This window comes from Apium graveolens, chromosome 9 (genome assembly GCF_009905375.1).
Source record: "Apium graveolens cultivar Ventura chromosome 9, ASM990537v1, whole genome shotgun sequence".
Lineage (NCBI taxonomy): Eukaryota > Viridiplantae > Streptophyta > Magnoliopsida > Apiales > Apiaceae > Apium > Apium graveolens.
Window position 1 is genome coordinate 28821029 of NC_133655.1, and position 72089 is coordinate 28893117.

The following is a 72089-nucleotide window of genomic DNA, read 5'->3' on the forward strand; positions in this document are numbered from 1 at the left end:
CTTAGAGTCAGTCGAGGGTTTCGACGGTGTTACCCTGGCATCTATTAAATGTTTTGATAGAACTTTCTTGACCTTGTGGTATGTTTCCTGTATTTATCCTGTTGGCAGTGGCCTATTGTGATTTCTAGTTCTCCTTCTCGGGAGAACCTTCAGACCCGAATAGCTCAGATTTCAAAAGGACCCTAGATGTTGTTGCTGAGGAGACCCCTATGCCTCCTCCACCCGTTCTTTCCCCTATACCGAGAGACATCCCTTGACCTAGTACTCGTCCCCGCTGGCTGCGTAGGTCTGTGTCTGCTGTTAGGGATTTTACTCCCAGCTGTGGTCCCAGTTCTTCCTCGTCGAGACCTCCGGTCCCTCCTGTAGCCCCTAGTGGTACTTCTTCTCTGATCCCTTACCATGTTCACCGAGCGGTGAATACATCTTTTATCAGATAGCAGAGTTTGGGGTTGGCTACTCAGCTTGACCAGATACCCGTTGCACCTTTCCAGGGCATTCCTGCCCCTTCCCCTGAGGTGTAGGCCCGTGTGCGATCCTTGACCCAGATGGCTGTTGAGAGGGCAAGATCCATTGACCGTTTCATTAGCTCAGAGTTCAGGGTTGTGCAGTATCAGGACCTAGTGAACTGGTTAGTGTTTGAGCTAGGTTCTATCAGTGGCAGTGGTTAGACCAGGATTGCAGCAGAGAGATACAGAGCTCAGAGTTGGCTTTCAGGAGTTCTGTAATGGTTTTCTTTGTATATGTACATTATGTTGTAATAGTTTGTAGTAGGCGGAGGCTGCTATGACAGTCAGTTTTGATGTGTATTTGGATGGTTTCTTTTCAGTTGGATTTCATTTGTACTAGTTGGATTCCTTTTGGATATTGTATTGTAGCTGCTTTATTTCATTGTTCAGTTTTTATATAGTTGTTCGTTGTTATTATTGTTGTCACCATTATTGTTGCTTTAGTTGCTGGCATTTCTAGATTATGATCATTCACTCAGGACGGATCCAATTAAATTGAGGATGATGATATTGTCTTAGTGGCAACGCTCTCCTAATGCATATGTATAAACTGCTTGGAGCAATCCACTTTCTTATATATGACTGTTATGTTTTAGGAGATGCCACTAAAGAAGAATTCTTAACCCAATAACAGATCTGCTGGGGATCCCTCCATGAGTGAATTGATGAATTTGTTGCATCAACAGTCTACACGGCTGGCCCACAACAACAGCAATTCCAGCACCAGCAACAACAATTGTAGCAGCAACAACAACAACAACAACAACAACAACTCATACAGCAACAACAACAACAAATCCAACAGCAGCAACTGCAAATCCAGCATCAACAAACCAGGTTGTTAGCTTTAAGTCTTTCCCGGTAGTGAAACCCCTAGAGTTTAAAGGTGTGGTAGATCCTGTTGCTGCAAGGATATGGTGTAAGGAAATAGAAAAGGCGTTTGCGCTCACCAAGGTGAGTGAGGATTTAAAGACGGATTATTCTAGTTATCTTCTGAAGAATGATTCGAACTACGCGAGTATTAGAAGGAGAAGGTCATGTCCCATGGGCCAGATTCACAGAGCTGTTCTTGGAGTAATAATTTCCGGACTGTTTCCAGAGTTAGATGGAGATTGAGTTTTTGGAGTTGAAGCAAGGAGACAGGAGTGTCACGGAGTATGAAGCAAAGTTTACGGAGTTGGCCCGTATAGCACCGGAATATGTGAGTTCGGAAGCTCAACGAGTGAAGCGGTTTTAACAAGGGTTGAAGCCAGAAATAAGGAGTGGAGTTGTAGCTCTACAACTCAAGACATATACTTCGGTAGTTCAGGCTGCCTTAGTGATAGAAAGTGACCAGAGGTTAGCTGCAAAGGAGCATGGTGAGAAGAAAAGGAAGTTTGAAAGTGGACCTGCTAGGTCAGAATCAGGTATATCAAGTCAGAAGTTCCAGCGTTGGTTTGGAAAGAATACGAATAAGAATTCCATGAGACAAAATTTCCCTCAGGCTAGACCCAATACCACTTCAGTTAACTCCACTCCGACAAGGCTTAGCAAGCCGGTGATTGATTGTAAGACATGTGGGAAGAAGCAAAATGGTCAGTGCCGAGAAAATATTAACTGTTTTAAGTGTGGCCAGAAGGGTCATATTCTACAGAGTGTAAGTCTGAGACTCAAGGAGTAACCTGCTTTAGTTGCGGAAAAGTGGGGCATATTGCTAGGAATTGCAAGTCAGTGACCCGAGGTAGTGTTGGAAGGAGCGTGTCCCAAGGACCAGCAACCAGTAATACTAGAGCTAGAACCTTTAAGATGACCCGGAAATCTCCGGCTCATGATTCCGATATGGTTGCAGTACGCTTTCTCTTTATTCCATACCTGGTAACATTTTATTTGATTCGGGAGCATCCAAATCCTTTATATCTATGAATTGTGTGAATAAAATGCAATTGGTGTTGGAAGACTTAGAGGAACCTTTGACCATAGAAGTGGCTAATAAAGATAAAGTGCCCGTAAACCAATTATGTCCTAAATGCTCCATAGATATTTCAGGATATACTTTCCCTGCCGACCTAATACCCTTTGAGTTAGGAGACTTGATGTTATTTTAGGCATGGATTGGTTGTCTCTATATAAGGCAAATATTGATTGTAAGAAAAAGAGAGTTGTTATGTATACCCCAGATAATAACATGATCAGTTATCAAGGACAGAGGCAAGATAAAAAGTTCCTTTCAGTATTGCAAGCAAAGAAATTATTACGGCAAGGGTGTGAGGCATATTTAGCTCATGTGGTGAATATGAAGAAAGAGACCCCTACTTTGGATGAGATTCCCATAGTAAGAGAATTCCCTGACATCTTCCCAGAAGAGTTACCAGGATTGCCACCTGATCGAGAAATAGAGTTCTCCATTGATTTGATACCCGGAGTTGAACCAGTTTCCAAAGCTCCATATAAGATGGCCCCAATGGGAATGAAAGAATTGGCTAAGCAACTTCAAGAACTATTGGATAAGGGAGTTATTCCACCCAGTGTTTCTCCGTGGGGTGCTCCAGTGCTATTCGTAAAGAAGAAGGATGGAAGTATGAGATTGTGCATTGACTATAGAGAGCTGAACAAGTTGACAATAAAGAATAAATATCCTTTGACACACATCGACGATTTATTTGATCAGCTTAAGGGGGCATGTTACTTATCAAAGATTGATTTAAGGTCTTGCTACCACCAACTGAAGATAAAGCCCGAAGATATTCCCAAGACTACATTCAAGATAAGGTATGACCATTACGAGTTCTTAGTGATATCGTTTGGATTGACAAATGCGCCAGTGGCTTTCATGGACTTAATGAACCAGGTGTATAAGGTATATTTGGATAAGTTTGTTATTGTATTTATTGATGACATCCGTATATATTCAAAGACTCTAGAAGATCATGTGACGCATCTACGGGTTGCCCTTCAGAAGTTGAGAGAAAAGCAATTGTATGCAAAGTTCTCTAAGTGTGAATTTTGGCTAACAGAAATACAGTTTCTTGGACATGTAGTGAGTAAGGAAGGTATTAAAGTAGACCCAGTAAAGATTGAAGCCGTATCAAAGTGGGAGCAACCGAAGACTCCGATGGAAATAAGAAGTTTTCTTGGATTAGCTGGATATTATCGAAGGTTTGTAAAGGATTTCTCGAAGATTGCATCCCCATTAACCAGGTTAACCAGGAAGAATGCGAAGTTCATTTGGACGGAATAGTGTGAAGAAAGTTTCCAGGAATTGAAAAGGAGGTTAGTAACAGCTCTAGTATTAGCATTTCCAGATGAGACGGGAAACTTTGTGATTTATAGTGACGCTTCTTTGAAAGGTTTGGGATGTGTATTAATGCAGCATGACGAAGTTATTGCCTATGCCTCCAGACAACTGAAGCCTCATGAGCAGAAATATCCAGTTCATGACCTTGAGTTGGTAGCTATAGTGTTTGCTCTGAAGTTATAGCGTCATTACTTGTATGGGGAGAAGTGTGATATTTATACGGATCATAAGAGCCTGAAGTATATATTCACGCAGAAGAATTTGAACATGAGATAGAGAAGGTGGTTGGAACTGATTAAGGAGTATGATTGTTCGATTAATTATCACCCAGGTAAAGCCAATGTGGTGGCTGAGGCCTAGAGTAGAAAAGAGAAATTGAATATGGTTCGGATTGTGGACGAACTAGCACGAGACTTAGAAAAGATGGAGATTGAAGTTCAAGTACCAAATGAAAGTCAGGAGCAGCTATATGAAGTTACCTTCTAGCCGGCGTTGATGGAAAAGGTCAAAAGGTGACAAGAAGGAGTTATGGAACAAGAGTCGGATACTTTGACGGGAGAGGAGTTATGTACTCAAAAGGATAACCAAGGTTTGTTTAGATTTTCATCCAGAATTTGGATTCCTAATGTAACGGAACTGAAGAATGAAGTATTACACGAAGCGCACAACTCTAGGTTTTCTATCCACCCTAGTAGCACTAAGATGTACCAAGACTTGAAGAAAAACTTTTGGTGGCCAGGAATGAAGAAGGATATTTCCAATTGGGTTAGCAAATGTCACGTGTGCCAAACGGTAAAAGCGGAGCATCAACAATCAAGTAGATTGATACAACCTTTGGAGATTCCCCAATGGAAGTGGGAAGAGATTGCCATGGATTTTGTATTGGGATTGCCAAAGATGAGAACAAATCATGATGCTATTTGGGTGATCATTGATAGATTGACCAAGTCAGCGTATTTTCTTCCGATCAATGAAAGGTATTCTTTGGAAAAGCTAGTTAAGTTATATTTGGATTAGATAGTTACCATACATGGAGTGGCTGTGTATATAGTGTCAGATCGAGACCCAAGATTCAATTCCAGGTTTTGGACCGAATTCCAAGAGTGCCTAGGAACAAAGTTGAATATGAGCACCTCCTATCAACCTCAGAAAGACGTTCAAAGTGAGAGAACAATTCAGACCATAGAGGATATGTTGAGAATTTGTGTTTGGGATTTTAATGGTAATTGGGATGAACACTTACCTTTGATTGAGTTCTCGTACAACAACAGCTACCATGCCAGTATTGGAATGCCTCCCTACGAAGCTTTGTATGGACGCAAGTGTAGATCACTGTTGTATTGGGATGAAGTAGGAGAGAAGAAAGTATTAGGTCCTGAGTTGGTTTAGCAAACCAGAGATGCAATAGTATTGATTCGGAAAAGGTTAGAAGCAACCCAAGATAGATAGAGAAAGAATGCATATTTGCATAGGAAGGATATGAACTTCGAGATAGGAGCTCTGGTGTTACTAAAGGTATCACCTTGGAAAGGGTTAGTGCAATTTGGTCAGAAAGGAAAACTTAGCCCCAGATTTATCGAACCATTTGAAGTTTTGAAGAAAGTAGGGAAGGTTGCCTACGAGATAGCGTTACCACCGCAGTGGCAGCACATTCACAATGTGTTCCACGTATCTATGTTGAAGCCCTATGTTCCTGATTCAAATCAGGTTATAGACTATGAACTCATTGAGTTTCAGTCAGATTTGTCTTATATGGAACAACCGATTCAAATATTAGACCGTAAAGAACGAGTCCTTAGGAATAAATCGATCCCTATAGTGAAAGTCTTGTGGAGAAATCCTCTAGTAGAAGAGTCTACTTGGGAATTGGAGTCAGACATGCTTGATAAATATCCTCATTTATTTTGTGGAGTCAGATTCTCGGGGCAGGATCGTTTTAAGGGGGAAATGATATAACGACTCGTGTATTTTCTTTTTATTTTCAATATTTCAAAGTATAATAATTGAATAAATAATTAAATAAAATGTGTGTATTGATTTTTGGCAGCAGTGTGTTGATTTTTACTAATTATTTATGATCTATTGATATATGGTATGGATTTTTGTGATTTATTATCGAGATATGTGGTTTTGTTATGCTTGTGAAAGTGATTTTATTACAGTTTTAATTCCATAAATATTTGAATTTCCTCTAACATCTGTTTTATAATTTTATAATTTCAATAATTATTTTTAGGATTTTATAAAATTGGGAAATCAATATTTCACAAATTATTTATCTTTAAATGATTTTTTGAGTGTGTTTATTTATAAATTCCATATTTAATTCCATAATTCTTCAAAAATCATGGAATTCATATTTTACTAAGTTTATAATATTCTGGTAATTTTAAAATTATTTTGGAAATTTTTGGGACTAATTTCATCCGCGCGTTATTTTGTTTAATTATTAAAAAACGGGTATAAAGTGCACCTTAAAAATTATTTTAAAATTTTGAAAATTATGTTTTTATGTACTCCGGGATATTTCTGATATTTTAAAACTAATTGCAATTTATTTTGAAATGTTTTTAACCGCTCTTTGTTTCGTAAATCCGGTATAAAACGAGATTACAGAACCCGAAATTGCTGAAATAATTGGGCGACACGTATCACAATTAAGGATACATGTATGCAGCTCCTTATTTGGGAAAATAAACATATAACCCCCTCCTTTGTCTCGCCTTCTAGGCTTCGACTGATTTCTTTTTCTTTCTCTCTCGAAATCTCTGGTTCTCTCTCTCGATCTTCTTCTCTGTTTCTTTCGTTTCTCCCTCCTTCTTGGGTTCTTGTTCGCCCATTCTCCTCGGTTTTCCGACCTGTTTTTCCGGTGAGCCGCCACTGTACTCCGGTTTGGCTTGGTTTTGTTTTGTTCAGTTGGTATACACACATATATATATACTTGTATATATGTGTGTGCTCTGTGTATTTGTATGTGCGTATTAGTGTGATTGTGTGTGTGTGTGGCGGCGCGTGGCCGCGTGTGGTTACCTGGCTGCTCTGTTGTGTTACTTTGTTGGGTTGCTCAGTTTGGGCTTCTTAGTTGGGCTTTTATTCTGGCCCTTGTTGGGCCGTCTATGTGCTGTTGGTTTGGACTGTGCGGATTTTTAATTTTAATTTTTAATTCCTTTTATTGCAGAGAATTATTAAGTAATATTCGTGATAAAAATGAATTTATGCGGAAAAATTTTAGTAATTTATCGGCAAAATTTTTTGTTGGAATCTGAATTATCGGGTACCCCGAGAATTTTACCGCCGTACCGCGATGACTCGTTACGAGCGGACGGTGGACGGTGGACGGTGATTACGTTGTTCTGAGTCCTAATTTTTATAAATAAATAAAATGATTTGTATAAAATATTTTCGAAAATAAATCGTATATTGGAATTATAAGTAAATAAATACGTGATTTTGGAATTGGTGTTGTGACGAAATTTATGGATTATTGTGATTGTTGGCGTCGATTGTAATCGATGGGTAGGCTTATAAACAAAAGAGTTGCTGCCAAATTTTTTTTAAAATTTACTTTAAAAACGTACTTATTTATATTATACGTGTTACCCCTATTTGTGTTCGGATTACAAGATTACGTGATTGCGTGTATAATTGCTATACGAGTTGGGTTATCGGATTGGGTTATTAGGATTTGAGGATATAAAGCATGTCGATATAACTGATTAGGATATTCTGTATTTGTAGATCCCAGTCAAGTCTCACCAGGACCGAAGTCAGCATAAAAGCTACTTAGAATTTCCGAAAGCGTTGCAAGGCAAGTACCCCTGACCATTTTTTATGGTTCAGTACGTATAAATAGCTAATGTTTTAATCTCGTAATGGAACAGAAACGTTTTAAGTTACGTATCCCCTGTAGTTATATATCACTGTTTTAAATCTATTTTGGGGAAAAGTAACATCGAAAGGTACTTATCTCGAATGAAATGATTTGCGAACTAGATTTTTATATGTGTGTTGTTAAAATGAATGGGTTTGAAATGAGATAGGTACAAGTGTTTTGAAAACTGGATAAAACGATCAGATATGGGATACATAGGGGCCAAAGTAGGCCTATTGAGGTGGCTTAAGAGGCTAATTCGGTTGCGCGCAAATTATAATCGATTAGTCCAGCAGGTCAGAGACCTAGGTAGTCTCTGAGTTCCGGAACAGTTAAATGGGATGGCATTTAGAGCCGTCTGGTGTTGATAGCCTGATCAGCTGTCTTCACATATCCATTACGTATCTGATTTGGCTTTGTGATTCCCGTAAGGGTATAAGTACTTGATACAGTGGTTTTATAAATGTGAATAACATGCTAAAATTGGACTCTAGTACTTACACATCACACTACTACGTTGTTTTGTAAAAGCATGCTAGTCAGTGATATCCAGTTATCTCCGCTTTTCATTATATAACGTGGTTCACATGATTACAACTCTGTTCATATCATTATTTACGTTACTGTTTTTATCTTGTTATTCATATGTTGGTACTGCTGAGCGATTATGCTCACCATTGCAACCTGTTATGTATATATGCCGTAGATGCCTAGAAGACCAGTTAGACAAACCCGTGTTCCCTCCCCTTCAGGACCCAGCTCCTCAGAGGTAGTGTATATCAGGCCACATACGGTCTGATGAGTTGCTGAATAAAGCTAGAGTATGTCAGAAATTTGAATAAATGGGTTGTAATAATATGAACCTGGATCGGATCTTGGTTCGGGGTTGAATTAGCATATAATAATAATCTTGTTGTTTATATTTCTGGTGTTTGTGTTGAGTGACGTCAACTCCTGACCCCGGGGTTGAAGCTGTCACACCTAAGCCCAACACATACATGTTTGGTCCAAGCTCTTAGCAGACTCAAGATAACCTAAGTGGTCGAAGTCCACCATCAGAGGTCGTCAAGGTCCACAAACATGAGATGTTCACGAAGTAGGCCCAATACGGCTGGAAGAGGAGAGACACGTGTCCAAAATAGACTCATAGTCCTACAAAGAAGGTTCTGGAATTCCTTGCCATACAGGACTCCTAATTACCATATAAGTTGGAGACGTGTCCACCAAGTCTCCAAACACAAGTCTATCCCTAGACTCATCTCTATATAAAGGGAGAAGCTTACAAACCCTATCATTAGTTACTAACGTAACCTAGTTTTTATTCCACAACAGTATTATAAAAATATTGGATATCTTACACATCGTTTTAAACTAAAACTTACAAAGAAATTAAGAAACTGTTTTTAAAATTTTGAAGAATAAGCTAATTAAAAATATGTTATTTGAGTAGATAACTAAATTCATTTGAAGTGAAGTCAAATATAAGCACAAATAGATTAATTACTAGTCAAAAGCAGTTTTAGTTGTGGATCCATGAGTTCTTAATTACTGGGCCATTTCCATCTCCGCTTCCTACATATAATCTAAAATTGCTATTCTTTTTTGTTTTTGATTGTTATTGACAGAATTAGTTTTTTTCTCTAGACGTTTAAACAGTTCTTGTTTGCTTCATTTACCCCATTGGAATTTTGATATTGAAAATCATAATTAAATATGTATAAAGTCATTCTTTTTCTTTTTTCCATTTCACATTTTTGGTTATTCACTGCTATATTTAAATATATGCTGTAACGCCCCAAAATCCGGGGTCAGAGGATTTGGTCGTCACGATAAAATCTTAATCCAAAATAACTTGTTTAACAGTAAATAAATTCCAGCAACTGAAATAAAGCATCTGTGACCCCACACTATACCAAGATCTTTTCAGGTAGGGGTGTACAGACGAACCGCTCAGCCGCATCCAACCGCTTAACCGCTCGCAACCGAACCGCATTTTGCGGATAATCGCGAAATACGAGTTGGTTGTGGATTTAAATTTTAAAACCGCTCATTCGCGGTTTGGATGCGGTTTTAAATTCCTGAGAATCGCAAAATCGCAACTGCAAATCGCAACATATATTTATAATAAAATATATTTCCAAAAATGTAGTTGATATCATATAAATTAATAAGTATACACATTAATTAACTAATCTTAGATTAATGTTAAGATTTCGTTCATAAGATTCACAATCATTATAAGATATATAACCAAAGAAATGGAAAATGTAATCAACATGTAATTTTTTTATCCTTTTCTTTTTTTCTTTTCTCTCGCCTCCATATTTTGTATGTTTTTAATATCCTTGCTCCACACGGAACATTAGTTTGTATTTATTTTTGAATGTAAATTTATCGCGTAACATAAACTTGAGTTTATTAATATTCTGAATTTATTTTTTTGCAAATTATTAATTATTTTAAAATAAGTGGTTGAACCGCAAACCGATCCGCAATAACCGCAAATTCGCAACCGCAATTGATGCGGTTAACCGCCACCGCAAATGCGGTTGCAGATGACAATTTTCTAAAACCGCTTTTCGTGGTTTGGTTCGACTTTTACCCCAAAACTGATCCGATTTGAACCGCATACACCCCTATTTTCTGGTTATAGTTCTACAAACAAGATATCCTAATTCCATAAATAAAATTTTCACTTTTTTTTAAAACATCTTTTCAACAAATTCCCAAACTCAAAACTTAACCCGCTAGTATAACTTCGAAAAGAAGTATACTAGGCCCAAATATAAGATAACATAACTAATATATAAACAAACAACTTTACACAATAGAAATTATGAGTATTTTAAAATTATAAAAATATAATATATTTGAAAGTCCCGCGATTTTATAAAAATAAAAGTCTGATTTTTGTGGGGTTTGACGTCCCGATAGGGGCCTGGTCTGATAATTTTTATAAAACCAAAATATTTTCTAAATTAATAGTAAACCCCGAAAATACATATAATATATGCAAAAGCCCGCAAAACGAGATAAAACAAGTACCTCGATAAAAACACACTTTAACACGCGTCCAGGTTGCGGGTAATTTTATATAAATGCATTTTAAACACGTAATGAGTATCCGAAAAATACTCTGGTCCTTACAGGACCACATACAAATCCACTGCATGTTAAATCATGGCCAAACACATTTTAAATAATAATAACCATATTATTATTCATTTAACACGTAACAAAATAGCTGTAAAAATATTACTTTTAAATATTTTTAAACCTCACCCCATGCCCGAGTGAACACGGTTAAAATTCCAAATAATATTTCATACACAATTAAAATATTGAGGCGAGTAAAATATCCACTCGATCCCCAAGACTTGAAAGCACACTCAGTTTTATCGATATAGATAAAACAATCGGCTTTCAGATAAAATTTTAATTATAAAAGTAATTAAATACTTTCACAATAATAACAGGGATTAAGACCAACTACCAATTAGCACATTACCGTTTAATGAAATGAACACGTCAAACATGAATAAAAAATCCATAATTTTATTCCTTCTAAATCAGAAAATCACGTAAACATATTCAAGGAATAATAATAATAATAGCTAAAAATCCGGGATATCACATATGTTGGGGCTTTGGGAGTTAAATAGAAACTACACCAAGACCTCTCCCCTCCGACCATAGAGAGAGAGAGAGAGAGAAAGTGTGTGTATGGGTTTTGTTGATTGCACACACCTATGCTATATAATTTAGTAAACAAAATCTTGTTATATACCCTGTACTCATGTAGTATTTGGAACTGTTAGTGATAGTGGCCCCTTTGATCATGCCCAATAGTTGAAGTCCCATAAGGCAGCCATGGGCCAACCGTTGGACTAGTAAATCAAAGAAAAGTAACCCCCTTCAACATTGATCTTCCTCCTAAACGTAACGGCCGAAGCATTTATATCCGAGGTTTGGATAAATACACCAATTTATACACACAATCATATACACCATTTTAACTACAATGGCATATACAATTTTAGTGTAATCATAGCTCTTGAACGTTTCATCTTACTCATGAAAGGTCGATTATTGATTCTCACACCGGAAGTGAATCGGAGGGACAAACCCTCGCATTCTTCTCCTTGCAGGTCCGACCGAAGGACGCTCTACAAGATCGAAGAACGTTCTACCCTCATCAAAATTTGGTCGTAACATTGGTGCCGTCTGTGTGAAGTACAAGTAAGCTTAACCAAGAGTCAAACGATGATCATGTCTCGCATCATGACGCTTGTGTAAAAAATGAAGTGAAACTGATTTCCACTCCAAGAGGCGAAATTGAGCGATGTTAAAAAGGCTGATCCTCGTATAACCATTGCGCCTAAGACTTTTATGAACAAATTACAACCAGATAAGCAATACTCTTCTATTAGAATGATTTGTTTATTTTTTAGTATAATCGCTGTAATTATCTCATCATGTGCATATTCATATTTTCTTGCGATGATTCCTTTAAAATATTGAAGCGCAGGGAGCGTGAGTTGATAGCATTTATTAATGATGATGTGCTAATGTAATGCTCAACTAATTATAACCCATGAAATCATATTTATTCCTGGACCTTTACTAAGAATACATGAAATATTTTACCAAAGTTTATGGCGTGCACAATTTGGCCAATATCCTGCAACTTTGTGGGAGGAGAATTGTGAGCCACTTTTGGATTATTTGACAATTTTCATAGTGCGACCAGGTAGCCAAGCTGGATGATATACAATCTTGAAGTTAAGCACATGTACAAAGACTCTAGGATCTTGCTATTACGTGTGATAACCATACTAATTGACATATAGAGAGCAAACCAGTTATGCTATCGCTGAACTGTTCAATACCACGAATAAGAAGTGCTGCAAAGTTAATACGCAAAGCAAAATATTTCTTGATGTGTACAATAGCCGGAGCCATGATCTAAAAACACAGCTAAGCTATCGTTCTCTTTGTCTCTAAAATACTTCTTGTACTTATTTTTCGAGAAAGTAATGAAATTGATATAATAGTGAGGCTCAAGTAAATTATATTTTTTGGTTTCCTTTACAAACTAGTAATCTTAAGGACACCAAAAAAAATCTGGATCTTATGATGGCATAATAAGCAAACTACAAAGGATGGCATCTTTATCTAAAGAGTCTAAGAAGAAGCACGATACAAAGAATTCTTAGCTTTGAAGAATAAATTGCTCTCCTCTAGACATTCGTGGGAAGCGAATCATATGCTTAAAAGATCTTGAAGCCTAGTAATTTTTGTAAAAAATGGTTCATTAAAATAACCTGCTGAAAAAGAGTCTGAAACCAACAGAAAATATGCAGAAGAATGACCAGAATTGCTGCTGAAAAACCAGCAGAAACACTCCTGAAAAACCAGTAGAAACACTGTCGAAAAACGAACAGAAACTCTGCTGAAAAACAAGCAGAAACGCCAGCAGATAATTACCAAAAAAGATGATCATAAAATGTTCACAGAACCTGATGAAAACGGAACCGAATATCTCTAGAAAATCTGCAGAAAAATATACTGGAAAACCAAGAGAAAAATGATGGCGTTGAATAAAAATCGCAGAATTTTGGAAACTACTCAAGGTTTGACTTAAAGTAAAAAACTGCTTTCTAGGGAATTTTATGGATAACAAGATATATACCATTGGAAAGAGATCTCGGAGTCTAGTTTTTTATGCAAAAAATGGTTCGCCAAATAAAATTTTCTACAGCGAGCTATAACCGCCAGGGTGTAAAACTATCCAGATTCTGGAGAAACTGCAGAAATGTCAAACTTTGCAGAATAAATTGTTTTTTTCTGGGCATTTATGGACAGCAAGCTACATTATAAAGATCTTGGAGTCTTCTTTTTTATGTAAAAAATGGTTCGTGAAAATGATTTTTCTACAGAAAGTTACGTCTATTTTAGTAAGGAGGTGTCAAGTTGTCTAGAATTGCGGAAATACATTGCATCTATAGACAAGGGCCGAATGAAAGTTTAACGACTACATAGCTCAGTTTGACAAGGTCAAGGCAACCAATTCTTGACAGCTAGCCTCGATCCGACTAAAGGTACATGTCTCGGATTTAGTACATTACTATAAATACATTTTTCCGGATGCAGTACGTTATTTTGTTTAAGTGCATTAATTTGAATTAAGTAAATTCATTCGAATTTAGCACATTAATATAACAAACAAATTAGCAAAATACCTATTTAGGGTATATCCCACATAATATAGGAACTTGCTTAAGTATTCAAGGGGAATATTAACCCCGAAACGGAATAAGTCTTTAAGACCCTAATTATCTTTCCTTCGGGATTGGGTAGAACAAATCGACCTAATTACTTGAAATCGCGAATTAGAGGTTACTCCGGCCCTTAAAAATTTGGGGCAAAGAAGGTAGTTATAATATCTGACTGTGCTGAGGTGACACATAAGATGCATATTTTTTGAAGCCAAAAGAAGCATTTTACTGCGCTATAAGCTATAAACTGTGACTATGTTGAGGTAACACCGAAGATGCATATTTTTAAAGTTGAACGAAGCATCTTACTTCGTAAAAAGGCTAAAAGAAATGAATGAAATATTTATCTAGGGCGATATCCCGAAGAAGATAAACAATTGTCAAATACCCCGAAAGAAAATAAGTCTATAAGACACCGACCTGTTGTATTCGAAATTCGAGAAAAAATTGACTCGATATAAATCCCGAAGGCGAACAGCTCAGTCCCTTAAACATTTAGGGGCCAAGGAGGCGGTTCCGGAACGGCAAAAAATATATATAGAGCTGAAGAGGCACAAACCAAATAAACTATGCTAAGGTAACTATTACGTATCGAAGACGCATATATAAAACAAATCACGCTAGGTTAAATACCGAAGACGCGTGAATTAAAAGTTACTCTAGATTAAATATCAAAACTGAGTAAAATAAACAATTTATACCAAGGTTAATACACATACCGAAGATGCGTCAATCGAATAAATTATGCTAAGGTAAATGTTAAACCGAAGAAACATAAAATATGGAATGTAGACCGAAGGAGCATAAGAATAAATTATGTCGGGTTAAAAATCGGAGTTCCGAATCAACTCTGAACTATTCCATCCCTTAAAAACTCGGGGAAAAAAATGACAATTTTAAAGGCTAGGCCGAACACACATATAAAATTTCCTAAATTACGGTAAGGCACCAAAATAGCCGAAGCAGCGTAGAGGAAGAAAAGTTTATCAAGGCACGAAAATATTCGAAACAACATCAAATTTCCTCGAAATATGCTAAGGCATAAATAGAGTCGCTTTATATTAAATCTATATTATCTAGAGATAAACATGCTTTTTACACTAGCTAGGGGGAACGAAAACCTATCTAGGGGCCACTCGAAGATGATAGATCCTTCGTTCGCCCCTCTTTAAAATTTTATCTTACGCATGAAACACTTATCCAGGGGCCACCTTAAGAAGATAAGTCCTTCGTCCTCACAATATTCCTTCATTTGAAGGGAACATTACACAAGATATTATCTCTAAAAGGGGGGGGGGGCGAACGAACACCTATCTAGGGGCTACCGAATAAGATAGTTCATCTGTTCCCCCACTCCTTTCTAAGATTTAGAAACCGGACGAAACACCTATTTAGGGGCTACCCGAAAATAATAGGACCTTCGTCTCTGTATCGCCTATACTTACCATGGAATTTACAACAACTGTTTAAAAAACAAGACCCATCTTTCAGAAAAGGGGAAAACAAAGCTAACTTTATTTCCGAATAATGGCCCTAGTCCTTCAAACACTTGGAGCGAAGATGGATGCTAAAAACTTATAAATTATTAAGGCGAAATAAAAGCTGAAGATGCAATGAAAATTGAACCATTGTTGAGGCGAAATAAAAGCCGAAGATGCGATGACAATTGAACCATTATTGAGGAAAAATAAAAGTCGAAGATGTGATGAAAATTGAACCATTGTTGAGGCAAAATAAAAGCCGAAGATGCGATGAAAATTAAAAATTGTCAAGAAAAAAAAACGAAGTTGCAATTATACTAAGGCAAAGGACGAATACACCACTGTTGAGGCGAAACGAAAGCCGAAGACGCGATATATTAAAATTTTGTAAAATTGCTAAGGTAAAAAGAAGCCGAAGAGCCAATGCAAAAGAGAAATAAATTATGCACCAAGGTAAAGAAACATCCAAATATGTGAAAAGCACCGCATAACAAAAACAGCCCGAAGGCAGAAGTTGCAAGCTCGAAGGGAGGAGATTGATAAAATAAAAATCAATTATCATAATGGTCTTCATCCTCGCCCGAATTATTCTATAGTACGACCGACGGGATCTTCCATTCCTTCGTCCAGAACGTCCAGAAGGAGCTTGTGATTCCAGTCGAGGCCACGAGCTAGCATATCAAAGCCGAATGGAAACACCTCTCTTCGGTCAGTTCTAGGTCCTCTCCCAGCTTCCGTTTATCTTCGATCTCTGCGGCTGAGCGTCATACCACAACGAATGGCCTTAGGGTTTATACCCAGAAATGGGCCACACACATTGTCTATCGCCCACACACTAGTCCGACCAATAGACATAAACATGTTAGTGATAGTGGCCCCTTTGACCAGGCCCAATAGTTGAAGGCCCATGAGACAGCCATGGGCCAACCGTTGGACTAGTAAATCAAAGAAAAGTAACCCCCTTCAACATTGATCTTAATCCTAAATGTAATGGCCAAAGCATTTATATTCGAGGTTTGGATAAATACACCAATCTATACACAATTTTAACTACAATGTCATATACAATTTTGGTGGAATGATAGCTCTTGTACGTTCCATCTTACTCATGAAAGGCCGATTATTGATTCTCACCCCGCAGGTGAATCGGGGGGACAAACCCTCACATTCTTCTCCTTGCAGGTCCGACCGAAGGACGCTCTACACGATCGAAGGACACTCTACACGATCGAAGGACGTTCTTCCCTCATTAGAAATCTGGTCGTAACAGGAACATTTGTCTTTTATTGAATGTTTATATGATTTTTTTTAAAGTTCTTATGACATCTTAATGCCTGAAGCAACACAATACAATTCGTTTCACTTGTCATGATATTGAAGGCCGCCAAACACCCTTAAAAAATTACTCAGTAGACTACCATACTTTTCCGATGAGATCTATTGCAATAGATAAGCCCAAGGCTATTAATGTTTCACAAATTTTTAAACAGCCGCATCGAGCTTCTAAACCATATCATATAGTGATAATACTTCGCGGACTTCCAGGTACCATATTGATTGAATCATCTACAATAAAAAAATCTGTAATTACAGACTCAAAAGTCCTAAAAAGAAGGTTCTAGAATTCCTTGCCATATAAGACTCCTAGTTACCATCTAAGTGGGAGACTTGTCCACTAAGTCTCCAACACCACTCTAACCATAGACTCGTCTCTATATAAAGGGCTCTACCCCTCAACCTAGAACTACATTTTTGGCTTGATTCTCTACCACACAGAGATACGTAGGCGTCTTGCGAGGATCAATAATCCCAAACGCGAGAACAACCATTAAAACTCGAAACTTACAAACCCTAATATTAATTACTAACGCACCCTATTTTTTATTCCACAACAGTATTATAAAAATATTGGATATCTTACACATCGTTTAAAACTAAAACTTACAAAGAAATTAAGAAACTGTTTTTAAAATTTTGAAGGATAAACTAATTAAAAATATGCTATTTTAGTAGATAATTAAATCCATTTAAAGTGAAGTCAAATATAAGCACAAAGAGATTAATTGGAGTAACGAAAATGAAATTTTACAATTTTACACGAACCGAATAAACTACCCTCAATTCTCGTTGTACTTTTTTTAGTCGACAAGGGTGATCACATTTATTATAATAATAATAATTATTATTATACACAATTTGTAAAAACTGACCGATGTATCATTTAAATATTGCAAAATAACTAGATAAAAATATAGTAAATTAATTTACAAAGTTAAATATCTAATAGATTAATTAAAAAATAATCTCACCTTTGATTTATTATATCTATTTAATTGTGTTTTTTCTTGAATATAACTATCATTCTTATTTGAGAAAAAAAATGTTCATTGGGTAAATTTGACATGAAATTATGAATATATATATATATACAAGGATAGTTATATGGAGTCCTTTTTTTTGTGGAGTCTTGGAGTCCACATACGTTTGACAAATAAAATACTATGTAAAATGTTGCAGAACATATTATTATGCGAATCATTTTTCCTTAACATCACTATTTTCAAAGAAGTATTGCAAATCTCATTGGAGGTTTACTTTAGAAACGCGCTAAACAGGCATTTTACAATTAGAACATGTATGTTCTGCACAATAAATATGTTTCGTATAATTATATGTTTAACATATTTTTACATGTAAATTGAATGTATGTTGTAAGATTTTTATTAAAATAGTAATGTATATGCAAGATGATTCGTAAAATGATATGTTCGACAACATTTCACGTAATATTTTAATTGCAGAACGTAGGTGGATTTCAGGACTCCACAAAAAATAAGGACTCTATGAAACCTAACTCTTAATATATATATATATATATCGGCAATTTTTTCATAAAATCAAGTTAAAACTCAATAAACTTGGATATTCGTTTATAAATTCAAAAACCCTAGTAAAAATTTTAACAAACTCAATAACTTGTCAATAATTCAAATTTGATTCGTTTGAGCTCAATTTGTTTACTACATAAATCGAGTTTGAACATTATTCTCGATAATTTAAATCGAGTTTAAATAGTATTTTTAAACTATGTAATTGTTAGATTCCACAAATTTAATTTAAAGTAGAAGCTGGAATTTAAATTTATCAAGTGAAAAAAACTAGAAGGGTAATACAAGTACATACGGAGTTTTAAAAATAACCTTGGGTAAACTTTTACACGGTTGAAAAATTGGAGTCGAAACGTAAACACAAACAGTGTATATGTACGTCATCTTTGTTCCCAGTAAAACTTTATAATTAAATTAGGTTTTCAAAGTCTCCGATATCAAATACATCGCTCCGATCGGCGATTAGTGCACGATGGATCATCATCATCATCATTATTCATGGCGTCCTCCTCAGCCAATTATACCACAACAACAAGGTAACAACAACATCTGTCCTGTTTGCTCTTTTTCTCACTTCCCTTTTTGCCCTCCAAACCCTAGATATTTACCATCTCATAACACCCCCAATTACACTCCTCAATTTGATCACCCTCCTTATTATGATCACAATCATCATCCAATTGCGCCTTTTCGAGATCCGTTTCCCCCTCAGATTAGTCCTAATTTAGTTAATTATGATCACGGTGTTAAGCGAATGAGAGATGATGTTGATAATGTGGGGAGTTATTCGAGTTTCGTGTCGGAGGATGAGCGGAGATTGAAGTTGTTGATTCGTGATCACGGTAGTGTAGGGAATGGCGGTACGAATGGGTATGTGTATGACAAGTTAGGTTTAGGGAGGAATTATGGTAATGAGTTAACGAGGAAATTGGATAGTAATGCGGAAATGTATGAGTTTCAGAATCCGTGTGTTGATGGTTTTGAGAGAGGTGAGCCTGTTGTTGGTCCGAGGAGTTTTAGTGAGGATAAAGGTTTTGGTTATGGACAGAGGAATGTGAATGATGTTGAAAATGTTGATAGAACGAGGTTTCAATATGAAGCTAATGCGGTGAGTGACAATGCACGGAGACAGTCAGTGGTGCCTCAGAATGTGCAGGGTTCGTATGCTGGATTGCCTAATGAAAGCGGCTTTAATTATAATAGTCAAAGGGTTAACTCTAGTGACTCTATTTCGATGAAGGAACCTTATTATTCACATCGAGGGAATGGGATGCAAGGATCAATAAGTGAACCAAGAAGCAATTTCCCTTTGGTAAATCAAGAATTTGACAGTCAGCTTTCGAATTCGTATAGATTTCCGCACCATCAAGAGCATCAAATTCCTGTTATCAGGCCATCTTTTGGGGTTAATGCTCATTCAGAGAAAAACATTTCTTCCCCAGCTATTCATCATAATTTTCATAAAGGAGCGTATCCACCTATATATAATGGTGCTACTGCTGGTGCAGCTCCTCGTGTATATGATATTCACCCACCTCTTCCTACTTCTCCACCACCACCACTTCCTATGGAGCCCCACGGAAATCCTTATCCTAGGCCATTCGCTTCATCCTCGCCACCAGTAGCATCAAATTCTCTATTCCCTATATCTGTTAGTTCTTCAATAGATGTGCCACTATCACATTCTTCAATTGCTGAAGGCCACTCCTCGTGGCAGAAGTACCATAGTGATAAGCCAAATCAACGTATCTTTGTTAGTGCTCCTTGTGAGGTATTTTTTTAAGTTTAAAGAATTCATACTCTATATATGTTTGTTATGGATTGCATTTACTCTTGGTAGTTGGTCATGTCTTTGAACTTTATCTTGTCTATCACGAATATATTATTGGAGTAGTAACTTAATGGAGCTGCTTTTGTTTGGTTGGGGAACATCTTTTTTCCATTTCCATTCTAGTGTTCTATGTGTTTTTACGCCCCCTGGAGACCACGAAAATGGGCAAGGAAAATGAAAGAGTAAAATCATTCCAATTTCTCATCAAATTTATTTGATTTTATAAGAAGGGAGCCCAATGGATCTGTTCCTGGGAGCATTGTTATCACGAAGACGACTAGTCGACGCAAGGTACTCAGGAGCGGAGAGTCTCAAAGCCTGACTTGTCGTCGACTAGTTGACGTGAAGGTCTCCCAAGAGTCTTGTCGCCCGACTTGGGGTCTTCATAACCATAATTGTGGTGTACTGTGTATATTTTGAACTTATTATTCTATTACTTTTGATTTAAATTATAAAACTAACATGTTCAATTATATTATATATTAAATCAAGTAATTATATGTATAATGAACATTTTGTTGACTTTTTACGACTAGTCGGGCGACTTATCGACTAGTCTTCACGAAGGTACTCGGGTGTTGAGGGTCGACTTGGCGCCGTGATTACCTTGCCTGGGAGTACCCTCAAACCCTAACCACATAATCTAGAACGAACATGAGATGTTTTAGTCTGGAAACTGTCATGAAATTTGGAAGCTAAATTAGTAATATAAATTTAAAATTGAAACTGAGTGCTAGTTTATTTTGAGCATAGGAACCTTGGACATCTTCTGATAGTTAAAAGCAGTTTTAGTTCTGGAGCCATGAGTTCTTAATTACTGGGCCATTTCCATATCGGCTTCCTGCATATAATCTAAAATTGCTATTCTTTTTTGTTTTTGAGTGTTGTTGACAGAATGATTTTTTTTCCTGTATCCTTTTAAACAGTTCCCGTTGGCTTCTTTTACCCCATTGGAATTTTAAATCATAATTATATATGGATAAGTCATTCGTTTTCTTTTTCTATTTCACATTTTTGGTTATTCACTGCCATCAGATAGTGTTTTGGCTGTTTAAAAATATGTTAGGGCTTTGGGGGTCAAATGAAAACTACACCAAGACCCCTCCCCTCCGACCACACATATGAATATAGGCACATATATGTAATATTGACCTCTTGGAGGTTTTAATCATACCTTAAAATTTCTTTCCTTTTTCAATTCTGGTGCTAGGTTTGCTTCCTCTCTCACTCAGTAAATCTTTTTTTTTGTTAAAAATTATTTCTGTTATTAAAAAATTATACAATTTTCTCTACTACATGATATGGAAAATGACACAGGATAAGAAAATTATGGAGAAGTGGTGTAAGAAAGATATACACACACACAGAGAGAGAGAGAGAGAGAGAGCGTGTAAGTTTTGTTGATTGCACACACCTATGCTATATAATGTAGTAAACAAAATCTTGTTATATACCCTGTGCGTGTGTGTGGGTTTTGTTTATTGCACACACCTATGCTATATAATGTAGTAAACAAAATCTTGTTATATACCCTGTGCCCCTTTAGTATGTGGAAGTTGGAATATTAGTCTTTTATTGAATATTTGAATGTTAATATGTTATTTTTTTTTAAAGTTCTTATGACATCTTAATGCCTGAAGCAACACAATACAATTCGTTTCACTTGTCAGGATATTGAAGGCCGCCAAGCACCTTTAAATAATTACTCAGTAGACCACCATACTTTTCCGATGAGATCTATTGCATCAGATAAGCCCAAGGCTATCGATGCTTCACAAATTTTTAAACAGCCACATCGAGCTTCTAGACCAGATCAGATTGTGATAATACTTCGCGGACTTCCAGGTACCATACTGATTGATTTATCTACAATAAAAAATCTGTAATTACTGGAGTTTTTTTTACCGGATATTGACCTTGTATGGAGCTTAAATTTATTTTCTGCAGCTGGTTACCCTTAAATTGTTGTAGTTGCCTGATTCACTGCTCAATGTTGTATAGTTTAATTGATATTTAAATAGTTGGCCGTCCTAAGTGTACCAGTCTACCTCTGGCGATTTTTAGTATTTATCTTCTAATTTTACATATTTGTATATGTTTGTAGAGCAAAAATCATATTTTATATTGTCTACAAGTTTTACATTAAATTTATCAAAGCAATTTCACCGAGGTAGTTCTAAGGAAGCTAGACAAATCGCGGCATCAAGGGCTAGTCAGGCCTAGAGGAGAGCTAGAAAACTGTTTGTGAATGTCTTTGGTTCTGAAAGGTTTTGTGGGGGAACTGACAATACAGGGAACTGAAAGTTTTTAATCTACATCTTCCAGGTAGTGGAAAGAGCTACTTGGCAAAGATTTTGCGTGATCTTGAAGTGGAAAATGGTGGTGACGCTCCACGAATTCATTCCATGGATGATTACTTTATGACAGAGGTTGAAAAGGTTTGTTAGCACACAAACTTGTTGTCTAATGTACACTTTTAAATAATGTCATGTAAAATATCCCATATCGCAAACTATTAGATAACTAAATATAGTAATCTCTTTCTTGTGAAGGTTGTGGATAGTGAGTTTTCAAAGTCTCCTGGTTCCATCAGAGGCAGAAAACCAGTTGTGAAGAAAGTCATGGAGTACTGTTATGAACCTGAAATGGAGGAGGTAAGCTGAATTAATTGCACTTCTGTTAATATTGAATAAAAATTTTGAGGCACGAATATTGATTTTATGATTTTCTTTATCTTGTAAAAATTGACTTGAGGACGGATTATGTTGTATATATATATATTCATGACAGTTCATGCTCAATAAACATTTCCCTTTTTGTCAAAGTAACTTTTAAACTTTTTATCTACCCCATTAAGGTCCGAACTAGAGCATGGTCACCAAGGGTAACCTTGTTTTGTATGTACTAGCTTATGACCCGTGCAATGCATGGGTTTCTTATAATATACTATAATTTTTCTTTTATATAATATTATTTAGTAATTAATTTTTATGTAGTTCCGATTATCTTTTTAGTAGTTTTAATTTAATATTTAATAAATATTATAGTAATATTAATTTACTTTCCATAATGAAACAAGTATAAATAAGTTGTATTGGGTAAAGTTGTATATTTACGAGATCATAATATTAATAATATATTATAATTCTAAAATACTCTTAATTTTAGTAGTATTTGTGTGAATTTTAATAGAATATTTATAAGTTCAAATTATATGGTTGTGATATGGCCCAATAAAATTACTAATTTATAAATTTAATATTTAATCTAGTTCAATTATGTTTGTAACTTGTATAGATATTATAGTTCTAATATGATTCACGGAAAGTAAAATAGAATATATTCAAAAAGTATAATAAAATATGGTTGTTTGGTTTAGCAAAAAAGAAAAACATGTGGTTTTTGGGATTGGACCTTTTGTGTGTAGAACTAATAATATAAAATTTTAAATTGCTATGTTAGTAACCTTACACCTTTGCTAGAGTAGTTTAAAATATTTGATTTATATGTCTTTTAAACTAACGGTTTTCATCTATTTACCAAAAATATAATGGCCATTATTCTTCATAAAGCAAGTGCCTTTTTTCACTTCTACACATCAAATTTTTCTTAAATTTATTAGTACATTAAGTAACTAATTTTTCGTTATAATTAGCTTTTTCCCACTTAATTAAAAGAAAGGTGAACAAGAGATTGAACCAAGTTGTGACTGTTGCATAAGCAGTTTTTTGTAACTTACTTCTAAAGAATATGTGATTAAATTAAATACCAATGCAAATTTCAGTGCTACCAGGTTCCTAACATAAAGAAGATATCATCATTCTGACAAAGAAGAAGATATCATCCCAGTGTTGTGCATGGTTTAAGAATTTAAATTATAAATAATAGTAATACTTGTTTTACTAGTGACATGTATTGTTTAGAACTAATAATATAAATTCTTTATTTTATATGTTGATGGGATTCGAACCTCCTTAGGAGTAGTTTAAATATAGAATATTCTTTAGTTTTATATCTAATGGTTCCCTTATCTATACTAAAGAACGGTCATTATTGTTTCTATGGTTAGCGAAATTACTAACAATTATCCCCATGTTTGATTATAATAGTGTAGTATAAATGTTTCATATATGGCAAGTTCATGATACTTACATACATGAAATTAATTTGTTATGCTTATAGTACTACTAAATGTTTAAAGTTGAATAAACTACAGGAAATTTATATTTTATTTTCACGTTAGAACAGTTTTGGACTTTATCATGCTGGAAGTAATTAATTTTTGAATACTTCAGATCACGATGTTAACCATTGAATTTGAGACAATGGGTCTATCTAGTATAATATTGTAAACAAGTTTGTGTTCCATGCTACATGAACTCGGCTTTGCAGCTTCTGTGATTCTATTACTTAATTATAGGCGACAAGTGCTAGTTGATGTTTGGTTCCATTTTAGCTGTCCAGTTTTAGGTTACATTAACTTTTTGAAGTTGGACAATTTCTTCTGGAAAAAGCTTGAGGATGCTCTCTAATAATCAGTTGAACAGTTTACAATTTGTAAATATATGAGACACTTGTATCTTTATCATTACTGACTTCAAAGTTGTGTCTTTAACATCAGGCTTATCGATCAAGCATGTTGAAGGCATTCAAAAAGACCCTTGACGACGGAGTTTTCTCCTTTATAATTGGTACTCATTTTCCTTGTCAAAAGATTTTTGATATTGTTTCAGTATGTTATACTTCGTTATGATAAGTTCACATTAAGGTTATCAACTTTGCAAATATTCCCGTGTCCTTGTGATGAAATCACTTGCAATTTTTTATGTTAAGTTCTTGACGATTCCGCACCCTTTGGTTTTACTTGTATGTGTTGAGGATATCAGCAATGATTGTTCATTTAAATATCATGTGAAAAATGCACATGTGTTTTCCTTTTTGTGGAGATTGCACAGTTTGCAATGTTCCCTTCTAGAATTACAAACCTAGGTCAGTGATGTAGTTCGAAGGTAAGGTTCGTTGGCTTTCTGGTTTGTCAAGGTTCACAAGTCTAGGAAGTCTAGATTGATTGTAGATTAAGTGGTAATGCAGTGCGGGCTATGCACTGTCTTCATTTACTCTAACTGAAGGTGCAGTTTTGTTCGGAATATTGACCCTTTTGTTGCTGGTATTTTTGCATCGTGTTAGTGGATGACCGCAATCTGCGGGTAGCTGACTTTGCTCAGTTTTGGGCAACTGCAAAGGTATACACTCACATCTCTATTCCCACAATCTATTTGGGTTTTCTTGTGGGCTGCTTATATAAGGCTTAAATACATGGTACTAATTCTTTGTATTCAAAACCGCGAAATGAGCCCTCTTTAAAGGGTTGCCAAATCTTTTAGCATCACCATGTAGTTACATAATTGAAAATACAGTGATTGTTTTGTTGCTTTTGTCCAGTAGAAGCAGTTTTGACTTGGGTTCTCGTGAAAATATTTACATTATCTTGTCATTTCCTTGGAAACAATTTTTTCTGTTATCAAATTATTTGCTTCTTAAAGACGTGATTAGCTTTTAGTACTTATAGCCTATATTAGAATGTCATGTAGTATTACAGTGGCGAGAGGAGTAAAACCTTATTTATATAAGCTTTCATCCTGTAGTCCCTCGTCTGATACATCCAACTGTATACGAAATGCTGAGTTTTTTATTCTAAAATTATCATTCATCTTACTATTATACTTTAAAGGTTTATAACAGCGAATTGTATTACGCCTTCCTTTTTTCCTGTGATTGTATGAGTTGACCCCGTAATGTATTGACCCCGTAATGTATTGACCCCGTAATGTATTGACCCCGTAATGTATTGACCCGATTCTGCTACATTAGCTGTTTGAATTGGATTTTATGTGCCACCCTGCCCGTAGTTGCTTATAAAATGATATGTTGTAGCCTTTTTTGTTGGCAACCTATTAGTTTGATGTTAACGTTATATCTGGTGAAAGTAGAAATGACAGTTTTCTTGTGTTTATTGCTTGTACACATCTTTCGGTTGGTTAGAATAGATAATCATTCACCATTTTTACATACTTTTATAGTTGAAGTGATGTTATCTTTTTCAAGGTTGAAATGACATTCCCTTGCTGAATAGTAATCCGAGGTATTGAATCTGATAAAGATTGATGTTCTATTAAGAAGGCTGTGAGCTTTTACTTAGAAGTTTTGGCCTTTATTTATAATGCAATTTTGGAATGACTTAACATGAATTCGTATTATTCGAACTGATGCCAAAATAAGTGTCATGTAAGCAGATGCTGTAAACTGAATCACCTATCAAATTATAATAATATGTAATTTTATTGACTCTGATCATAGCTCAAATTATTTTTGTCATGCAATTTCGATTGACTCTTTGTAATCCCAGGTGTGGTTGTAGTAGAGTTTTAAAAGTGATACAGGGTCCCGTCTATTCTGTGTTTTTCTCCAGCTATAAATTACCTGTAGGAAAAACAATTCCAATCCGGAAAAATTCTAAAACCAAATTTCTTGAGATGTATAGGTTCAGCATAGTAGAATTGTTATCAGCATTATGTATCTGCAAAATTGAAGGACTTCATGCTGACAGCCAGACAATTTATTTGAGATTACTTGCAAGACTTTAGCATTTTTTAAATGTTCTGATGTGTATCGTATTTTATGAACAAAAGATAAATTTTTATATATTTAATTTGCAAGTTAGTATTGCTACTATTTTTAAATGTTTAGTATCTGTTGGTTCAGTACAGATGGACGAAAGGTTATAATGTTAACAATTAATGTGTTTTCCGCAACCTATTTTGAACAGTGTATGTAAATAAGATTCAGATCTATATGCTAAGTTTATTTTGTATCACACTACGTGATGTTGGAAAAAATATATATTTTGCTGTGTCTATATTTCCACATACAGGTTGTAGTTTTTGCAATTAATCTGCTTTCGGTAACTATTAAAATCCTCTTTGAGACTAGTGTTGCATTTTTTTTAAATTTGCTAGAGTCCTTGCTTTATGCAGTAATTACTTCCATGTTCTAACTTAACCCCTACGAGCTTTCTGTTGTTTGACTGTCATAGCGCAGTGTTATTAATGTACGAACAATATAAACAATATAGTCTTGGTGTATTTATTGTTTTTATCCATGATGTTACCTAATCGTAATTGTTCCTTCATTGCAGAGATCAGGTTTTGAAGTTTACTTACTGGAAGCTACCTACAAAGATCCAGCAGTGAGTTCAAATCCTTAAAGTAGTTTTTATTAAAATACACGAGTACACATCCATAAAAAATGAGCTCGATGACTTTATTTTTTTTAAAACATGCTATGGAATGTTGGAAATTATTTATATCTTGAATGTGACATAGTGTCCTCTCCCTGGTCTAATTTTATGAACTTCAGGGTTGTGCTGCTAGGAATGTTCATGGTTTCACCCAAGATGACATACAGAAGATGGCTTGTCAATGGGAAGAAGCTTCGTCCTTGTACTTGAAGTTGGACGCGAAGGTCCGGTTGGTTTTTTATACTCTTAAAATGCAGAAAGCTTGTGTATTAAAAGTCGAGTTCAAAATTAAACTAGCATATGATTTATAGAATATGCACATAATACTAAGTAAAATTGCTGAAAGATAAATTGACAGGCACAAGTGGCCGGGAACCTATTGTTTTACATAAATAACCAGGTTGTTGACATTTTTTTTGCTGACATGACAGTCTTTACTCGGTGGAGCGGGTTTGGAGGATGGTGGAATTGAGGAGGTAATTTACGTTAGATGTATGATAGCAATACCGTGGATGGAGCCAAGGTTGGCCAGTGGGAGCACTGACCATTTTTTCTGTCAGTGATGTATATATATATAATAGTAAATCACATAATTGAATATAAAACAGTTCAAATAATTAATTGAAAGAAATGAAGGATGGAAGATTAAAATTATACCTTTTGTTTGGCTGGAATTGATGGAATGAGATAGTTACGAATGAAGTTGAATTTTGAATTGTTTAGTTGCACACTTATTTCTAAGTAAATCTAATATTCGTTTTTTAATTATATTTCATAAATTTACAGTTTAGTCGCTTAAGTTTATCTCTTCCAGTACAAAATTCAACACTTATTTCTGCATTGAGCAAAATTTGAGCTTTGATTTCAATTTTGTTCCCCTCCCCCTACTTAGTGGGCATTAGATGGAGTGATGTTAATTTGTTTATTTTTTGTTACAAAATGCCAGGTAGACATGGATATGGAAGACGAGGATCCTGCTGGCGGGTTACCTGGAGCAGAAGATGGATCATTCCAGGATCCTTCTGCACCTCTTGTTCTTAATCTTAAATCAAGTGGTATGATCTTTTTTATTTTGCATGAATGGATATAAGCACAGACTCGAGAGAATACGTATAATGGATATGATTTGTTTAAAACATTTAAGCGAATGTTTTTGCGTGTTTTGTACTGCTGTAGTATTCCACCTTTCAATCTTGTTACTTATTAGTTCTTGAACTGTAGTTGTTTCCGAAATAATTTTCCTTTTTACTTCATCACTTGGTTACTCAGGTTCCCTGGAGCATGATAAAAAGTATGGTATGGAAGACCATCCAGCAGAAGAGGTAAAAGCACTGAAGACGAGCAAATGGTCGAATGAGGTTGATGAAGGTGATGGTCAAAGATCAGAGAGTTCGAAAAGTAATTCAAGTGCTCTTTCCGGATTGATTAGCGCCTATGGAAAGAAAGGCAAATCTGTAAGCTGGGGTGACAAGGTATGTTTGTAATCATCTGTGCTTAGCTTATGTACACCTTTCTGGTGGAAATAGTGCCAAATTTTGTTGTTTTGGACTTCTAAACAATTTCGAATGCTAGATAGTGTTTTTGGGATTATGTTTATAAATCTATTTCACTTTTTCCCTGCTCTAAATATAAGTAATTAGTTTTGGACTTCATGTTATTATGTATATATGTAAGACAGTTACATAGTGTATGGAACAATAATTAATAGCCGCGGAAGAGGGTATGACATTTATCTCACCAAGTACCAAGTCAATTAACCAAGTCTGCAGGGCAACTGTGATCAAGTATTGTGTAGTTTGAGCAAGTTTGAAGGGTGAATGTGATCATATGTTGCTCAGTTCTTGTATGGAATGTAACTTTTGACTCTTCAGCTAAGAGCTGTTCATATGGTTATGCCATTGTGTATGAATTAGCTTCTGTAAATAATTTTTTAAGCTGTAACAAACAGTTCGTTTAGTGTAGGATCTCTTGCCTTGTTCTGCAATTCTAGAATCATAAATAAATCTAACCTTATTGAATGACCTTCTGGTAACATTCCTGCTAGTCCATTCCATAGATGGCCAAGAACAATGGCAGTCCTGTATAAATCTTGGGCCGGAGCACAGGATCAACCAAGAATGTCACTATTGTGACTACTGTTAATTTCTTCCCAGTATACGCGTATTAGTTAAATCACGTACACCCAAAAATAATGCTCCTAGACTCAAAAGTACTGTTTAGTTTAGCAAAAAAAGGTACTGTTGAAGTCTTTGATCATCACAATGAAACCTGGTAGTAAGGTCGCCTTCTGCATATATGTTGCAGCCTGTTTATTTTTAAATTAACTTTTTTACTGCTCACCTGAAACAGATCTGAAGACCTTACTATCTGTTTGTTTTATGCTGATGGCTGCTTGTCTCCACGAATTCTTCTTTTTGTCAGGATGACAGCATGGGATTCTCGATTGGTGCAGCAAACAAAGCAAAACTCCTGTCATTAATAATCGGTCCTGGAGCTGGATACAATTTGGTGAGCTGAATATCATTTTAAAATTTTGATTTGTTTTACGAGAGTAGGATATCTTTATTTAAGCTTTTAGGTCTTCATAACAATGTAAATAGAATTCAGTTCTCTATATCAAATTCTGTCTTGCATCCTAATTTGCTAAACCTAATGATTTGGTTAAACCTTGTTTAATGTAATTGCCTATGCAGAAGTCGAACCCTTTAACAGAAAAGGACAGCCTACCATTGGCAAAGAAAAATTTAGAATCAAAGAGGCAAAACGTATTCCAAGAGCAACTTCGTGCAGAACGTGAATCTTTCAAGGCTATTTTTGACAAGAGAAGACAACGAATTGGGGGGCTTGGCACCGAGGATGATAGTTTGTAAATGGTTGTTTGAGCTGTGGCTGAGCAATTTTTTTATGAGGGGCTAGTGTGTGTTGTATAATTACTCACTAGTGAATGAGGCGAGAAAGTGAAAAGGGTTTTGATGTGTTAGGGAAATCATGTTACGTCCATGTTTTGTAGTTGCGTGTAATGTAATGTTTAACTTTGCGGGACAAGTGAGGTGAAAGGATTGAAGAGTAACATCTTAAGCATCTGACAGGGTGTTGGGGCATCAAAGTATAATCAGCATTGCCGTTTGATATTGGGTCCGTTTGGCAATTCCATTAAGTGGGCTTATTGGCTTATAAGCCCGTAACAGTTTATTGACGAGTATTTGTCGACCCAGCTTATAAGTTGAATTTACAACTTATAAGCTTATAAGTTGAATTTACAACTTATAAGTTGAATGTTGGAACGACGTATTTTTTCACAACTTATTTTTGTTTTTCGTTTTTTTATCAATTTTAATTTTAGAATATATTTTTTTAAATGTTAATATAACTTAAAATATAAGAAATAAGATAATTATATATATAAATTATTTATTTTAATTTATTTAAATAAAATAATTCTGACTTATAAGTTAAATTCTCCAAACACTTATATAACTTATAAGTATTTTTTAACTTATGACTTATTACTTATTCACTTTAAGTCATAAGTTACTTATTTTAAGATTTCCCAAACGGGAACATTGTATATTACTTGTAAACACTATTGTATTTTTAGCAAATTATATGCACCCGGACTTGCAAAATAGGAGGTCTTCATGAGAGAGAACTGCCAACTGATAGTCACATACTCTTTACAAGTGACCGTTTCCATTTGGTAAACCATCTATTTATTTATCTCTTATTTCATTGTGTAACCTTTCATGTTGGAACAATTTCCTTATACATGGCTGTTAATTCTACAATTAAGTCATGTTTGCTGATATCTTCATATGTCGTATGTTCAGTCTAATTCTTCAAATTTGCACTTCTGTTTTTGTCAATTTATTTGCACAAGTTATGACACTATCAAAATTTCAACAATAAACAAACGTTTTTGCAAGGCAATGACATTTGAATAACTGGCGTGCATGTAATGTAAATATCACCAATTGACTTGGTGACAATATAGAAAAGAAATCTAGCTTCAATCGTAAGCAATCCTGTACATTAAAATTCACATATAAGCAACCAAAGGTATATTGCAGCTAGACCTGGCCACTTGTGCGGGCTGGGCGGTTCGGGCCGGGCCGCATACGGGTTAGGCACTACTAACCTTAACACTGAACCGGCCCGCTAAAATACGAACCGGGCTCGGGCCGGGTTTGAACTGGGGTATATGAACCCGTAACCGGCACGTGATTATTCACGGTTACGAGCTGTGCGGGCTGTCCACGAGCTGTGCGGGCTATGCACAAGCGGGTCGAACTATGAAAAAAAGGAAACTCCTAAGTTACTAAATACTAAGATATATATACACGTAAAACTAGTAGTGGTAGTCAGTGCAGGGCACTAGTGGTAGGTAGTATATTAATAATAGTTCTAGGCTTCCAGGCTTCTAGGTTAGAGTAGCAGCAGTCTGTGTAGAATTTCTAGCAAAGCAGACTAAATTATAGTTAATTAATTCGGTTTATGCATTCACAGTTATCTTAAATAATATATTTCATATTTTATAATTATTTTAATTTTTTATTTGATTAAAGTAGTATAAATTTTATGAATTCTAAAATGACTTAATTGATTAACTTTATTATTTTGATATTAATTCTGAAATGATATTACCATAAGTACAAATGTTAAGAATCCGAAAAATATTTGTGTACAACATTGAAAGTCAGATGAACAAAACAATAATTCAGTGTATATAAAAATAGAAAATCAGAACCTATATCATCTCAAATACAAAAAATGAAACCCACCAATTATAAATTAAAAGTAAAACTAACTTGTAAGCTTGTTTAACATCAATACATTACAATCTGATTCATGCGGGTTAGTGCGTGCTGTGCGTGCTGTGCGTGCTGCGCGGCTCGTGCGGCTCGTTGGTTCGTGCGGGTTAGTGTGGGCCGGGCCGGTTCCGGTTCTTTAATTCTGTATTCGTATTCGGTTCGTTGATTTCGGCGAATTGTGCGGGTTTGAACCGGCCCGGTTCGGGCCGAATAAATCCGGTTTTCCGTACGAGCCGGTCCCGAGCGGGCGGTCCAAACCCGCACGAGTGGTCAGCTCTAATTGCAGCAGTGCATCACAAAACTACTCCTGATATATCAGTCATATCAAACCGTTATTGGTCCTCGAACACACATTTTATAAAAATTGATACCAAATATCATGATTATAATTACAAACCTCAAAATCTCTCGCAAAATTCTGCAGTATGGAATTCTCAAAATTCTCAAACAATGCGCATGGTGCAAGATGCAGAGTATATTGGATGGTCAGGGTGGTTCTGCATATAGGTGAGCTAGGATTCCTACACTTAAGCCCCAAAAATTAATATTCCCGTAAGTAAATATATATATATATATATTTCAATATTATAAGATATACGTCTATCAGGGTCAGATAAATTGATTTCGACTATGATATGTTGTATTTTAGGGCATGCCCCGATGGTGGTGAATTTGTTCTGCTTGACTCCTGACAAGAGCCTAGTGAGTTTTGGCGGGGATCCTATAGCTGGTCCCCGAAAGAACTATGCTGTAACCATAATATCTATATCATCGTAGGCAAGAATGTATCCCTTTTTTGTGAACTTTATCCACCAGCAAAAAGGATCAGATTCTGCGTAAATGATAGAATGGGGGGATGTAGGTAGAAATAGAATCGTTACTCCACCAGAACTGCGAAAAGGGTGAGGGCAGTGCCACAGAATAATGTAGCTAGAAGCACCCAAGGGAAGCTTCTTCTGGATGCGAGCCAAAAAGTCATCATCAATATTGTTCCCCTTCTTTCTACTAAGCTTATTGTTCAGGTAAAAATAAATTGATTTTTTTTTGTTATATGCAGTGATAAACGCAAAAAATTTATAATTTTAGTATATTTTGATTGATTTTTTTAATAATGATAAAATCCTGCATTCTCACAAATTGCATTAATAAATTACAAGTTTTCACGCTTATCGGGTAACCATTGACACACAATTAAAAAAAACTGAAAATAAAAACACCCAGATCACTAATGTTTTTATATAATTTGACCTAATTAAACTTGTGTATATTGCGGTAGAAATGAATCTAACTTGAGCTCATTTCAAGAAAATAAACCCTGATGAGTCAAGGACTTTTATTTTCCGAGTTATTTGATGACAAAATGTAATGAGCTTAAAACAGGGTTATTTTCCGAGTTATTTTCACAATATAGGGTCATGTTGTAAAAACAAATGAAATGAGGTCCTGAAGCGCTAATAATAAGTCGTAAGATTAAAAAAAAAAATGAAGAGGGGGCTGCTTTTGTGCTTGAAAATTTATTCTTTTGGAGTAGCTTTTTAACAAAAAGGAGAAGGGATTGAAAAGAGCATAATCAAATAGGAAGGTGGTCGAATCATTTTCCATTCACTACCTTTTGTTTGGTTTCTACCCGATAGGCTCTGTATATTACTAGGGTCTGTATATTAGTATGCCAAATTTCTGTACTGACTATATTACTACCTCCTTCCCTTTTTAGTTGTCACATTTGACTTTGACTCAGTTAAATTGATTAAAGTTTAACTGAAATTTATTAATATTTTATAACATCACCGGAAAGTAATTTTAATCTACTTTAATATATAAATTTTAATTTTTTAAGTAATATAAGAATAATGTTTAATTTTTGGTCAAAAATTAGTTAATTTAACTTCTATAAAAGGAAATGTGACAACTGAAAACAGACAAAGTGAGTAATTTGTATTTCATTTAGGGTCATGTTCTTAACAATTGTATGTTTGGAAACGTTTATCAAACATATTATTTTCTGATTGTTAAATCATTGAACCAATGATCAGAATTTTAAAAAAAAAAATCCCGTTCCGCGCAAAATATCTGCGGAGTGTTTGCATTAGTCCTTCCGCGTACGTATATTATACGCGGAACGGGAAAAGACGAAAATACCCATAAAATACTTATGCGGTTAATATACGGTTAATATACGCGGAAGGCTTGAAATCAGTTTAAACTCGAAAATGAACCCGTTTTTCAGTCATTTAATCAAAACACATTCAATCATCGATTAGACCGCGATTCAATGGCGATTTGGAGGAGATTAGACTACAACTCAGCGATTCCATCATTTTTCATCGATTCTACCTACGTTTCTTCTGCAAGGTTCGTAATTTCGATGCAATTAGGATTTTATTTCGGGTTCTTAGGATTAGGGTTCATGAAAATGCGATTTTGTTTCGTAATTGATTTGATGTTCATATACATGAATTATTTATACGATTTGTGTGTATATTCATTCGTATATACTTAGTTCGTATACATGAATTGCTTTGATCGTAATTTACAATCATAATTTGTGTGTAATTTCGGTTTGTATGTACGAGTTAAGCGATAATTGTTTGTATGTACGGGTTAAGGGTGTAAAATTGGTTTTTATGTACGTTGTGAACGTTAATTGTGTTTAAAATTGCTTGAGAATGCATCGTTGTAGTTCTTGATTGTTTGATTGTTAGGTTGATGAATGTTCTCAAAGAAAGATGAAGAGTAATTTAATTAGCAGGCCGTTCAATTAGAGGGTTGTTGAATTCATGAACTTGGTAATTTTGAAAGAATTTATATAGTCGTTTTAGGAAATATTATGAAATTTTTTTTAGTAAATATGAATGTGATTTTATGCTCAATTTTAAATGTAGGATCTGTAGTTGAAGTACCTAATATTGAATTTTATGTATATTTATTTCAGGATGGATAACATATTGTTGGGTCCAGTTAGTCATACTGTTATCTTTGATAACGAGTATCATGTGAGTTCGGATGTTTGGGAGGGACATGAGCGGGGTCATTTGGAGTGTTATTGTGGGAACATGAACATGCGTAGTTGGGTTTTGTCTGATACTCAGAAGGACTTGTTGCATAGCATTAGTTTTGGTGTGTTTGCAAATCCATGTGTGGTGTTGCAGAATGCGAGGCTTATCACGGCACTTGTGTAGAGGTGGCGTCCCGAGACCAACACCTTCTTCATGAGACTAGGGGAGATGACAATGACTCTCGATGATGTTGCCTATATCTTACGTTTACCGATTGCTGGATATCCGATAGTTGACGACGGTCTTGAGAGTAGTGTGGGGTACTTTGTTAGGCATTATTTTGAGCCGCTGACTGAAGCGGAGGTGAAGGTGGCATTCTCCTGAGCCGGTATAAAGTACACATGGTTGTATCAGAGGTATGAGAGGGGCTGATTTGGGTCCTGATTCGAGGAGGATTGCTATCCCCACACAAGCATACTTGCTCATGGTTGTTGGTTCTATTATGTTTCCTACCAGTAGTAGGAATGTGGTGCACCTGAGGTACATTAGACACCTCCGCAGCCTTAGGGGTGTGCATACATGGTCCTGTGATTCTGCGATTCTTGCATATTTATACAGGAGGTTGGAGCATGTAGCACAGAAGGGGGCGAAGAGGATTTTTGTTGTATGTGGTTGTTGCAGTTGTAGGCATATGAGCGGTTCTTGATTGGGAGACCTCTTCCCGATCCTACCAGGGATTCATATCCAGTTGCTGGGTTTTGGGTTAGGCCGGTTGATGAGGTGGTTGCTAAAAAAGTGGAGGAGGTGGAGGAGGAGGCGGAGGAGGAGCCTAAGGGGAAGAAGGGGAAAACGAGGAAGGAGGTTAAAGGGAAGCAAGTGAAGGGAAAGGAGGTTAGTGGGAAGGAGGTGAAGGAGGTGAAGGAGGTTAGGGGTAAGGGTAGGGGAAAATGAGGGAAGTGTAAGGGGTAGGCTGATGATGTTCCTGATGATGCTAAGAGAAAACGGGATAGTGATAGGCGTGATAGTAGATTGGCACCTCATCATAGTTTTCCACATTATAGAGGCGGGTTTGATGGAGTTGCAACTGATATTGTGGCGTGAACTCCGTATACCCACTTTCACGAGGCGAAGGAGGATTCTGATCTAAATATAAATTGGCATTCAGATGGGGATCATGACATATCTGCTGAGGATTGGGAGGCTCATTTCTTTGGTCTTTCCAGGGTTCCAGTGCTATGTTATCATGTTGTTGAGTATCAACATTCTGATAGGATGATGAGACAGTTCGGGTTGAGACAGGGTATCGCATGGTCACCGTTTAACATGACAAAGTATAGGAAGCCTATGATTTCATTCAATCCCAATGACTAGCGGGGTATATGGTTTGCTGAGATTGGTGAGTGGACCTGTTTTAGTCATCACCCGGAGGTTTTAGTGGCTCAGCAGCCAGACTCAGTTGATGACACAGGCTATATGCAGTGGTACTTAGACATTGCACGAATGCGTGTGGGGAAGCTGCACCCAATGCCAAAGCCACTGTACAACATCAGGTAATTGTTTAACAACTCCCAGGCATTTGACGTTGTAAGTTTTTTATAATTGTTTCCCCTTGTACTCCTATATTATTTGGCCTTGTCCTCCCTTGCATTATAGTAGCATATGCTTATATGCCACAAATGTCTATGCAGATACAGAATGGGTTGACATGTCTGCAAGCTATGGATACTAGCATTTCCCGTGAGTATGAACATGTGTTTGGAATGATTGCCCCTAAGTTTGTGGAGTCGGACTGTCGATTCATGCAGAATGTTAGAGGTCCGACATATACGACTCCATTGTTCCGGCATGTTCATCTATCTCCCGAGGAGATGAGGCCTACACCTGGAGGGAGTCGGGAGCCCGATATCATTGACATGACACAACCGTCACAACAGATGTCACAGGCCCTATACATACATCTCTATTTGCATGAGCGTCATCTTCTTCGATGGCCGAGAAGATGGATGTCCCCCGCCCTGTGGAAGAGAAATGAGAGATAAATAAGAGGCTAAAGTGGGAGAGGGTGGAGGCTATTAGGAGGGATTGGGGATGGGGAAGTTTCCCCGTAAACACGATCTTATGTGAACCTTGGACACATATTTTATGCAGACTTTGCAACCCTAAGGATGCTAGTTGAGATTGAATTACCCCCGTCATGGATTGATCTTGATCGGTGATAATAGCCAAGGGTGCTTTCCCTCCAATGACCTCTAACCATGTACCTAAAACCCACTCAAATGTAGTCTTAAATTCATCACGCATTAGTGCAAATTTAAAGAGAACAAATTGGTAATGATGGTTCACTCGGTGAAAGGCACAAACGACATAACATACCTATTTGTACGATATGTTTTATCGAACGCAATCACATCACCAAAATTTTTGTAGGTCAATAACAACCGAGGGTCAACCCATAGAAGGCACTTCAATCTTCCTTCTTCATCAATTAGAATCCGAATGAAAAAGTTTCCTCCACTTTCCTCTTCTAACCGATGTAAAAATCCAATCCCGCTTGAGCATCATTCACACCCAAATTGTCCCTTCTAAAATCACGCACCACATTTCTCATATGTTGGGCATGAAACCCTACTTGCTCCGCTCCTCCGTGCATTTTTCCAAATATATTCATTTGTTGTCTAAGTGTGATGCCCGAAACATGAAAACTCTTAATTAAATTCTTTTGGGTGGGCGGTTACATGTCACTCCCTTTTAATCAAACTCATCTTAGATGGAGACACAACATCGTGATTGTGTTTTAACTCCAAGAACGTTATCTCCCAATGACTTGTCTTTCTCCTATTAATCACATAAATTCTAATTTTTTTTTATTTTTTATCGTAGGGAATCCGCAGCCGCTACCCTTCGGGTGCGCACCGGGTAAACCCCACGGGCTCACGCAATAGCCTGCAAACCATGTGAACCAAGGTAAACCACGTTTAAGCGACTGAATCTGGCTCAGGAGGCATAATCATAAATTCTCCTCCCGTGGGATTCGAACCTGTTACCAAGAGAATAGTTATCCCCTCTTTAACCAACTAAGATTTACATCCACTTCGAGGAAGTTTATCTCTATGCCTTTTCTTCTTCGTACTACCAACACTTCCGATCAAAATTTCATCATCCTCTACGAGTTCTTTATCGCAGTTTTCTTCCGCTAAATTACAAACTTAAGACGAACATATATTGATTTGTCCACACGCCTTTGTGTATTTTGGATCTTATTTGCAAAGCTATTTTTCAAAGGGTAAGCCCTAATTACACTCTCCGCGGCTACTAAATTAGAGAAATTTTGACTCAAGAAAGAAATTACAATATCTTTTTCTTTAACAACAATCTTATCCCTTGCCTCACTAATATCATGCATAAACTCACTACTCTCATATAAAACTTCATTTTCAAACTATCTTCACTAACAAAAACAGTTTCATCATAATCATCAACATGATTCACATAATCTACATTATCATTACGCAAACAACTACCACTAATATTATTAACTTCATTATTTACCATATTATGAACAATTTTATCATTTCTTTTCAAAACTTTTCTATCTTCAAATCTAGCAAACATCTTATCCATAATGAAAACAAGAAAAAAGCAAGAATGGTAACTTACCCAATGGAAATTAGTGAGTAAGAATGTACAAAAGTAATAAATCCCCCAAATTTGCTCTCCAATTTGACAAAAGCGGCACGCAAATGAAAGTATGATCATTTTTAGGGTTTTAAACTGTAAGTACAGTCTTTCCGCGCATAATATCCGCGGAAGGGCAATCTTTTCGGCGCATAATATTCGCGGAAGGCATCCTTTCCGCTGATATTGTACGTGGAACGAGTAATTATTTTTTTAAATTCTGGCCGTTGGATCCAACGACCATTACATAATGTGTTGGATAAACGTTTCCTGACACATGATTGTTAGGGAACATGACCTTCCATTTATCTTCCAGTAAACTCTCTGTTTTCCACTGAAACTCGTATTCAATTTATCGATACTGTGAGCGGTAACTTTCCTCCCACTGATACAAATTTGGACACTTGTTATATTATGTCATTTGGTAATTATACTAAAAATTCGATAAATGAATATATTTAGTATCAAAATATTTTATTTATTAATCAATATTATTGATTATCGAGGTCAGCAATACATTATTAATATTATATTAGGACCAAAAAAATATTTATTTAACGAGACTATTTATTTATCGAATATTTATTTATCGAGATTCTACTATATTTTGGAAAAATTTTGTTGGATTTCTAGTATTACTCGGTTGTAAATTTCTAAATACTACTTTTTGTTAACATTATTAGCCAACGATTCAAACTCTTTTTCTTTGTTCTTTTGTATTTTCTGTTAATGAGCAGTAAAGCAACTTGCATTACATTAAAAATAAATGAAAGTACATTAATATAAATATCCACTACTAAATTTAGAATTGCAGACATGGAGTCAACATTCAATCAGATGCTCACTCAAGTGTCCCTGCTAAATAAATTATACTACTATTCCTATTTCAATACACACATCATCTTTATCATACTTGCACATTAAAATGTCGATAATTTTTGTCTACTTTATATCAATATATTCCTAAACTTTGCTAGCAAAGAAAAAACAAATTACACTAAATACCCTCCTCCTAAAAAAAAGTTATACTAGATTTTGGCTATTTTGGTAAAATCACTTATATTATGGATAGTCTAACTTTGAATGGGTGACCCATCTTAACTATTTTTACACACTTTTGGGTTAAAAGTTGGATAGTCCAACTTCATGGATAAAACCCATATTTATATTTGGAATATCAGATCAAATATTGTTATGAAGCCTATCATTACTCCTCAAATGAAGTAAATTTTAAATTCAAATTAAATAAATGTTTCAATCAACTGTAAACTTAAAAATTTGAATTCAAATGTATACAATCAACATCTCAGTTAACAAGGAATCAGTTACACGAATTTGATCTCATTCTTGCCATCTCCTTCTTGCCATGAATGAAGAAAATAGTCCGAATGCACATAAATGGCCTAACAATGGTCCTTTGTCTCCTTCTTCTTCACAGAAAGGTAACACTTTATATGCATCTAATGATACTGTTTTATCTCCTTCTTCGTTACCAGGATTTCGATCACGTATTTTAAAATTGTTAATGGCATGAACTGATGTAGGTAGTAGGAGAAAAAGAACCGGACATATGTTTACATATTCAGTTGGTAAAGAAAACTCTGCTAATGATTATACGGTTCTTGAGAAACACAATCACAATATTAATGGTTCTTCTGATTTAGGTATGTTTTTATATATGTCTTTTAAGCATAGTAATCTTAATGATCTAATTCATGTTTTGTTTGGTAGGTAATAAAAGACAACCTCTTGGCCAGTTATCTCAAACGTCTTCATCGAAAGGTTTGGGTATTTTTTATTTGTTTCAAGATAGCATGTAAAATATACTGCATTATGATCAATATTATTTGTAGGCTTGGATGAACGCTTTTTACATGCCAATAAGAATTCACAGTCACTATTTTCCAGTGTAGGTATGTGTAATGTGTATCTTTTAAGCGTAGTCATCTTAATGATCTAATTCATATTTTGTTTTGGTAGGTAATAAAAGACAACCTCTTGGCCAGATGTCTCAAACGTCTGCATCGAAAGGTTTGGGTATTTTTTGTTTGTTTCACTAGCATGTAAACCTAGCCTGCATTCTTATCAAAATTTTTTTGTAGTCTTGGATGAACGCTTTTTCCCCGCCAATATGAATTCACAGTCACGGTCTTCTGGTTTAGGTATGTGTTATGTATATCTTTTAAGCGTATTCACCTTAATGATCTAAGCCATGTTCTGCTTTTCTAGGTATTAAAGAAAAATTAAATCTAGTTGTCTCAAACGTTTTCATCAAAAGGCTTGGGTATTGCGTTGTTGTTTCTGTAGACTGTAAAATACACATCATTATGATCAATGTTTTTTACAGGCTTGGATGAAATTTTTTCGCATGACAATAAGAATTCTCAGTCACAAAATAACCATGATTCATCAAGTTTAATATACAGCTCTGTAACAACTCAGTTGACATATTCTTTAAAGGAAGGACATGTCATCCATGAATCGTCATCAGGTAAGTTTGACGATGCAGACGTTTAAAATTTTAATTTAAGCAAATGATCTTTCCTCACATTTATAGGTCATAAGCGGTTCTGTCCAGGCCCATTGTCTCCTTCTTCAGCGCCTAAAGGTATGCATTTTTTTAAAAGATAGTACTGCAACTAATCGTGAATTACAATAGTTTATGAGCAAATTTGTTTATAATAGGTCATAAGCGGATATGTCCTGGACCATTGTCTCCTTCGTCCGCTCCTAAAGGTCTGCCATTTTTTAAACGTATTAATGCAACTAACCTGGATTAATTCACAAATCAAACTAACAAAACATTTTGAGCATATTTTCAGCTTTGAGTACAAAAACTCTTCAATCTTCTGAACAATCTAAATTGTTCAGTCAACGTTCACTTGATGAGAATGCGGACCCCAATGTTTCAGCATCAATTAAAAATGGTAAATATAGTATTCCATTCACTTGCATTTTTTTTTGCCAACATATATCTTTCCCGTTCACGCATGTTTGACAATATTCGTATGTTAGGTTTTCAACGTCATGCAAGTAATCCTGCAGTTACTACTACACCATCACAACGAAGGCTTAATTTATTTGATTTAACACCTCAATCTGGATTGACGCACATAAACTCATCGGCTAATCCATATAGTCCTAAACAGTCAGCGTCTTCAGGTATAACTATTAATTTTTAAAAACTTTATAACTTTCGGATAGTTAGTAGTAGTACATTTAACTTTTTCAATCCATGTTTGTCAAGTCTTGCAACAAAGTCCAGTAGCTCGAATATTACAGAATAGGCCAACAATGGCTAAGATACACAGTATGTTTGAGCTCCCTGCATCTAGGATAATACCAAGCAATAATCCAAACTTAAATAAGAACGATCCGGTTCATTTTGGTAAGAATTTACAATCCCCGTCAAAGTTACACAGTAAAGACAAAAATGCGCAGATTGATGCTCGCATTACTGAAAATTCTACCATGGCTAAGAAAAGAGAACGACGAAATACAATATCAATTACAATTCCAGAGACTGAGGATCTTAATATTCCACTACCCGGTCGTTTTCAATATTAATATATTAATTATTTATCTGTAGTTCTTTCATTGTTTTTATATTGATATTGTTAAATTTACAAAATGTCTGCAGAATGGTTTCCCCGTAATGAAGGTTAGTTATGTCTAAATATCTTTTTATTTTTAAAGGCATTTATTCTAGCATGATTTTTGTTTTTTCGACAATTTTTCTCGAAGTGAATGTTTGGTACAGAAGGAACCTGTGCAAGCAGATTAAATCTGATGGATGCTTTCAATAATGCAAGTGATGTAGTACTAGAAGATATGCCGGAATATGAACAATACGTAACTGGTAATGTCATATTCACAGATTGAATATTCTTCGGATAATTTGGGAAATATCCATGAAAGATGAATGTTGATAATTTTACATCCTGGATGTTTTTATAGATGATGAACTTGATGCAACTGAAAGCCAAGGAGAATATTCATCAGACTGTAACGATGAATATATAGATGAGGATTTAGGTATATGGCAATTCAATTAATTCACCTATCCACTTTGTAGAAAGAAATTGACGAAAACATATACTAACCTTTTTAAATATTTTTACAGATTTTTGGAAAGGATACATGGATCTTGGACCACCATAAAAAATATGTGGAAAATGTAAAGCAAGGATGTGGAATGAAGAGAGGAAAAACAAATCAAATAAAAACAGTCCACCTACATTCTCAATTTGCTGCAAAAATGGTCAGGTTGAACTTACTAAAGAACGTCCTCCTCCTCCTTTCCTCTACTATTTGCTTTCTGGATCTGAAAAGACTGCTCATTTCTTGAAAAATATAAGGACATACAACTCCTTATTTCAATTTACCTCACTTGGAGGTAAAATAGATCGTAAAATCAACAATGGAGGAGGTCCGTATTGTTTTAAGCTGAATGGTCAAAATTATCATCTTATTGGAAGTCTTAAACCAAAGGAAGGACAATCACCAAAGTTTGCTCAGCTCTATGTGTATGACACTGACAATGAAATACAGAATCGGATGGACGCGGTCCCTGGATCTGATTGTCTTGATCCAGAGATCGTCGAAGGACGGTTAAAGATGTTGGATGAGAATAATAAGCTCTCTGAAGGATTCCGTTATGCACGTGATCGCCTTAATATTTCAGATACAGATGATTTTAGTTTGATTCTGGTATCTTCAAAATCTGCATCCGGCAGAAAAAATCAGGTTGGACCATCCAATGAAGTAGCTGCGTTAATTGTTGGTGACAGTGATGATACATGTCCATTCAGAGACATTGTATTTGAGACAAAGCAAAAATTTCTTAAGAGAGTTTTTGAAACATGCAAGCACTTCATGTCTCTGCAATATCCGTTACTTTTTCCGTATGGTGATGATGGATTCCATCTCAATATACCGTTGAAGAACAAGAAGCAGAACGTTCCTGCTGAAGCGGTTCATGATCAACATCCTGACGAAACAAGACACCGAACTACTGTCACAATGAGGGAATACTATTCCTATAAGCTAATGATACGTCCTGATGAAAGTATTATCCGTTACATTTTTATTCATGTTAAATCCAGGAAACTTTTTATCTCATACGTTATACTATTTATGCTGTTTTAGGAATGAATCTACATCTTGGTGGTCGTCTTTGGCAACAATTTGTTGTCGACGCATTTGCTGCAGTAGAACAGTACATATTGGACTGTATTAGAAACCACGAAAGCACCATTCGTTCATATTTGTACAGGTCTATTCGTGATTCTCTTACTAAAGGTGATACAAATCCTGGAAATATTGGTAAGAATGTTATATTACCAGCAACCCATACAGGTTCTCAACGGTACATGAACCAGTATTTTAAAGATTCTTTGGCTATTTGTCGTACGATTGGACATCCATCATTATTCTTGACAATGACATGTAATACTCAATGACTGGAAATTAAACAAATGATGGAATATCTTCCCAGAGTGGATATAGCTAACAAACCCGATGTGATAGCTAGAGTGTTTAAGCTGAAACTTGATCAACTCCTAGACCTTATAAAGAAAAAGAACTACTTCGGGAATGTATTGGAGGTTTGGCACGAATTTTTAAGTTTGCATGACACACACTCATTATTCTTAAACAAATTTAAATTTAACAGTAGTCTTTTATGCATTTAACACGTTTGTTTTTTGTTTTTTTTTAATTTTTAATATCAGTTATGCATGTTATTGAGTTCCAAAAGCGTGGACTTCCTCGTTGTCATATGTTAATATGGTTGCACCCGCAAAGCAGACCACAAAATGTGCAACAGATTGATCAGTTGATATCTGCCGAAATACCAGACAAAAATATGGATCCAATCGGCTACAACGTAGTTAAAGTGCATATGATACATGGACCATGTGGTAAGGATTTTTCTTATTCTTCGTGTATGGTGAAAGGAAAGTGTGGACGTCATTTTCCTAAAAAGTAAGTGTGTGTTAAAAATATAGGAATCTAAGTAAGGATTTTAAATTTTAATTGAATACTGTAATTTATCATATACGCGGAAACAAGCATCGCTTAATTTATTCTTTTTTCTCTGCTTAAAGGTATAACGCAAACACTTTCTTCGATGATTGTGGATTTCATGTGTATCGTAGAAGGCGGACTGAAGCAAGTGTTTTGAAGAAATGAGTTCTTCTTGACAACCAGTATGTTGTACCATACAATAGAGATTTATTGTTACGCTTTCATTGTCATATAAATCTCGAGGTCTGTAACTCCTCACGATCTTTGAAATATCTTTTTAAATACTGCTTGAAAGGTTATGATACTGCCACAATGCTTCTTAGAAAGAAAAATAAAAAAGATACACCGGATGAAATGACTACCAAAGCAAAGTCAATGGATGAGATCAAAAATTTCCTTGATGGTCGTTATATATGTGTGTCAGAAGCAGCTTGGAGATTTCTAGGTTTTGACATACACCATCATTTCCTTTCTGTTGAGCGCCTACCTGTACACATGGAAGATGAGAAATGTGTTTCGTTTAAGCCATACGATGATCTTGGAGATGTTGCTGAAAGAGCCAAAATTCGGTTTACCAAACTTGAAGGCTGGTTTGAAGCAAATAAAAGTTTCCCAGAGGCAAGACAATACGCTTATGAAGAATTTCCAACATATTTTACTTGGAAGGCAGACTTATGTAAATGGAAGGCACGGGAACGTGGTCAGGTATTTGGTTGATTATCAGACGTTCACTCGCATTCCGGTGAAACATTTTTTTTAAGGATGTTACTCATGCACATCAAAGGTGCCATATCATACCAAGATCTCAAGACTGTTAATGGATTTGTTCATAATTCGTTTCAAGAAGTGTGTGACGCACTTGGACTTCTAAAGGACGATAGACAGTAGGATTTTGCTATGTCAGAAAATGCAGTTCATGCAATGCCACGTCAACTCAAGCAGTTATTTGTGCATATATTATCAAAAAATCAGGTTACTGACCCTTTAAAACTATGGGAGAAATATTGGGAATCCATGTCTGAGGATATTTTGTTGATCAGAAGACGGATAACCAACAACAATGAACTGCATCTTAATCAATCAGAGATTCAGAATTTTTGTTTGGCAGGTATCTTCTAAATTGGTTATAATTCAACAAAATTCATCTTTAAAGTTATAGGATACATTTAACCTGTTAATATTTTCATTAATTCTGATTTATAAATACATTGCAGAAATTGAAAAACTCTTTAACGATGTTGGCAAAAGTCTTAAAGATTACAACTCGATGCCTTTTCCTGATGACAGCTTTATGCATGGACTCGATAACAGATTACTGTCTGATGAACTTTCTTACAACAAGGAACACGGGCATGATGAACATGATAAACTTTATAAATCACTTAATAAAGAGCAGATTCATGCCTACGCTTCTATTATTGACAGCGTTGAAAATGGCAAAGGAGGTATTTTTTGTATACGGCAGTGGAGGATGTGGAAAAACTTTCCTGTGGAATACTCTTTGTTGTAAACTACGTAGTGTTGGAAAAGTAGTTCTTCCTGTTGCCTCTTCCAGCATCGTAGCTACGCTGCTTCCCGGGGGAAGAATAACTCATTCAAGGTTTCACATTCCGTTGAAGGTTGATGAGTACTCGGTTGCCGGAATCAAGCATGGTACTGAACTTGGTGAATTATTGAAACAAACCAGTTTGATTATATGGGATGAAGCTCCTATGCAGTACCGATATGCTGCCGAAAGTGTTGATCGCAGTTTACGAGATATTATGACATCGGTGGATCCTGAAAGAGCCAGCCTACCATTTGGCGGTATAACTATTGTTTTTGGAGGAGACTTTCGGCAAATCCTCCCTGTGATACCAAAAGCTTCAAGAGCACAGGTTGTGAGTGCTTCTTTAAATAGTTCAAAGATATGGGATCATTGTCGGGTATTCTTACTAGAAAAAAATATGCGTCTTTCCTCTGGGAAAACAGAACAAGAAAAACATGAAATCGCAAAATTTAGCAGGTGGGTACTTGATGTTGGTAATGGTACTCTTCCCAATTTTCATCCAGATGATATAATCAGTGATCCGGAAGTAGTGATTCCGGATAAATTTCTGATTAGAGCAAGAGAGAACCCACTAAAGGCTGTTGTTGACGTAGTTTATCCCGATCTTGCAAAGAACATAAAGAATGCTGACTATTTGAGGGAAAGATCAATTCTTACTCCAACGAATGCCATTGTGGGTGATATAAATTCATACATTCTTGATCAGGTTCCAGGAAAGGAGCACTCTTATTTTAGTCAAGTTTTTTTAGTAGACAGTGAAGTTGATAACAATGATTTTGGTTCTGCTTTTCCAATTGAATACTTAAATTCCATTAATATGCCTTGCCTGACAAAACATCATTTGAAAATTAAAGAAGGATGCGTGATTATGCTCATGAGAAACCTCAATCAGATCATGGGACTTTGTAATGGGACAAGAATGATTGTCAAAAGGTGTTTGCCCAATAGTATAGTATGTGATATACTTACTGGTTCTCAAGTTGGAACAACTCACATTATTCCACGGATAGAAATGGAACCTTCAGATACTCAATGGCCATTTGAGTTCAAAAGAGTTCAATTTCCAGTCCAGTTGTGTTATGCTATGACGATTAATAAGAGTCAGGGACAGTCGCTTCACAAGGTTGGACTTTATTTGCCGAGATCCGTGTTTACACATGGACAACTTTATGTTGCTATATCGAGAGTTACTTCTCCTTCAGGCTTACATATTCTGATTGACAGTGATAATGGAGGATATACAAATATAACGGCTAATGTAATTTTTGAAGAAGTTTTCTATAATTTGCCGAGCAAAGATAATCAAAATCGGTGACTACACAATTTGCATTTATCTCTAATAACAACTTCTGTTAAAGAATATCTTGCTAATTTATAGGGTGGATATGTTGTTGGGTTCCGAAGACATAAAACGCAACGGATAAATGTAAATAAAACAAAAAAAATTTCGAAACCCAAAAACAGGATCCATGTATAATTATGGGCAGATTATGGAGATAACGAATCATACCTTTCAAGAGCTTAACTTTCACGAACTCAACGGAGATCCTAGCTATCACGCTTTGTGTCTACCTCTCGGAGAAACACCTCTATGGTATCCACACGAGCACCTTCAAGAACGTCTCACGAACTTGACTACGGAATGGATGTACTAGCCTCCTTCTTGACGATCTGAATTGCCTCTGCCTCTCTTTGCTGCTAGGGTTTTCTAAAAAACGTACAAGTCTCTTTAACCTATCATTATGTATTTATAATGGTTGATTAAAAAGGCCCATAACAACAAAGCCCAACCCTAGTAGGTATTGGATTAAATAATAAAAACGAATTTCTATTATTTAATTAATAACTAAGTCATACTTAATTATTATGGGTAAAAACATTCCTTTTAATTTGAATTTATATTATCTCAATTAAGTCTTACTTAATTATAATAAAATTCAAATAATCATCAATTAATTTAAATCCATAATTTAAATTAACTATTCCATTAAGTGCTCTATTTGACCGACCCTATAGGCTATTATTTAATTGGCAATAATTTTATTCTCTAATAAAATTATAAACATTGAGCGGTATCTAGTAATACATCATTGTTACCCAATTAAACAATAATTAAATCGTGATTAGATAAAACCTTTCGTGATTAATATTTTTCGTGTAATATAATCCCTTTAACCATACATATTATAGATTAAACTCGAGGCATGTATTTAGTCATCCTCTTCAACATTTAATCCGGGTTTACTTGATCCATGAGTAGATTATCGAGACAAATCATTATTTGAGCATGACCATACTTTTATAATCTCACTCAATCAAGAGGCCAATAATATCTCTCCTAATTATAGGAGGGTTAAATCCTTTATCTATCATTCATATTTCTCATACGACTCATGATATACCCGATGTCCACTTTTATCATCACCCGATCAAAAGTAACTTTTAATGTAGTCAAAGTATATTAATCCTCGTATAGAAATATAATGATTTCAAGTCAAAGGATCGTTACACCATTATCACTGTGAGTCTTTCTTATGACTTTATTAAACATGAAGAATCTCACTGTGGGTCTGTCCAGTACCATGTACTCTCACATGTACCTATGTATTGACTTTAGTATTACCATACTTATAACCAATGAGATGTGGTTATCTTGTCAAACAACATACTAGTCTATCTATGTATTATTATTGTCCTATATAATAATACTCGACTAGGGACCTTTAAGAATATGATATATTATATAATCTCATGTTCAAGTCATGTACTTAAACTATACAATTTGTATCATGATTCTAAGGACATTTATTATGCTAACAAAATATCGCAGTAATTAAGGTCATAATAAATACATTTATTGAATGATCAACTGTCATAAAGATTATAAAAGAATAATGTATTGCCTCTAGGGCACCTACACTAACAATCTCCCACTTGCACTAGAGCCAATCACCCATATATCTAATACCCATGGAACTAGTGTGACCATCGTGCTTCTGCTGCGACAAGCCTTTGGTCAGTGGGTCTGCAATGTTATCATTTGTGTGCACTTTACATATGTGTATATCACCCCTTTCATTAATCTCTCGAATAAGGTGAAATCTCCTGAGTATATGTTTATCCCGGGAGTGTGATCTAGGTTTTTTAGCCTGTACAATGGCTCCATTATTATCGCAGTATAGATCAATGGGATCTGCGATCGATGGAACCACTCCCAAATCAGAAATGAACTTTCGAATCCAAACGGCCTCCTTAGCTGCTTCACAAGCTGCAATGTACTCAGCCTCCATTGTAGAATCAGCTACTGTTTCTTGCTTTGAACTCTTCCAGCTTACAGCACCTTCGTTTAGACAAAACACAAAACCAGACTGTGATACAGTATCATCTCTGTCTGTTGGGAAACTTGCATCGGTGTAACCTTTTACAACGAGTTTCTCTTCTCCTCCATACACCAAGAATGAATCTTTAGTTCTTTTCAGGTACTTAAGAATATTCTTAACTGCCGTCCAGTGACCTTCACCCGGATTAGACTGGTATCTGCTCATCATGCTCAAAGCATACGAGACATCTGGGCGAGTACATACCATTGCATACATGATAGATCCAATTGCTGAAGCATATGGAACTTTATTCATGTCGTCCTTCTCATCCAATGATTTCGGACACTGGTCCTTAGAGATCGTTATCCCTTGAGACACGGGGACATATCCCCTTTTTGCATTTTGCATTCCAAAACGAGCAAAACCTTATCAATGTATGTGCTCTGACTTAGACCGATCATCCTTCTAGATCTTTCTCTATAGATCCTCATTCCTAGAATGTAGGATGCCTTTCCTAAGTCTTTAATGGAGAAATTGCTCCCTAATTAAGTCTTAACAGCCTTTAGAGAAGGTATGTCATTCCCCATTAGTATTATATCATCAACATATAGTACTATGAATGCCACATAGCTCCCACTAACCTTCTTGTAAACACACGGTTCATCTTCGTTTTGAACAAAGCCATACTCTGTGACTATTTCATCAAAACGGATATTCCATCTCCTAGAGGATTGCTTCAATCCATAAATGGATCGACGCAATTTACATACCTTGCCAGCATTCCTTGGATCGACAAAACCCTCAGGTTGTGTCATGTACACATCCTCTTCAAGGCTTCCATTAAGGAAGGCTATTTTGACATCCATTTGCCAGATTTCATAATCATGGAATGCTGCAATGGCAAGTAAAATCCTTATAGACTTGACCATAGCCACTGGTGAGAAAGTTTCATCATAGTCAATACCATGAATTTGTTTAAAACCTTTTACAACCAGCCTAACTTTATAGGTCTGAATATTTCCATCCATGCCCTTTTTCTTCTTAAAAACCCATTTGCACCCTATGAGTTTTACCCCTTCAGGTGGATCAACCAAAGTCCATACTTGGTTTTCGTACATGGAATCTATCTCGGATTTCATGGCTTCAAGCCATCTCTTAGAGTCTGGACTGTTCATAGCATCTTGGTATGTGAGAGGCTCATCTTTATCTATGAGCATCAAATCACCACACTGAGTCATGAGAAATCCATATCTCTCTGGCTCATGGCGAAATCTACTAGATCTACGAACAACCTGTGTTTATTGAGCATTATCATTATTCTGCTCTTGTTCCACTTCAGGTTCAATGCTATTTTGCGGTTCTCGATCTTCATCGAGATCTATAGTTCTCCCACTGTTTCTTTTGGAAACGAAATCTCTTTCCATGAAGACAGCATCTCGAGCAATAAACACTTTCTGCTCAGAAGGACTATAAAAATAATACGCCTTTGTTTCATTAGGGTATCCTACAAAAATGCACTCTTCAGATTTAGGTCCAAGCTTGTCAGATTCTTGACGTTTCACAAATGCCTTACATCCCCAAACTTTCATAAAGTTCATGCCTGACCGTTTCTCCTTCCATATCTCATATGGAGTCTTTTGAACCTTCTTAGTAGGAACACAGTTAAGTGTGAAAGCCGCTGTTTCTAGAGCGTAACCCCAGAAACTAATTGGAAGATCTGCATGACTCATCATCGATCGCACCATGTCCAACAAGGTGCGATTTCTCCTCTCTGAAACTCCATTCCATTGAGGTGTTCCTGGCGGAGTGAGTTGTGATACAATACCACACTCTTTCAAATACTCTCTAAATTCGGTTCTTAAGTATTCACCCCCACGATCGGATCGTAAGATCTTAATACTTGCATCTCCGCCAATTTGCTTCTCTACTTCAACCTTGTATTCTTTAAATTTTTCAAAAGAATCGGATTTGTTCTTCATAAGATATACATATCCATATCTACTGAAATCATCAGTAAATATTATGAAGTAGTAGTAGCCTCCTCTAGCCATTACACGCATTGGGCCACATACATCACTATGTATTAGCTCCAGACGTTTAGTGGCCCTTTGACCCTTACCAGTGAAAGGGGCTTTAGTCATCTTACCAAGCAAACAAGGTTCGCATTCTTGGTATGATTCAAAATCAAACTTATCCAAGTATCCATCCTTATGTAATTTGGATATGCGTTTCTCATTTATGTGGCCTAGACGACAATGCCAGAGGTATGTTTGATTTGAGTCATTCATTTTAAGTCATTTATTTTCTATATTACAGACAGGGTTATCTAAATCAAGAACATATAAACCATTAAATAAACGCGCAACACCATAGGTTAAATCATTCAAAGCAAAAGAGCAACTGTTGTTCTTTATTGTAAACGAAAAACCTTTCTTGTCCAAACAAGAAACATAAATAATGTTTCTGCGAATCGCAGGCACGTAAAAACAGTCTTCTAGTTCTAAAACAAGCCCAGAGGGCATAGATAAATAATAAGTCCCTACAGCTAAAGCAACAACTTTTGCTCCATTGCCTACTCTTAGGTCCACTTCTCCCTTAGCCAAAGTTCTACTTCTCTGCAGGCCCTGCACATTTATACAAATGTGAGAAGCACATCCAGTATCAAATACCCAAGATGTAGAAATAGACAAATTGACTTTTATAACATAAATACCTGATCCAGAAATCTGAACTGCTTTCTTTTCCTTCAGATCCTCCAAGTAAATTGGACAGTTTCTCTTCCAGTGACCATCTTTCTTACAATAGTGACATTCACCCTTGGCCACACCACCTTTAGGCTTTAAAGCCTGTTTGGGACCTGACTTTGGCTTGGGTGTAGAATCAGATCCAATCTTCTTCTTACCCTTCCATTTTCCCTTCCCTTTGGCCTTACCTTTATTTCCCAACATCAGTATGGGAGCAGGTTCAACTGTCTTCATGTTGGTCTCATATGTTCTCAACATATGCAACAATTCAGTAGGTGTTTTGTCAAATTCATTCATATTGTAGTTCACAACAAACTGAGTGAATTTGTTGTTCAAAGAATTCATGATTAGGTCAATACCAGTTTCCGGACCAATCGGGAAACCCAAAGTTTCAAGGTACTCAATGTAACCAATCATCTTCAGAACATGTGGGCCAACTGGTTCACTCGCCCCTTGTTTGCAATTAAAAAGTGACTTACTCGTGTTGAACCTTTCTTGACGAGTTTGGCTTGCAAACATGCTTTGCAAGTGCTCATTGATAGTATATGCATCCATATGCACATGCTGTCTTTGAAGCTCAGCACTCATAGTTGCCAACATAAGACATGCAACATCATTTGCATCATTCTCATCCCTTATGTGTGCTGCTCGTTCATCAGCAGTAGCACCCTCAGGAAGGGGGCCTGAAGGAGGAATATCAATGACATGAAGCTTGCGCTCCTGCCTGAGGACAATCCTCAAATTCCTCTGCCGGTCTAGGAAGTTGTTTCCTCCTGCCAGCTTGTCCTTCTCAAGGAATGTACGGATAGTGTGTTTGTGTTGTTTGCCATTACTCAGTATCTACAATAATAAAAGCGCAAAATAAACATTAGATTGTCTGAGTTAAAATTTTATGTTCATATGATTATGATATATTCATAATATATCTTCCACTATTTTTTTTATCAAATTAATAGCCCTAACTATTAATTCGGAAAGTATATCCCATAAATCTTTCTAGTGAGCCAAGATCCATATTTCGTCATGTTCTAAGTCAACCACTAGTATCCTTAAAACATGATTATTTAGGTAGACAAGAGTTGTCAATTATATCATATATAATTCTTGGATAATTTGGTGAACAACAATTGATCTTATCTATCTAATACATTTTTAACCAAACTCTATGCTTCTAAGTTCATAATAGTTGAATATAACCGTTTATATTCACCTTATTATGATGACTCAGTTAAGTTAGACCCAATGATACAACGTCCGAATACAACCGTTTATATTCGTCGCATTTCACCACGATAGATAGGAGTCCCCTGCCACTGACAACCCTTCCCCTTATCGATCTAGGATTTAATGAGTGTTCATTCATTGGAAAACATCTGATTAAAACTTAATATTTTTACTTAGGGATTTTTTAATTTAGAACGATCATGATCCCATCATAAAGAGATTCCCAATTTTTCCTTGAATAAAATACTTCAAATCAATACTCGTCAATGGTTTGATTTCCAGGTAGTGGAGAAGTCACATCGGTCTCGCTTAAAACCCACAGCCTTACAAGTTCTATGAACCCATTTGTTGACAAAATCGCCCCATGTCAGAAATAAAGAAAATTCGTATTTTATTCCGTGTTTCATAAACACGAGAATCTCATGATTGTTTGTTAATTTTAAATCTTGAGTCGTTACAGATTTTATCTTGTTTAAAGGCATGGCATGGGTGATGTATCTAATACATACATGCATCATTAATCTAATTAAACATGCATTTTCTACTCTACACATACTATTTATAAATCATATGAAAAGTGCATAAAGTAAACGTGCAATAGTTATGGCCCAATCCTATGTGATCTTTTCAGGCTAATGAAAAGATCAAGGTCAGTCTATCGTGTAAAAATAACTATTACATATGTCTTCTCTATTGCTTCCATTGTCTCCTTGATCTCCATAGGATGCCTCCTCTTTCCCTTGTCCTTCTTGGATGTTACATTAAGAATTATACTAATGAATTTACAAAAGAACTCGAGTTACATTTGAGATAAAACAACTACAAATAGAAAACGACATGCAAGTCGTATTTATTACAAACCAAAAGAATAAACCATTATAACTAAGGTCTTAAAGCCATAACTATGCACCATGCTCAAGTAACCATTAAAGAACATGATAGATCATATAAAGATGACATACTATTTATCACTTATCATGATCCAATCAAGAATAATAAATAAGTAAAGCATATGTCATAAACACAAATTAAAAACGAAACCCTAAGCACGCGGATCGACCTCCGCAGTGAGGTCGCTGGGGGGGTTCGGGGGGGGGGGGCAACGAGCCCCCCGATGGCGGAAATTTTTACAAAATCAAGTATCAGAATACTAGCAAAACATGTATCAGAATACTGTTCCAGAAGCATGTATCAGTATACACACGATCCATATCCCAGTTACCAAAAACATGTATCAGTATACATATTTTAAGAGATCGCATACATATGAGTTATGACAGATCTTAAACATACTAGTATCATCATATAGATCATTAACAGATTCATCATATCATTCATATAACATAACTGTTATCATGACAGACTCATATAACATAACTGTTATCATGGCAGACTCTTCACACATGCATACTTGTAAAAATACAGTAAACACGTAACCAAATCAGCCCCTTATACACGTAGCTCTGATACCATTGTTGGGTTCCGAAGGCATAAAATGCAGCGGATAAACGTAAATAAAACAAAAAAAATTTCGAAACCCAAAAACAGGATCCATGTATAATTATGGGCAGATTATGGAGATAACGAATCATACCTTTCAAGAGCTTAACTTTCACGAACTCAACGGAGATCCTAGCTATCACGCTTTGTGTCTACCTCTCGGAGAAACACCTCTATGGTATCCACACGAGCACCTTCAAGAACGTCTCACGAACTTGACTACGGAATGGATGTACTAGCCTCCTTCTTGATGATCTGAATTGCCTCTGCCTCTCTTTGCTGCTAGGGTTTTCTCAAAACCGTACAAGCCTCTTTAACCTATCATTATGTATTTATAATGGTTGATTAAAAAGGCCCATAACAGCAAAGCCCAACCCTAGTAGGTATTGGATTAAATAATAAAAATGAATTTCTATTATTTAATTAATAACTAAGTCATACTTAATTATTATGGGCAAAAACATTCCTTTTAATTCGAATTTATATTATCTCAATTAAGTCTTACTTAATTATAATAAAATTCAAATAATCATCAATTAATTTAAATCCATAATTTAAATTAACTATTCCATTAAGTGCTCTATTTGTGCGACCCTATAGGCTATTATTTAATTGGTAATAATTTTATTCTCTAATAAAATTATAAACAATGAGCGGTATCTAGTAATACATCATTGTTACCCAATTAAACAATAATTAAATCGTGATTAGATAAAACCTTTCGTGATTAATGTTTTTCGTGTAATATAATCCCTTTAACCATACATATTATAGATTAAACCCGAGGCATGTATTTAGTCATCCTCTTCAACATTTAATCCGGGTTTACTTGATCCATGAGTAGATTATCGAGACCAATCATTATTTGAGCATGGCCATGCTTTTATAATCTCACTCAATCAAGAGGCCAATAATATCTCTCCTAATTATAGGAGGGTTAAATCCTTTGTCTATCATTCATATTTCTCATACGACTCATGATATACCCGATGTCCACTTTTATCATCACCCGATCAAAAGTAACTTTTAATGTAGTCAAAGTATATTAATCCTCGTATAGAAATATAATGATTTCAAGTCAAAGGATCGTTACACCATTATCACTGTGAGTCTTTCTTATGACTTTACTAAACATGAAGAATCTCACTGTGGGTCTGTCCAGTACCATGTACTCTCACATGTACCTATGTATTGACTTTAGTATCCCCATACTTATAACCAATGAGATGTGGTTATCTTGTCAAACAACATACTAGTCTATCTATGTATTATTATTGTCCTATATAATAATACTCGACTAGGGACCTTTAAGAATATGATATATTATATAATCTCATGTTCAAGTCATGTACTTAAACTATACAATTTGTATCATGATTCTAAGGACATTTATTATGCTAACAAAATATCGCAGTAATTAAGGTCATAATAAATACATTTATTGAATGATCAACTGACATAAAGATTATAAAAGAATAATGTATTGCCTCTAGGGCACCTACACTAACATATGTATCACTTACTTTCCTAATCTTGCAGTTATTCATTATTGCCTTATTTAAAGCCTAATTTATAGTAATATGAAATCCATATCTGATCTTCCAAATGTAAAGTATTTTTACAAAGATTTGAACATAATATTTTTACTTTTACATAGTGTTGATCAATATTTATGTATCTTTCTAAGAATCGTTAAACAATATTTGTTATTCTATTATACATTTAATAGAAGAAAATAATCCATTTTGAGCTGCCTCCATACACTAATCAAAATTAAACAAAGCAATCGAATGTAACATGATTTCAATTGACAATGCTTAAAAATGGATACAACATTCATAAAATGACAAATAAACGGAGTATAATACTCGCACTTAGCAACATACTTTGAAATACTTGATGGAATTAGAACATAGTTTATGGTAATTTGTGAAATGCCAGAGTAATAGAAACCTTCACAACGTCTTTTCGAAATACCGTACATGACAAAAGCAAGTTCAATCAGCTTAAGAGATAGCTGGTTACTTAATTTCTACCGGGAAAGCTAACATGAAATACGACATCATCTTCTTCCAAAAGGGTGAAAACTAGAGTTTCATTCAATGATACATGGTTATCTCTTGCAAACTGGTTCCATCCTCCTGACATCCTAAAAGTTCTGCCGGATATCACAATCGCAACACTCCATTCACCGTCTGGAGTCCTCAGGACAACTCTGTCGCCAACTTTTCAAAAGACCGATTTCGTGGACTAATATGTTTTGGGATATACTATAGAAAAAGAGTTTTTTTTATGAAACTGATCAATCCAACACAATATCAACAATGAACTATAATTATTATTTACAGAATATTAGAATAATACAAACACTATGATGTTATAGCGAACTATATTATTAACAGATTTATACATTTCACGTACAGGTCCATGAGTTGTGTTATCCACATTGGATTGGCTCATCACAACAGTAAAATTGATATGATTAATGTTTAATCCTGCCTGCTGTATTCCTGCTGCAATGTGCTCCACGCCAGCCTCCAGATCAAGCTCATCGTTCTCTGGTTCCTCAGGTTCGATATCATTTTCCATTTCTGTCACATTAAAAAAAACATTGATTAATCAATTTAAGTAAACAATGGTCATATTTAATATGTAAAAAAATAATTAAGCAAATTGATAGATGAAAATAGATAGATTCGCTGCATAATGCAAATTAAGAATTTAAAAAGAGCACAATGACCTGTATCACTTGAACGGTTGTCCATCGGCATAACTTCGACGTCTGAACTGTTAAATACCATGATTAAAAAGTTCCCATTGCCAAAGTAAGTAAGTAGGATTTTATCAGACTCGGTTAAACCATAGTCAGCCATAAGATCCGTTATGCCATATATTTTCCGAATATTTGGGAAACACGTTCCGTCATACTGATCTCCATTTCTCAGAAAAAATGATAAATTAGGTGGAAGCACTTTTCCAAAATGTCTCCAGAATCGTCCCGGAATTGGCTGAAAAACACAAAAAGGTTAAAGCGCATTATACCACCTGGGCAATATAATCCAACAAACAAATATTATGGTAGCTTTACACTAAAATTAATATTTAAAATTTTAAAAATTATATGAAATAAGTAAATTTTAGTTACATGAACACTTGCTGACAAAAACAACACAGAAAACACTGGTTTTCAGTTACTTACTATATTTCTCCAAATTTAGTTTCCTCACTGTTGAGAAACACAAGTATCTTCCACCCAAACCCCATTTGTGAGATCTGAAATTACAATTTAATTCAAATTACAGGCTGAAAAGTATACTACTATAATAAAGAAGGTACAAATATGATTGAGTTTTGGAATTAAGCATGAGAAAGTCACCTTGATCATAAAACGTGCCACGTAATATAGTTCGATTCAGGAAATAAATCACCTCACTTAAGTCATCTTTCAAAAAACTTGCAAAGAACTTTCCATTTCCATTATAAGAGAAAATCATTATTGATCCAAACAAACCACGACAATCCCTATTAAATTCTGACATATGACAAAGAGATTGTTCTGTTTTCCTAAATCGAACATGTGACTCATGTCCATTGGCTATTTGTATTACAACAGTTCCCGGTATCTTTGACCGAACAGCCGTAATGAAACTTTCTGGTAGCCTCTGCGATAGGATTAAAATTTTTTATAATTTAATATGACATATGTATCAAATACTTAATATGTTTCAAACAAAATAAGAATTAAAAGAAATCTCACCACAGAATCAACCTCTCTGTCCTCTCTAAATCCCGGCAGAAAAACAAGGAATGAAGGATAGTCCTTGCTATAGTACTTGAGCTATAATGTAAAACATAAATTATAGAATAAAAAATTCAAGTTGATTTGTGAAACCGATCTTACGGTTAAATGAGGTTAAACTATATATATATATACATAAAAGGACTGTTAAAGAATGGAAATAATACATTTACTAACAATGTTTGAATCTTCCAGTAACTTTATGTTTGTTCGTCGTGCTTCCATTTGTTCACGGGTATCTATCATATACATATTAAGTAATATTTTAGATTATTAACTGATTAAACATTATATGAATCTAATCACAAACTGTTCACCAGTTTGTACATTTGTCTACTGCTCTCTCATAAGAGTTTGTTCCAACAATTAATTGTAATCGTCTTAATACATATCACAAGTACAAACATTAGTATACAAATTCTACAACGTACATAAGAACTTAAACATACACAAAACATATAAAGATGCAGAACATACATAATCTACAAACATACATAATAGAGTGTATACAAACAATACTCACAATACTGACTATTTTTCAGTGATAATCTAGCCCGTGCATACAATACTCACAACTTCAATCCTATTGTCAATACCAATTAACAATATTCATGGGTCAATACAATATATTGAACAATTATACAGACTTATTGATATTACCGAACCAGATGAAGTTAAATCAAACTCAGTTAGTGACAAATTTGAGTGTTAATTGAAAGATAAACCTTGAAGAAGCGCAAACCTGATTAATCGAAGTGAAATTTGTTAGCTCAGCCGCTATTTTCCCTCTTTTTCGGTCGTTTTCTCCTAGATCTGCATGCAACTGTTTTGTGTCCCAATGTTTTGGGATATAAATATGCAAGATATTTTAAAAGTAAATATAAATATAAATATGTAAGGTAGTTTAAAAACAAATATAAAACATGTAAGATATTTTAAAAATAAATGTAAATATAGTTTTCTCAACTAACATAAAATTTTTGTCATTAATGGATTTTACTGATATTATAATTTTAAAATATATAGGTTAAATTAATATTCTAAGGATCGTAATATTTTCATCATTATCAACCAAAATGAACCAAAAGGAGAAGTATCAAGTAGAGTACAATACAGTTAAATTAATATGTGAGATTATTTTAATTATTTTTTATATTTTTAAATAACACTTTATTAGTTAATATATAATGAGAATATATTATGAATATCCTATATTTTTATATATAAGATAATTTACTCAACTAATGTAAAACCTGTGTCATTAATGGATTTTACTGATATTATAATTTCAAGATATATACATTACAATCAGATTATACGGATACATTATATAACCGCGGTAGAACGTAATATTTTTTTTTATCATTATCCACTCAAATGAACATCAAGTGTTGAACTATAACTTAATAGAATAAAAAGTGCTTAAAAACTTTCTATGATTAAACAATTACCTGAAATTAAATAAAATAAATAAAATATTCAGAAAGAGTTAGGTGTCTGCTTATTTGTATCCTCTCCAACCTTCACTTTTTCTACATGATTGTACAATGTATGCAACTATTATAATAAAATTGACAATATGATATTATTAATGTCTCAAGAATTTAAATTAATAAATTAAAATTAAATAAATTTAATTTATTGGAGTCCATAATAATCATTATTCTGATTGTTGTCTGTTGTTGGTTCGTAGCCATTTTGCGTGTTTTCTCCATAGATTACGATTGAAATTCAACTATTATATTACAACTGGCAATTTGATATGTTATTTGCAGAAACAAGCATCTATACTTATCCAATATGTTCAGCGTATGTTCTACTATTACTCTTTTTATGTCGAATACTAATTGTAAAATATCATTAGTAAGATGTTTAGTAATGGAGTAATTGAAACATATCAGATGGAAAATGAGAGAACTAATTAAATTATAGAAAATAACGTAATCTTAAATTCTTTACTGTCAAATATTTCATTAATACCCATGTCTATAACACAAGTCACATTTAAACCACATCTATACTTATAAAATAATTAAAATTTGATAAAATGATGTACAACACAATTCTAAATCTTATTATATTTATTAATAATTGAAGAAATTAAATTAATAAAAAGTTAATAGATATGGTAGCCGCTGCTATTTATCCTCTCCATTTTTTGTGTTTTCTACCTTTAAGTAGTTTAAATGTAACTATTATATCCCAACAGACAATATGATATTACTATTGTCTCAAAAAATTAAAATAAAAAAATAAAAAAATAAAAAAATTAACTAAGATCCATAATAATAACCATAAACGAGATGATGTCCGTTGCTTCTTATCCTATCCATTTTTTGTATTTTCTCCGTATTACATGATATAAATGCAACTATTATATTATAATAATAATAATTGGCAATATGATATCCTATAAAAGGAACAAAGTATGTATTGACACATACTGAAACTTATAATATAAATCATGTCGTTAATTTGCATCAACAGCTTTCTAGAATTTCTGTCACAGCTGAAGTAATTTGTTCACACGTTCTACCATTGCTCCGTTCATGTCTAATACTAATCGTAAAACAGCAAAAGAAAAAAGTATATTCAGCTATAAAATAAGTGTTATCTTATTATTTTTTGGATAACAAAATATATAACAAATTATAATAGAAATGTGAAATATATAATATGATAAATCATAAAACATTTTTAATGTGTATAAATTAAATAATATTTCAAGAAATTAATTAAATGTAAGAATATAGCTATAATAATTAGGAACTACATGGTCTCTGCTGCTACATATCCTCTGCAATCGATGTAAATGCAACTATTATAACACAACCATAAATATAACATGTTATTTGTAGAATTAAGTATTTGTTGACATATAAAATAATAATTTTAAAATTGTTCGATTAGGTTCAAAGTATAATCTTAAACAATATGCCTTATTATGTTTTTCCAATATACATTTTATTAATCATTTAATAATATTTATTTTTATTTAATATTTAATGTGTAAAGTGATTTTATCAAGAAGTCTAATGAAGTCATATAATATATATATAGAGCTCTCTCCGATATGGAGCACATAGATCACATGATTTAAGTTTATTATTACTTATTTATAATGTTTAAACAATATATTTTAGACTTTAACAAAATCAGGTTACATTCTTATCACCTAATCATATGGAGGTCATATATGGTAATTTCTTAATTTCCATATGATTAGCACAATCAAATATTTATAACGATTTGCATATTATAAGACAAACAATGCAAATGTACCTAATTACTTGGTTTAAGGTATAGAGAAATGGAAGATAAAATTTGTTGGGAACAACTTTATTTTGAAATATATACAAAGATATCTGATTTCCCCTTATCAGTTTATTTGTTAAGGAATGTTTAGCTGTTAATTTGTTTAGATAAATCAGAATAATGCATGATTACAGGATCAATCAATATCCTAACAATCAATTATGAACCATGATACGTGGGAAGATGGTAGTTATATAGGACACGATCACATCATTTATATGAGAATAAACAACACGCATACCTGGTTCACTACCATTGATCAATAATTTTTTTGCATCTGGTAAGAACAACCATTATAAACACATTAGTGCTTTCTTATGTAGCCTTTTATACTCATTATTTGTTGAACATTTTGCAGATATGGAGATGCACAGTCATTTGTCTGCTTTGAATGAGACTCAGAACGATTGGTTCCTGAGAGTTCGTGCCACCAGGATTTGGAACAATACTACTAGCTCTGGCATTTTGATTCGTTACAATATGATTTTGTTAGATTGTGAGGTATGTTACAATAAATCTGTATATTTTGAACAATACTACTAGCTCTTCCATATTGATTCGTTACAATATGATTCATTACAACATTGCATAAACTATCATATCTTCTAAATGTGGCATTTAGTTTTATATAAATACATTACCTATCTCTATTATTCAATTTCCAGAATAACCATATGCACGCGGTCGTTGCTCCAGAGCTTTGGAATCTCTTTGCTGGTATTATTACTCTAGACACCATCTATTGCATCAGAAACATGAATGTTTACCCGGCTACTGGTTTGTTTAGGCCTGTACATTCGAAGGATATGATCCATTTTACTGCCTCCACCACTGTTGTATTGGACCTGAACAATGATCTCTTCATCCCGAGGCATAAGCTTCATATCACACCATTGAACGAGCTTCGCGATTCTTTCTATTTTTATGGACCTGAAAACCAGCCTGTGTACTCTACAGGTAACTTATAAGATTTAGCAATACCAACTGTTAGTATATTATGTATTGAACTTATGGCTAAATGTTTAAATTAACAGATGTCGTTGGAGTTGTTGAGAATCTGGAAGCCATGAGGACTGTGCAGACCCGACATGGTTCAAGGGATCTTATGCGCTTCAATATTAGTGACGGACTGTGAGTGTGATTTAATTCAGTGTGTCTTACTTGCGTATATTCAATGTATAAGGACTTATACTTTACACAATTCACAGGAATAGGCACTGTGTATCTTTTATTCTCCATTTCCTGAATATTATGAAGCATTGTATGAAACTCAGCTGGAGAATCCTGTTATTGTTATACTGGCATCAACCAGAGTTTCAGTATTTCGAAGTACATTTTTGCATTTCATACCTATTTTCAATATTTTGAAAAGTTCACATGCATTATTCTATTCATGAGTTAACTATGATTTGGAATATTTTAGATACATATGTAATTGGTAATCTGCCGTCTACCAAGATTTATATCAACATTGATGATCCACAAGTTTTCCTCATGCGACAAAGGTACATTAAACTTTGAACCATACTTAATGTAGTTAAGCAAGACAATAAGACAACTCAAATATTTTATCAATGATTTTTTCTGAATTATTTAAGAATATCGTGTAGGTTGGAGGATATGGCTTACCTTGCTGCCCACGCACCTTGATGATGAAATATCTTGAAGAAAGATATGGCTCCTGGAATTTACTATTCTATTCATCAATAAGACACTATTTCATCTATTTTATTATTTAATTCCGAAATGTCGCTCAATGTTAGGACATCCGGTCTTCGAAACTTTATGATCGAATATTAAATTCTATCCGTGAACTTATTGTAATGGTTAGCTTTCAATGTTTTTCATATGGTTTATTGTGTCCTCATAACTTTGATTTGTCATTAGTTTTAATATTTCTCCCATTGAAATATTAATATTTGTGCGATTATTGAAAATCCTATATAGCAGCAATGATAAATATATCTCCATAAAAAAATTGTATTAACACGACAATAATGTTGGTGAATTATAAAGCGAAAATATCCAATTGGTATGTGTACAACAATAATTTTAGAGACAAAACAATCTTTTTTTCAAGTATAGAGATCGAACCAATCTTTACAAGATTGCCGTTTGAATCTAAAATAAATAAAGAATTTTATTGTCAACAAGTTTGCCTTTCTATAACTCTAAAATACATAACTAATTCACTACCATTCATGAAACATGCTTACAATTAATTATCCGGTTCAAATAAATCCATATGTAAAAGTTTTTCTTTAACAACCATTCAGGATGCTTGCTTGGAATTAATAACGTATAAGTGAGTTAAATATTTAAATAGTATTTTTGGTAATATAATAGTGCACTATATTAATATTATTGCTTTTTATATTTTTAAAACACGTTATATCTTTTTATTTTATACAGAGATCATATAATTAATTTGCCTCCTAATTTTATGTTTCTAGATTGATATAGGTATGTAATGTATATCATTAAAATATATTTACAATAAATCAATTTATCTGTCATATCTTATGATTTGTAACAAACATAAACTGATTACTCCTCCGAATTTTTTGCTTAGAGATATTTACTCCTACCTTTTCGACCATCACTTTCTTCTATAAACTGCTTCTTCTTTCTTGGCAGACCATATTCGGTTTCTACATCATACAAATCGACTTCATACAGGTAAACAACCACATCCCACCGTCCTTTTCTTCTATCTTGCTATTGTACTTAATATTTCTGTCTTATGATACAGATAACTATCCACAATGTTTGATCAGCTCTCTTTTATTGACGCTTCTAGAACCACATGGAAGATAAAGGCTAGAGTTACCAGAATGTGGCCTTCTGTTTCTGTCGCAAATAATGGGACTGAAACAATGAAATGATATAATTTAGTTTCATCAGATGACGATGTAAGCCTCTAAATTTATAATTTACTTTCTTACGTTTTCCCATTAATTAGACTCATATTAACTGATTTATACAACATGATGTTGTCTATTTTATTGTATGATCAGGACTGTCATGTTCATGTTTTTGTTTATGCTGATAACTGGAAATATCATGCTCACAAAATAGTAGAAGGTGGTGTCTTTGTTTTTTCGAATTTTTACACAAAAGAAGCTTTGGGCTCTCTCAGACCAGTGAGCTCTAAATTTCGCATCAACTTCTCGCCATCGACTAATGTTGAAAGAGTTGAAGACGACTTTATGATAGCCAGGTACAAGTTTGAATTTTTTGATTTGAGCGATTTGTTTGCTCTTGCAAACGCATATGAGAAACTTGATTCTCCCGATTATTCAACAGGTTATACTATTTTTCAAGTACTTACGTATCAATAAGTCTAACAAATTAAGTTTTTGTATTTGTCTCTCAAATTATTTCATTTTATACACTTATTAATCTAACATATATAATTGGTCTTGGTATGTAGATGTGATTGCTGTTTTAGTGGATTTTGAGCATGTATGGAAAATCAAAACTATGTACGGTCTGAAGGATATTTGCAAGTTCAGGATTACTGACGAAAGGTTTATATTGGACTTCTCATTGGCTAAGATTTATTGTTGATCAAACTCTGTTTTATAGAAATGGCTTTGTATTATTTAATAATCTTGAACTTACATATACAGAGATTCTCTTAAGGTCACTGTATGGGGTAATCTTGCCGTGACTACTGATGCACGTGTTAGAGAGGTTAAAGCAGGATTTAAAGATGGTGAGGAGGAGCCTATAATTGTTATAGCGTCAAGTACAAAGCTTAAGATTTGGAAGAGTAAGTCCTATAAAATTCAATATTAAAGTAGTAAAGTGTGAGATTATTAACATGTACTCAACATGATTTCATTTCATATGTATATACAGGTTCTGTTCAGATTAGCACACTACCAGCGTCTAAGATATACATCAATTTGAATCATGATTTTGTTTTTGCTATGAGACAGAGGTACACTCATTTTCATCAACTATATTTCAGCTATATATCTTAGATGATTAGTTAATTATTTTTTGAAGAGCTCAAAATTATTTATCCATATTTGTATCAGGCTTCGCGAAGAAGGTTATGTACCTTCTGACAAGACAACTTCTTCTCCAACTACGACAGATGTTAAGGAGGTGGTGTCTGTCATTGAAACAATTACACTAAAGGAGTTAAGTGAGAAAACTTCTACTGATTTTCTAAAGGTATTATTTATCTATATGCTGCAAATTTAAGATCAATGTGTAAGTTCACATATAATACACTCTGTATTTGATTAATACTGCATGCATAAATACGAAGTAGAGTTTTTTGTGAATGTAATAAATGAAAACATGTTAATGGAATGTGTAGATGAGTTTTATGTGCAAAGTAAAGGTTAAATCCGTTGAAGAAAGTGACAACTGGTGGTATGGTAGCTGCAACAAGAATGATTGTCACGAAGAAGTTATAAAGTTCGAAGAAAAGTATCAATGTGCCAGATGTCAGAAGAATTATCCAGTACCACAAAAGAGGTTATCGAGAAACAAATTCAGTCTATACTCTTATCAATATAAATCTGTAAAGTTAAATGTATATATTAACAAATAACTGACCACCTAAAAAATCACCAACAATTCATATATCTTATTTGCAGGTTCAAGATCGTTGTTCTTGCTGAAGATGACATATAAGCTTTTAATTTTGTTTTATATGATCATGTCGTGAAACGACTGTTGGGTAAAACAGTAACTAATCTGATGGCTGAAGGATACAATGTAAAGTACTTTAATCCCTTTAGTGTCAATTAATTATTTTATCCGGAACATATGTTACTGTTTTTATGATTATATCAAGTTGTCTACTGATTGTAACTTTGTAGGATCCTGCATCATATCCTCCACCATTGAAGCAAATTGTAGGAAGAGAAATTACTGTTAAAGTTGAGCTCACTGATGATAACATATTAGTTAGCAGCACATTATATTATGTTGTGGATGCATATGAATGTTCGGTTAGCACTTCTCCTGTGCTTGAAGACATTGATACTGGGACTTCAGTTTCATATTATACAAATGTGAGCTTCATGTTTCGCATCTTAAAAATTTCCTGCTTATTTCATAATAAACCTACAATACTATATATCCTAAAGATATTTGTTAGCTCTTGAATTTATAAATATTTTCATACTATAACCAAAATTGCAGATAAGTATTCCCAATCTATCAGATGGTGCAGGCACTCCAGGTTCAGCTCTATCGACTAGCAAACGAGTTAAAAAGGTCGGTAGATTGTATAATTACCCATTATTAGATATGATTTATCATACAAAATATACGTACAGTTGTTTATTAAATCATACTGCATTAACATTATATCAATTTCCAATATGCAGGAAAAGTAAAATATTTTGGTACCGGACTCAAGATTCATATAATCGCTTTGTTTCGAGGAATCTTGAATGAAGATTATCTCATTTTTCCATTTCAGAACTTCAATAATTATGTTTGATTTTATTTCCATTGTTGTTTACTGTTTTGCAAACAGTAACATTTTGCACGACGGTGAAGTTGAAAGTTTTGGATGTTCTTCATGTTTTTGTAAATTTTTAAATTAATGGACCAATAATTTTTAATGGCACGTAGTTTGTCCAGTAATTAGATTATTATGCTTTCCGTTATGTGGTTAATATTTTATACTATAAACGTGCTTAAACTATATACAAAAAATAAAACTCTCCGTACTATTTGACGACAATAATATACAATTTCTTTGTCAAAGACAGAAAAAGGAAGAGACGTTATCAAATGATTTGTTGTTATTGTTTACACATGATGATATTGGTATAAAAATGTTGGCATACAATGTCGCAACTTCATAAATATATATCTTTAAAATTTAAAAATAGATCATATATAACTAAACCCCGTATGCGTAGTACGGGCAAGATAACTAGTTAATATAAAAATATATAGTAATCTAGCATAGTTATCAAAGATTTAGACGGTGTAAAAATTTATATACGGACGTGTATTATATATGTTTCAAATCAATAAAGAAAAGGATACCAAAAAGTAAGAAATAAGAAAAGAAACAAACTTGGCTTGACCAAAGAGCATGGAATATAACCCACCTTCTCTCTCTCTCTCTCGTGTTTCCACTACACCACCTCAACAAACAAACATTCCCTTCCCCTGCCAAAAATCTAGACCATAAGTTTGTTTACACACACACACATTATAAACCACATTTATTCCATGGCAACATCTTTACCATGACACCATGACTACGCCCTTCCCCCAACCCGAACCTCAACAGCCACCATTCCAACCTCCCACTATCCGTAAACTCATAGTCGAAATCATCGAAGCACGTGACCTTCTTCCTAAAGACGGTCTTGGCAGCTCAAGTGCTTATGTTGTTGTAGACTTCGATGGACAGAAAAAAAGAACTTCTACTGTGTCACGTAACTTGAATCCTGTATGGAACGAGAGCCTCGAGTTTATTGTGTCCGATCCTAAGACAATGGAGTTCGAACAAGTTGAGATTGAAGTGTTTAATGATAAGAAAATGAGTCATGGAAATGCCAGGAAGAATCATTTTCTCGGGAGAGTTAAGTTGTACGGGACTCAGTTTGCGAAAAGAGGTGATGAAGGTTTGATTTATTTTGAGTTGGAGAAGAAGAGTGTGTTTAGTTGGATTCGAGGTGAGTTAGGTGTTAGGATTTATTATTATGATGAGATTGTTCAACAGGAACAATCTCAGAATAATCAGGAGGCGATGGCTGGTCAGCAACAGCAGCCAGCGCCTCCTGATCAGAAGCCGCAGCTTATGGTGGGAGAGGATGGTAGAGTTGTCGAGATTCCGACGCAGATGCCTAATCATACTGCTGATGATTCACAGTCACAGCCTTTTGTGACAATTCAGGAGCAACCGCCAGCTGTCACGGTGCAAATGGAGCATCATAATCATCAGTATCAGCGACAAATGCAGTATTATAATCAAGCGCCGCAACAGAGTTATCAGGATGTGCCTTCACCTGTGATGCAACAAGATGTTCAGCCTGAGGCCAGGAATGATAGCGAGAGAGTTAGGGTTTTGAGACGGCCTAATGGAGGAGATTATTCGCCTCGGGTTATTACAGGAAAGAAATTGAGTGAATCGGAGAGGATTCAGCCGTACGATTTAGTTGAGCCGATGCAGTACTTGTTTATTCGAATTGTGAAAGCTCGGGGACTTTCGCAGAACGAGAGTTCGTATGTGAAGATCAGGAGTTCGAGTCATTTAGTCCGGTCTAAACCGGCTAGTTTTAGGCCAGGGGAGCAAGCACCTACTTCAGAATGGAACCAGGTGTTTGCTCTTGGTTATAATAAAGATACGGCTAGTTCGACTTTGGAGATATCTGTTTGGGATGGATCTTCGGAGCAATTTTTAGGTGGAGTTTGTTTTGATCTTTCGGATGTTCCTATTCGTGATCCACCTGATAGTCCTCTGGCTCCTCAGTGGTATCGTCTTGAAGGCGGAGATGATCCGAATTCTGCTAGAGTTTCTGGTGATTTGCAGTTGTCTGTTTGGATTGGTACCCAGGCTGATGATGCTTTTCCGGAGTCATGGAGCTCGGATTCGCCTTACGTTACTCACACACGTTCTAAAGTTTATCAATCACCGAAGCTATGGTATTTGAGGCTTACGATACTTGAAGCTCAAGACCTTCAGATTGCTCCGAATTTGCCTCCGTTGACAGCACCGGAGATTAGAGTGAAAGTCCAGCTCGGATTTCAGTCTGTTAGGACGAGAAGAGGCTCGATTAATCATCATGCTTCGTCGTTTTTCTGGCATGAGGATCTTGTGTTTGTTGCTGGTGAGCCACTGGAAGATACATTGATACTCCTGGTGGAAGACCGGACTGGTAGTGATCCAGCACTCCTGGGACATGTTATGGTTTCTGTGGGATCAATTGAGCAGCGGTTGGATGAGCGACACGTGGCTTCTAAATGGTTCGGATTGGAAGGCGGACCTGGTGGATCATACACGGGTCGAATTCACCTCAGGATGTGCCTGGAGGGTGGGTATCATGTGCTTGACGAGGCGGCTCATGTGTGCAGTGATTTCAGGCCTACTGCTAAGCAGTTGTGGAAGCCTGCTATTGGAATATTGGAGCTTGGAATACTTGGAGCTCGTGGATTGCTCCCGATGAAATCCAAGGGTGAAGGGAAAGGCTCTACTGATGCTTACTGTGTGGCGAAGTATGGGAAAAAATGGGTTCGTACTAAAACTATTACTGACAGTTTTGATCCACGTTGGAACGAGCAGTACACTTGGCAGGTTTATGATCCTTGCACTGTCTTAACAATTGGTGTGTTTGACAATTGGCGTATGTTTGCTGACACGTCTGATGAAAAGCCTGACTATCGGATAGGAAAAGTTCGTATACGTGTTTCTACATTGGAGAGTAATAAAGTGTACACCAATTCATATCCTCTTTTGGTTTTGCAAAGAACAGGGTTGAAGAAAATGGGCGAAATTGAGATTGCGGTTAGGTTTTCCTGTCCATCGTTGTTGCCTGACACTTGTGCGGTTTATGGTCAGCAATTACTTCCAAAAATGCACTATCTACGCCCTCTTGGGGTCGCTCAACAAGAGGCATTACGTGGTGCTGCCACTAAGATGGTGGCGGCTTGGCTAACGCGATCAGAGCCACCACTTGGACCTGAAGTGGTTCGGTACATGTTGGATGCTGATTCTCATACTTGGAGCATGAGGAGAAGTAAGGCCAATTGGTTTCGGATTGTAGCTGTTCTTGCTTGGGTTATTGGGTTAGCGAAATGGCTGGATAATATTCGGAGGTGGAAGAATCCTGTTACTACAGTGTTGGTTCATATGTTGTATTTGGTGTTGGTTTGGTATCCCGATTTGATTGTGCCAACAGGGTTCTTGTATGTGTTTATGATTGGTGTATGGTACTACCGGTTCAAGCCTAAAATACCCGCTGGGATGGACACCCGAATATCTCAGGCTGAAACAGTTGACCCTGATGAATTGGATGAAGAGTTTGATACATTTCCAAGTTCAAGGCCACCTGAAATAATACGTATGAGGTACGACAGGTTGAGAACGTTGGCAGCACGGGTTCAGACCGTGTTGGGTGATTTTGCAACACAAGGGGAGAGGGCTCAGGCGCTAGTAAGCTGGAGGGACCCGAGGGCCACAAAAATGTTCATAGCAGTGTGTCTGGCTATAACCATTGTGCTGTATGTTGTTCCAGCCAAAATGGTAGCAGTGGCACTTGGATTCTATTACTTGAGGCACCCAATGTTCAGGGACCCCATGCCGCCAACTAGCTTAAACTTTTTTAGGAGACTACCAAGTTTGTCAGATCGATTAATGTAATACATTAGCTTACATAAGATAATATGCAAAGTCCCCTTGATTGGTGGGACTGATGGAGGGGAGAATGTTATAGCTGAATTAGACTGATGTTTGTGAATTGTGATGAAAAAATGGGGCTTTTACAACATGGGAAGATGTGAGAAAAGTGAGGTTAAGAGGGCATCCTTTTTGTATTTGTTGACTCACTATTGAAATAAAGTAAAGAAGAGAGCCTGATGGTAGAAATAATAGAGCAAGATTGAAGGAGGATTTGAAATGCCAGTGAATTTGCAGTAATTTTGTCCCTGAAAGAATTGACATTAGAAATTTATACTCTGTTTTCCTGCAATCTCTTAGTTTTTGACATGGTTTGATAAA

General features: G+C 35.2%; 4 protein-coding genes and 1 long non-coding RNA gene across 8 annotated transcripts in view; all 5 read left to right on the plus strand.

Annotated features, from left to right (window-relative positions):
- The first annotated feature begins 18701 nt into the window (after positions 1-18701).
- On the plus strand, positions 18702-30559 carry LOC141687403 (uncharacterized). 2 transcript variants are annotated; one of them, XM_074492653.1, is made up of 13 exons: positions 18702-20069; positions 21800-21974; positions 22455-22567; positions 22682-22783; positions 24751-24820; positions 25317-25372; positions 27325-27375; positions 27546-27650; positions 27858-27902; positions 28373-28481; positions 28696-28898; positions 29848-29934; positions 30120-30559. In XM_074492653.1, exons 1-13 carry the CDS (start codon positions 18771-18773, stop codon positions 30294-30296), a joined length of 2592 nt encoding a protein of 863 aa, XP_074348754.1. In that variant the 5' UTR covers positions 18702-18770; the 3' UTR covers positions 30297-30559. The 2 variants fall into 2 exon arrangements, with proteins under 2 accessions (XP_074348754.1, XP_074348755.1); XM_074492654.1 differs by lacking the exon at positions 27858-27902.
- Positions 30560-32118: 1559 nt separating this feature from the next.
- LOC141685963 (uncharacterized) lies at positions 32119-38634 on the plus strand. 2 transcript variants are annotated; one of them, XR_012560732.1, is made up of 4 exons: positions 32119-32786; positions 32884-33256; positions 35167-36814; positions 36919-38634. It is a non-coding gene; the product is annotated as an uncharacterized LOC141685963 (long non-coding RNA). The 2 variants fall into 2 exon arrangements; XR_012560733.1 differs by having other exon boundaries at positions 32119-32741.
- Positions 38635-39656: 1022 nt separating this feature from the next.
- Positions 39657-43156, plus strand: LOC141686801 (uncharacterized). 2 transcript variants are annotated; one of them, XM_074491882.1, is made up of 14 exons: positions 39657-40347; positions 40450-40569; positions 40637-40687; positions 40886-40936; positions 41008-41067; positions 41253-41396; positions 41463-41513; positions 41591-41641; positions 41728-41832; positions 41921-42067; positions 42546-42566; positions 42666-42764; positions 42863-42940; positions 43029-43156. In XM_074491882.1, the coding sequence occupies exons 1-14, from the start codon at positions 40272-40274 to the stop codon at positions 43064-43066; spliced, it is 1092 nt and encodes a 363-aa protein (XP_074347983.1). In that variant the 5' UTR covers positions 39657-40271; the 3' UTR covers positions 43067-43156. The 2 variants fall into 2 exon arrangements, with proteins under 2 accessions (XP_074347983.1, XP_074347984.1); XM_074491883.1 differs by having other exon boundaries at positions 41484-41513.
- LOC141685171 (uncharacterized) lies at positions 43094-47796 on the plus strand. The gene is made up of 8 exons (XM_074490290.1): positions 43094-43973; positions 44054-44263; positions 44638-44890; positions 45013-45080; positions 45228-45637; positions 45905-46040; positions 46147-46377; positions 46466-47796. The coding sequence occupies exons 1-8, from the start codon at positions 43094-43096 to the stop codon at positions 47794-47796; spliced, it is 3519 nt and encodes a 1172-aa protein (XP_074346391.1).
- A 20636-nt stretch (positions 47797-68432) lies between these two features.
- LOC141683984 (protein QUIRKY) overlaps positions 68433-72089 on the plus strand; it is a 3792-nt gene continuing 135 nt past the window's right edge. The window contains exon 1 of the mRNA XM_074488798.1: positions 68433-72089. This exon is cut by the window's right edge and continues 135 nt beyond it. Coding sequence (XP_074344899.1) covers positions 68625-71732 — 3108 coding nt within the window. The 5' untranslated portion in view covers positions 68433-68624 and the 3' untranslated portion in view covers positions 71733-72089.

Bases quoted from the DNA above. Each gene is read 5' to 3' on its own strand.
- LOC141687403 (XM_074492653.1), top strand. From the start codon at position 18,771: ATGGATCATCATCATCATCATTATTCATGGCGTCCTCCTCAGCCAATT. The intron at 28,482-28,695 runs GTATGATCTTTT...TTGGTTACTCAG, and splicing joins TCTTAATCTTAAATCAAGTG to GTTCCCTGGAGCATGATAAA. The intron at 29,935-30,119 runs GTGAGCTGAATA...TTGCCTATGCAG, and splicing joins CTGGAGCTGGATACAATTTG to AAGTCGAACCCTTTAACAGA.
- LOC141686801 (XM_074491882.1), top strand. From the start codon at position 40,272: ATGAATGAAGAAAATAGTCCGAATGCACATAAATGGCCTAACAATGGT. The intron at 41,068-41,252 runs GTATGTGTTATG...TGTTTTTTACAG, and splicing joins GTCACGGTCTTCTGGTTTAG to GCTTGGATGAAATTTTTTCG. The intron at 41,397-41,462 runs GTAAGTTTGACG...TCACATTTATAG, and splicing joins CATCCATGAATCGTCATCAG to GTCATAAGCGGTTCTGTCCA.
- LOC141685171 (XM_074490290.1), top strand. From the start codon at position 43,094: ATGTGGAATGAAGAGAGGAAAAACAAATCAAATAAAAACAGTCCACCT. The intron at 46,041-46,146 runs GTATCTTCTAAA...AATACATTGCAG, and splicing joins TCAGAATTTTTGTTTGGCAG to AAATTGAAAAACTCTTTAAC. The intron at 46,378-46,465 runs GTATTTTTTGTA...TTGGAAAAGTAG, and splicing joins CGTTGAAAATGGCAAAGGAG to TTCTTCCTGTTGCCTCTTCC.